This window comes from Macaca fascicularis, chromosome 8 (genome assembly GCF_037993035.2).
Source record: "Macaca fascicularis isolate 582-1 chromosome 8, T2T-MFA8v1.1".
In the NCBI taxonomy this organism is placed as follows: domain Eukaryota; kingdom Metazoa; phylum Chordata; class Mammalia; order Primates; family Cercopithecidae; genus Macaca; species Macaca fascicularis.
This window is the reverse complement of record NC_088382.1, coordinates 26,268,966-26,325,115: the sequence shown is the minus strand read 5'-3', so window position 1 is coordinate 26,325,115 and position 56,150 is coordinate 26,268,966. Positions and strand designations below refer to the sequence as shown.

At 45.7% G+C, this 56,150-nt stretch overlaps 1 protein-coding gene across 1 annotated transcript; it reads left to right on the top strand.

The window, feature by feature from the left end:
- The first annotated feature begins 19,989 nt into the window (after positions 1 to 19,989).
- On the top strand, positions 19,990 to 49,692 carry LOC102136128 (tumor necrosis factor receptor superfamily member 10D-like). Its single transcript, XM_065518990.2, has 9 exons — positions 19,990 to 20,265; positions 29,423 to 29,525; positions 36,453 to 36,566; positions 37,297 to 37,408; positions 38,445 to 38,695; positions 39,271 to 39,302; positions 39,831 to 39,917; positions 46,793 to 46,866; positions 47,050 to 49,692. The coding sequence occupies exons 1-8, from the start codon at positions 20,206 to 20,208 to the stop codon at positions 46,847 to 46,849; spliced, it is 816 nt and encodes a 271-aa protein (XP_065375062.1). The 5' UTR covers positions 19,990 to 20,205; the 3' UTR covers positions 46,850 to 46,866; positions 47,050 to 49,692.
- The last annotated feature ends 6,458 nt before the right edge of the window (positions 49,693 to 56,150 follow it).

Genomic DNA, 56,150 nt, shown 5'->3' with positions numbered 1-56,150 from the left:
TCAGTGGACCCAGGTTGCTCAGCCCTACAGGCACTTGGGAGACCCATTTCCCGCTCCCCTTACCCTGGAGGACCCGCTCTCCCTCTCACCCACAGCTCACGCGAGGCCCAGGCATGCCCCCATGCTGTCTGCCTTCCCCAGAGGGGAGGTGGGGCTGCTCCGGGCTACCCACTGCTTCCCTCCTGCGCTGCCCATGGCCTCACTTGGAGCCCTGGGCTGGGTGAGCTGCATGGAGGCTGAGCAGCCTGTAGAGGGCAGCACACGCCGGAGCTTGCCTGCCAGCTGCTCTGGAGGCTGTGGAGGGGAGGGGGCCACAGCCCTGGAGACCTGGACCGGGACAACATGGCTTCCCCAGGGTTGGACCTGCTTGTGTTGCCACCGCCTGCTCTCTCTCGAGGATTTAACCCCTGATCTCCAGGTCTTGGCGCCACGCAGCCGTGGCAGAAGTGGTCTTTGTTTCAAGTTTGCTCTATCCCAGACCTAACCAGGGTTTTCCTGGAGCCCACCCCAGGGCCAGTCCCTCTCAGCTAGAACAACTTTTTCAGGCGAGGCGACTCCTGAGCTCTGAGCCCACAGCCCCACTGCCTCCTGGCTCTGCCCCTCCTCCATGGGACTGCATCTTTTACACCTAAAAACGATGTGGGCGGTGAAATTTGGGTCAAGGTTAGAAAACAGCATGTTGGGAGGCCGAGGTGGGCACATCACGAGGTCAGGAGATCCAACCCTCCTGGCTAACGCGGTGAAACACCATCTCTACTAAAAATACAAAAAATTAGCCGGGCGTGATGGCAGGCACCTGTAGTCCCAGCTACTCCGGAGGCTGAGGCAGGAGAATGGTGTGAACCCAGAAGGCGGAGCTTGCAGTGAGCCGGGATGGCACCTCTGCACTCCAGCCTGGGAGACAGAGCGATACTTCATCTCAAAAAAAAGAAAAGAAAACAGAAAGGGGCAATTTTGGCCCAGCTTTTGCCCCATGGGGGTTGGGGGCTACATTCCTCCAGTCCCACCCTCCTCCTCTCTGGACCAAACCTGCTTTTCCTCCTGCTCTGTTCTCCCTCTTCTTCTTCCCTTTATCTTACCCAGCAGTAAGTAAGTGTCACAGGGGAGAGACAGGTTTTCTGGGCCAGTGGCACGAAGACAGTGTGGTGATTCCTCAAGGATCTAGAACTAGAAATACCATTTGACCCAGCAATCCCATTACTGGGTATTTACCCAGTGGATTATAAATCAGGCTACTATAAAGACACGTGCACATGTATGTTTACTGTGGCACTATTCACAATAGCAAAGACTTGGAAGCAACCCAAATGTCCATCAATAATAGACTGGATAAAGAAAATGTGGCACATATACACCATGGAATACTATGCAGCCAAAAAAAGGATGAGTTCATGTCCTTTGCAGGGACATGGATGAAGCTGGAAACCATCATTCTCAGCAAACTATCACAAGAACAGAAAACCAAACACCGCATGCTCTCTCTCATAAGTGAGAGTTGAACAATGAGAACACACGGACACAGGGAGGGGAACGTCACACATCGGGGCCTGTCATGGGGTGGGGGTCGGGGGGAGGGATCGCATTAGGAGAAATACCTAATGTAAATGACGAGTTGATGGGTGCAGCACACCAACATGGCACATGTATACCTATGTAACAAGCCTGCACATTGTGCACATGTACCCTAGAACTTAAAGTATTATTATAATAATAATAATGAAAGATTTTTCCAAAACAGTTGTAGGTAAAGAAAAGCAGATTTATGGCCAGGTGCAGTGACTCATGCCTGTAATCCCTGCACTTTGGGCGGCCAAGGCGGGTGGATTACCTGAGGTCAGGAGTTCAAGAAGAGCCTGGCCAACATGGTGAAACTCTGTCTCTACTAAAAAATACAAAAATTAGCCGAGCTTGTTGGTGCATGCCTGTAATCCCGGCTACTCGGGAGGCTGAGACAGGAGACTTGCTTGAACCCTGGAGGTGGAGGTTGCAGTGAGCCGAGATCGCACCATTGCACTCTAGCCTGGGCAGCAAGAGTGAAGCTCCATCTCTAAATAAATAAATAAATAAGTAGATAAAGTAGATTTATTAGAGAAAGTAGGAAAACGTGTAGCAAGGAGGCAATGGGCAAGCCCGCAGAAGAGGAGCTGACTGCAAAGTGACAAAGGCTTGTTGGAGATTTTATAGGCTAGCATTTATGATGACTGTTGAAGAGGGCTTCGTGCAGTACTGATAAGCCAAGGTTGCAGTGAGCCAACCTGCAGGTGTCTGATGATAGCTGAGTGTGGGAAGATTGTGAGTTATTTGCACAGGAGGGCTCTGTATCCTGGACCATGAAGAAAGGCAGACTTATGTAAACCATGAAAATCGGAGACAGGTTGAAGATGCGCACCCATGACATAGCCACAGGAGCTTTTGATGACATGGCCCAAGGTGGTCACAGCACAGTTTGGTTTTATACTTTGTTTTTGTTGTTGTTGTTATTGTTGTTTTTGGAGACAGAGTCTCGCTCTTGTTGCTCTATTCACCTAGGAACAACGGTCTACAAACTAAGTAGCTCTTGGTCAGTCAGTAAAGAGCTGTGTATAGGGAAGTGTCCAGGTGACCCTAGAATCCAGCAGCTCCTCACCCAGTTCTAGAGTCAGTCTGAGAGGAACAGAGGCTCCCTGCTCATGAGTGTCTCCTCATTGCCTTCCTTAGGCACCAGGATCCCATATAAACGATTTCCATTTTGTAATAGAACTCTTTTGGGACTGCCCTCCCCGTTACAGCTTTTCCAAGATCACTGAAGACATCACGAGTTTTTCAGGTTTCAAGATTATTTTATGTCCCTCAGTCACAGGGGGAGCTTCAGTTAGTGTTCCATCGCAAGCTAGTAAGTCCCTCTTAAATGGAAACTTTATAGTCTAAAGGCCCAGTTCCCGGGAGGTGCTCACAGCCTTTTGCCATTAGCCCTAGTCAGTGTCCCACATAGGGCACAGAGAATGCGTCGTTACCTGCAATCTGGTTTCTAGTCTACACTGTGTGGTCCAGCCTCCAGGGCCAAGGGGCCTGAGGTGCTCTAAAGAGCTTCCTGCAGGCTTTGGTGGCTCTGCATTAATGCTGTCAGTCTTCCTGAAGTCCCTGTCCTCTCACTCCCTGCCTGGATCTGCACCCAGCACACATTCCTGACCCCACAAACGCCTCAGTGCCACGGAGACCTGGCACACATTTCTGATCCTAACTCAGGGCCTGGGGCCTGGCAGGGTCTCACTGTGTCTCACTGTGTCACTTAGGATGGAGTGCAGTGGTGCGATCTCAACTTATTGCAACCTTGGTCTCCTGAGCTCAAGCGATCCTCCAATCTCAGCCTCCTGAGTAGCTGGGACTAGGTGCACACCACCACACCTGACTAATTTTTGGTGGATATGGGGTTTCCTCATGTTGCCCAGACTGGTCTTGAACTCCTGAGCTCAAGCGATCTGCTCACCTTAGCCTCCCAAAGTACTGGGATTACAGACGTGAACCACCGCACCTGGCCTCAACTGTTCACTTCTTGTTTCATTTCATCTATGACAACTGTATACTCACATGTAACCATTATGCAATCAAGACACAGGAAATTTCCACCACCCCCAGAAAGTCCTTTTCTGCCCCTTTTAGGCAATTTCCACCACGTAGACAAGAGACAGCTACTTCCTCATTGGCTTTTAGGAGACTAACGACTTTCATATATCTGAGGGCACTTAGGAAAATCTCAAGTAAAAACTTATTCCAAGAATGTAAATGTGTTCAAAAATAAGGTACCATAACAATAGTATCAATAAGCAAACATACAGTCTCAATGGAGGCTGAAAAGGCATTTTGGATAATCAGATACCTATTCTGGCTTTTAGAACAGAACAGGAGGACACTTCACAATGATGAGAATTTCTGTAAGAAAACAAGAGCCAATTAATGGTGAAAGGCCTAAGTTTTCCCAATGAAATCAAATCAAGATCAAAATGTCTGCCTTCGCTAAACACCCTTCAACTTTGTCCTGAGAGTTCCGACCTATGCAACATGATATAGAACAAAAACAGAGGCAGGTCTCCTGAAAGGGAGAAGAAAAAAAAATCATGATATTAGGTATGATTGCATACTTAAAAATTGTAAGTTATAACAATAGTAATTTAACACATGTATATGTGGATGAATGTGCACAAAATATAGCAGATAACCCTTTAGAAAATGTATTTACAAGAGCATTCATTTCATAAGGGTTACAGAACACATAATATACAAAGAAACAGCCTTAGTAAGAAATAGAAATAATCGGGGTGGAGTGGGGGGAGAGAGCATTATGAAAAACAGCACATTGTATTACAATTGTTCTACTATTTCCCTACTAATGTGGGAAGTCCCTTAGAGCAGGTACTGCATATTTTAATCTTGGCATACATTTTGCCTGGTACATAATCAATTCTCACTAAGTACTTGTAAAATCATTGTATGCAGGAGGTAATAAACATTTTCTGTTATTGTTACTCCTCGTTAGATAACTCATTCCTGGCTGGGCACGGTAGTTCATGCCTATAATCCCAGCACTTTGGGAGGCTGAGGCAAGTGGATTGCTTGAGTTCAGGAGTTCAAGACCAGCCTGGGCAATACAACAAAATATTGTTCCTACAAAAAATGCAAAAATTAGCTAGGTGTGGTGGCCTGTGCCTGTAATTCTAGCTACTCAGGAGGGTGAGGTGGGAGGATCTCTTGAGTCCAGGAGGTTGAGGCTGCAATGAACCATGATTGTACCACTACACTCCAGCCTGGGCAACACAGTGAGATCCTGTCTCAAAAAAACAAAAACAAAAAAACCTCATTCTTCTAGGTAGAGTTTCTGCCTTCACAGCGGTTTTTAATGCTGATTCATAATAGAATCTCTTTTAGGGAGCTGTGAAATATATGCTGGGTCTACAGAAAAGATTGTTGACATGAGTGGAAGATAAGGCATTTCAGCATACATATGATAACTATAAAAGAAGAACCAAATGGAAATTTTAGAACTGAAAATTCCACTCTCTGAAATGAAAAATATATTTGGATTTTCTTAAGAGAGATTGAACAGGGCTGGGTGCAGTGGCTCACGCCTGTAATCCCAGCACTTTGAGAGGCTGAGGACAGGTGGATCACCTGAGGTCAGGAGTTCAAGACCAGCCTGGCCAACATGGCAAAACCCCGTCTCTACTAAAAATACAAAAAATTAGCCAGGTGTGGTGGCAGATGCCTGTAATCACAGCTACTCGGGAGCCTGAGGCAGGAGAATCGCCTGAACCCAGGAGGTGGAGGTTGCAGTGAGCCGAGATCATGCCACTGCACTCCAGCCTGGGCAACAAGAGCAAACACTCCGTTTCAAAAAAAAAAAAAAAAAGAGAGAGAGAGCGCAATTGAACATTACAGAAGAATGAGTGAACTTGAAAAGAGATCAGTGGAAACTATTCCATCTGAAGTACAAGGGAAAATGGGACTGAAAGAAAACAAGGAAGTGAGTCTCAGTGACCTGTAGTAGAATATCATGCACTACACATGGAACCAGGGACCGAGAAGAAATGGCTGGAAAAGATGAGGAAAAAAGTGGTTGATCTATTCTCAAATGTAGTGAAAAAAACATCAACTTACACATTCAAAAAGCTCATAAACCCCTCAGAAAAATAAATGTAAAGAAAACCCTACCTGGATACATCATAGTCAATCATATAGAGTAAATTTTATGCATTCACAGGGAACAGAGATATGAATGACAGCTGACTCAAAACAACGGAAGCTCAGGATGTGTGAAGTGGTGAAAGAAAGCTGTTGACTTGTTATTCACACCCAGTGAAAATATCCTTTAAAAACAAAGGAGAAAGGAATAAGTTGTGAGAGATTGTATTTTCCAAATTTGGCCACAACAATAAATGTAACCAGAATAAACAAACCAATTAAAAGGAAGTTTCCCCAACTGGAAAAAAAGCAAGTTGAAATTATAAACTACCTAAAATATACGCACCTTAAATATAAAGCTTCAGATAGATTGAAAGTAAAAGATGGGGAAATATATAAAACACAACTATTAAGCGTGAGAAAGCTAGTGTGGCTTTCTTAATGTCAAAGAAGGTAGATTCAAGATAGGGCATATTAGCAAAGATAAGGAGGGACGTATAATGACAAGAGGGTCAATTCATCAGAGTGACGTAACACTAAAAAAATGTATGCACCTAACATGGATGCAAAGAGGGGAACAACAGACACTGGAGCCTACTTAAGGGTAGAAAGTGGGAGGAGGGAGAGTATCAGAAAAAATAACTATTAGGTACTTAGGCTTAGTACCTGGGTGATGAAATAATCTGTACAACAAACCCCCATGACACAAGTTTACCTGTATGATAAACTTGCACAGGTACCCCTGAACCTAAACTAAAAGTTTAAAAACATATTAAAAATATACGTGTATCTAATAATAGAGCTCCAAAGATTTGCGGCAGAAATGGACAGAATTAGTGAGAGAAATAAATGCATGATCATAGCTAGAGATTTTTAACATCCCTTGCTGAACAACTGATAGAATTAGTAAAAAAAAAATCAACGAAGTCATAATCTGAAACAATTATCAACCACCTTGAGCTAATAAACATTTATAGAGTACTATACTCAACAACTGTAGAATGTTGATTCGTTTTGAGTGCATATGTTCACTAAGGTAGACCCTATTCTGGACCTTAAAAACATTCCTGATAAATTTAAAAGAATTGAAATTGTACAGAATATATTATTTAGGTTGCAGAAGAATTGAATTAGAGCAACAAGAATAAGATATATAGAAAAGACTTCCATATTTGCAATTTAAACAACCATGGGCCAGAGAAGAAACTATGTGGAAATCAGAAATATTTCAAACTAAATGATAATGCAAAATATCAAAATTTATAAGATGTAACTACAGAACAGAGATTATGAGTGCTTATATTAGTAAAGAAAAAAAAAAAAGAAAACAATGATCCAGGTTTCCACTTAAAAGCTGGAGAAAGAAGAACAATATAAACCCAGAATAAGTATAAGAAAGGCATGGCCGGGCGCGGTGACTCATGCTTGTAATCCCAGCACTTTGGGAGGCCGAGGCGGGTGGATCACAAGGTCAGGAGATTGAGACCATCCTGGCTAAGGCGGTGAAACCCCGTCTCTACTAAAAATACAAAAAATTAGCTGGGTGTGGTGGTGGGTGCCTGTAGTCTCAGCTACTCAGGAGGCTGAGGCAGGAGAATGGCCTGAACCCGGGAGGCGGAGCTTGCAGTGAGGTGAGATGCACCACTGTACTCCAGCCTGGATAACAGAGCGAGACTCTGTCTCAAAAAAAAAAAAAAAAAAAAGGCAATAATCAGGAGAGGAAATCTATAGGAAACAGGAAAACTCTGAAAACAATAAAGACAATTAACACAGCATAGCTATTTGAAAAGAATAGTAACATTTATAAATCTGTGTTTCAGAAGAAAACTGTAGGATTAGATTAACCTGTGATTCCTGGGTGGCCACGAGGTCACCCATGGCATGGAGCTGCCCACAACGCCCCTTCTCAGCATGATGCATCCTGGAAGATCCAGGGCCAGGTTCCTCAGGATTGGGGAGTTGATAAGTAGAAAGGAGGACTGAAAGCAGCCCAAATGTCCCATAGAGCTGATGTTTATGGTTTCTTTGAAAAAACATAGAAATTTATCCTCCCGGTGTTAAAACTTGAAAAAGTTACGTTTGTCTTAACTGAGTTCCTTTATCAGGAAACCCACCATCAAGCTTCCCAGACAGTATCAAGGAGCTGAAACTTCCTGAGATCACTGCATCTAAACAGTGAGGTGCCAGGCCCCTCACCACCGTAATTGCCTAACCAACCACATGCTTCCTGTTGACCAGCCTCTCTTCCTTACCTGTTCTCTAATTCCTGTTTTCCTATGTATGGTTACATTCCTTACCCCTCTCTAGTTCCTGTTTTCTCACACATGTTTACTTTCCTTGCCCCTCTCTAATTCCTGTTTTCCCACACATGGTTACATTTCTTCCCTGCTGTATACACCTTTAATTTTCCCTGGGAATACTCGTCTCAGCGATTGGCCATCTGTGCATCAAGCAGCAGGACCTAGACGGAAACTCTGGTGTTTCAGTAAGAAGGACAGCTTACCTATGGACAGTTTTCATGCCTGTGGCCCTATGGGTTGCTCAGAAAGTTCACCACAACAACTAATATAAACTACATGCCAGGAAATTCATCAAAATTGCTACTACTTTTTGTCATTCCTCCATCTAAAGATGCTTCAAGCCCAACATCTAGAAATCTCAACTGACTGTCCTCTGGACTCAAAAACTGGGCTTGTATAATTTGCTCCAACCACTAACCTTTACTTTTCTTTTGTTTCCATAAACATGCCTCTTATTAAATACCTGACTGACCACACCATATAGAGGCCTAACCTAGATGAAAGACCACCTATAACATCACCTCCTGAAATGAGATACAACTGCCTAACTGGATAAAAGTCTTCTCGTGACTAAGAGACTTACTCAATAAGATATGGGGCAATATATTTAGACTTACGTCCTGCCTGTTCCAATTTATGTTCCTGTTTTCCTTTATAAGTCTCTTGCCACTCAGTTACTAACCTGATTCTTCTCTCAGTAACTACTAATCAGTTACTAACCTGATTCTTCTCTCCACAGCCATCCACTCGACTTTTAATACATGAAACTTCTCGGGAAGTTCCAGATGAGGAAAATGAAGGGGTTAAAATATGCTATTTTAGCATATTGACTATTTAAGTTAAAGGTACTTGAAAAACAGCAAGTGTGAAAAGATCATGCCCTGCGAGTGGGACAAGGGAACTTTTCCCATTTCATAAAGATACCAGCTACTGGGTTTAGGGCCCAAACTTATCCAATATGACCTCTTCTTAAGCAATTATATCTGCAAAGAACCCATTTCTGAATAAGATCACATTCACAGGTACCAGAGGGTAGTGCTTCAAAATATGCTTCGGGCGGACACATTCAACCCATAAAAGCATACCAAAAAAATATGGTCTACGTACAGGGAAAGAAGAAATTGACAGATACTTCGGGAAGCTCAGACATTGGACTTTTTGGGCAAATGCTTTAAATCAACAATTTTAAATATGCTCAAATATTTAAAGGAAGTGTGTGTGTGTGTGTGTGTGTGTGTGTGTGTGTGTATTCTAGAAGATTGCGGAGGATTAAAACAGTAGCTTGCAGCCCATGGCTTCCAGGGTGAGGCTGAGGAACCCATGGGCAAGGGCTGGAGGGAAATATTCTAGGGAAACCCAGAGGAGCACCTACACCTTTCCTTTGGGGAAACATTGATGCATCTATACATATGTATACTTACCTGTAGGAACATATAGAGAGTATCCATAAAGAGATAAGAGTTATTAAAAGGTCCCCAGTGGAAATCCTGGGGCAAAAAAATTAAAGTAGCTGAAGTAAACAATACAGCAGAGGAATTCCACAGCAGATTTGATCGGGCAGAAGAAAGAATCCGCTAATTTGAAGGCAGGAGAAAAGAACAGGCCAGACAGCCTCTGCGGTGTGCACGGAGGGCAGGAACTGCTTCACAAAAGCAGACCTTCCCTTGCTTGTCTTTTCTCACACTAGAGAAAGCAGTAGGTGATCCTGTCTTTGAAGAGTGTGTTGTTAACATCAAGCATAAGAAGAAGGCAATTAGGGGTGAAATCCTGAGGTATGTATGAGTTAATGACTAAATTAACTATGGAAACTTACATAAAAAAAGTATAGAGGCTTTGTTTGTTTTTGTTTTTGCCCCTGTCCTCGCATTCTCCTCCGAAACAGCTCTGAGTAAACACAGGCTGTGTTCTTGCTGTGACTCGCACCTCCCTGCCTTCTCTTCCTTCAGGCTTGCTGAAGTGGGTGGGGAGTTGTTTCCTGCCTCTGACTCCCTAGAATTTAAAGTGACAGAGTCTTGGGGACTGGAATCCAGCACCTCCTTCTGCCCCTCCCTGTGGGGACAGGGACACCAGCACTGGTCTGACTCACCCACAGCCTCCCACCGGGGTTCTCTGGTTGCACCTGGGGCTACTGAGTGCTGCAGCCCAACTCTGATGGAGCTGTCAGGGAAGGGGCAGTGGGTCCCTGAGTGGTGAACTGGCCCTGGTTGCTGGGGAGGTCCTGGTTCTGGGGAAGTCCCATGGTCCCTCTCCCGTGGCTTCCTCCAACCCTGAGCGGACCTCGACTTTTTCTCCTTCAACCCTTCCTGCATCCTCATCGGGGGCCCACGTGTGCTCAGCCCTGGAAGCACGTGGGAGACCCATTTCCCGCTCCCCTTGCCCTGGAGGACCTGCTCTCCCTCTCGCCCACAGCTCCTGGGAGGCCCAGGCGTGCCCCCCACTGTTCACCTTCCTCAGAGGAGAGGTGAGGCTGCTCTGTGCTCCCCACTGCTTCCCTCCTGCCCTGACCATGAGCTCCTCAGCCTCACTTGGAGCCCTGGGCTGTGAGCTATGGTTTGAATCCTCCACAATCCTCCAGTCACATCTTTCCTCCTCTTAGAGTTGACCATGCTTTTCGTCCTGCTCAATTCTCCCTTTTTTTTCTTCCCTTTTCCTCCAAGACAACACCAGGTAGGGCTCTACGTGTGACCCTTCATTATAGGCGACCTTTGTTCTTCATTTTTCCTGACATTTGGCCTCTACCCCAAGTCCCCCAAAACATACAGTTAATAAAATTCTGTGAGACCCCCTCCAAAGATGAAGAGGATGGTCTGTGTTCTTGAGATGGGCAAAAGTGAGAGTTCAGTGTCATGCTCCACCCAAATACTAGCCCCTCTCCCCAAAACCTCAATCACCATTATGCTGAGGGCAAAGAAGTTCTGAATATTTGTGAATACATCTTTGGCCAGATTTCTAATCACCTTCATTAGGTGGCTTCCTAGAAGAAGTAGAATATCTCACACACACACACATACATACACACACACACACACACAGAGCTCTGATTCCTACCAACAGTGCATCACTTTAGATCTGACGTCACTGCTCTTTGGTTTTCACTTCTGCTAACTAGGAAATAATTAATTGACCTCGATATGCATTTCTCTGCTTATTGACTTGTGTTTCATGTATTGATGTGTTGTTTGAATTTCTTTGTTCAAGCTGATTTTTTAAGGATTTGTGTATTGTCTAGGAAGACAGACTCCATGCTTCCCAAATACTAATAACAAATTTCTAGTCCTTTTATTTTGCCTCTTCTTTTTGTCTTAGATTTTAATGTACAGAAGTTTTAAATTTTAAGTAGTTGAATCCATAGTTATACTTATTTTTTTCATGGTCATAAGCTTAGAAAGTCCTTTGCCGAACATAAAATAAGAGGACTTCTCTAATTTCTTAGGGAGATTTTTATTAAATGATTAGATTTGTAGCATATAGTTGTATAAAATAAGGTGAAATCTAATTTCTTAGGGAGGTTTTGTTAAATGATTAGATTTGTAGCATATCATTGTGTAAAGTACATGGACATTATTTTTGATATAGAAAGTGTGGTGTTACCCTTCATTGTTCTGAGTTACTTTCATCTGTCCAACTCCAGTGAGTCACTGATTATTCCCTTTCTCTGAACCTTGTGGTTTATGGTGTTTATAGAAGCTTCATTCCATAGCACGAAGTCATCAATCATTAATCTCGGGTGATTAATCCTCAGGCATTTCCCTGCTCTGAGCGGAGGGGTGTGGTAGTGTTGAAAGTTGCAGTGCTCTGATCACATGGTTGGTTCCACTGGCAACCGGCCACTCTCATCCAAGAGCTACCTCATCAGTATCAACTCAGGAATGCTGGAAGTCATTTTACGAATAAAAAATAAAGCCCCTCTCACCACAATTACTCGAGAAACTTCAATGCTTTAAAGCTTTGTTCCCAGAGCCAGGAGCAGAGAAAATACAGATGTTCCTTATTATATCCCAGCCATGAATACCACGAGAGAGGATCACTGGGGCTGTTTCAGAAGCTGCTTACCATGGGCTCCACGTGCACTCAGGGGAGAGGCCATGGTCAGAAGGAAAAAGAGAGGATGAGGAGTATGATTGATGGCAAGTGTTTGCTAAGGTGGGAGTAGCTGGACCCTCTCTCTTCTGGTGGTTCCTGAATCAGTTGTAGCACTACATACTGGAGTCCGGATTGGTTGGTTGAGGAACCTGGTCTCTCTGCAATCGTTAGATTTCTGCATAAAGATTTAGCATAAATACCTTGTATAGAAGAAAAGAAAAATTAAAAAATTATATTTAATTATGTTTTGAGGCGTTCATGAAACATTTGAAGAGATTACACCACCACCACCCATACTGACATCAGCTAACCCCTGGAAACTAATGGAGGAATGTGTTAGGAAAAAATATTTTGCCAGGGATCCATCTGACATTGGCCTGACCACCTGAGCTCAGACATTGGTCCCACTCATTAACAGATCTAAGAAACATGAGGTACCAGCCCTATACCGAAAACCCTGAGTGCTATGGGCTCAGACAAAAAGGCAAAGTTCTAGCTGAGAGAATATTAACAAATTCAGTGAGCAATATGTTCATAGCTCAAGACACTTCTGCGAACAGATGTGTGGATTTTCTTCACCCTGATCAATTCTCCCACACCAGATGAGTGCCCATAATTCAATTCACTTCTGACACTAATCAGAGGTAGTGCCGACCCCACAGGGTAAAGATTCAGTCCCACAAGACTCCCCCCACTTCAGGGGCAAATCACAAGTAGAGAGTCTGTGTCCCCATCCATATTTCATCTTGAATTGGCTCTGTGTCCCACCAAAATCTCCTTTCGAATTGTAATCCCCCTGGGTCAGGGGAGGGATCTGGTGGGAGATGTCTAGATCATGGGGGTGGTTCCCTCATGCTGTTCTCATGATAGTGAGTATGTTCTCTGATGGTTTTATAAGGGTTATGGCAGTTCCTCCTTCACTCTCTTCTCCCCCTCCTGCCACCTTGTGAAGAAGGTGCCTGCTTCCCCATCGCCTTCCACCATGATTGTGAGTTTCCTGAGGCCTCCCCAGCCATGGTGAACTATGAGTCAATTAAACCTCTTTCCTTTATAAATTACCCAGTCTCAGGCATCTCTTTATAGCAGAGTGAAAACGGACTACAACAGGGTCCCTAAGTCATCCACACCTTGTGTCTGACTTGGCTACTAATATACAATAGTGTTTGGTGACCCTAAATGTCTAAAAATAGAGTAACTTATGACAGGTGATCAGCCCACAGTGAAATTGCTGACCCCTCAGAGTGAGAAGCGTATGTGTGGTGGACTGAGGTGATGAGAGGACCTGCTGTGGACAGGCACCCCCTAGACCAGACAAGAAAGTGAAGCCAGAAGGCAGCTGAGATCTCGGCTACAGACAAGCCTGCAGAGAGCCATAAAAACCACAAAGACTCTGACCATAGCCAAGCAGCTGCCGCAGCTCTGTCCGTGAGAACTCTGAGGCCTCTTTCCCGTGGGCTATGGAAGAAGAGCAGCGACCCCCACCCTGGTCCATGTTCTGAGGAAACCCGGACCTGCCAGTGTGTCAGTCAGTGTCCTGGTCTCCTGAGATGCTCACTGTGGTCCCTTCCCCACCGTCTCATCACTGCCTGTGTGTGTTGACTATATTCGCATGAGTGTTTATGTGCAAAAGCCACACAATAAAATGTGAATTTGCAGCAGGAAATTAAGGAACCAGAGAGACCGATCAAGGTGTAGGAGAGTTTTTATTTTAGGTGTACACCGGCTCAGCAGACATGTGTCCTGAAAGTCTGAGCACCAGACAAAGAAAGCAGTCACTTTTTAAGCAGTTTGTGGCAGGAGTTATGTGATGCAGGAAGCAGACTTACAGAAGGGAGAATAAAGGCAGTTAATTACCATGTAACATTCTTTAGCTTACATTTTGGGAAAGCATGTCTTGTAACTTATGCGTATTTACGTTGTGACCTTGCAGCTGCACAGTAAGAGAAACAGAAACTACAAGGTATGTGGGAAAGAAATAAGGTTAATGTCTCACAGTCTTTACAGAAAGGCAGTTAATATTCTTTCTTAGCTCTTACTTTGGGGGGGTGGTCACTAATGCCCATAACAGCTTTACTTTTTCTATTTTCTTCATTTTATAAGAACAATTAATATCTTTTAATTTTTCCACTTCAAATTCATAAGAATCTCATTGGTCATTGAGTCATCGTGAAACCTTCTGGTCCCCCCACAATTAGGCTAACTGGAACCCAACATGAGAGCCACCAACTGGAAGTTGCCATGATCCCCTTCTCAGGTTTCATCATTCACTAGGCTGGCTCACAGAAGCCAGGAACACAGTTTACTTGCTATTGCCAATTTATTACAGAGGATATTTTCAATGATATCAATCAACAGCCAGATGAAGAGATACACAGGGTCAGGGTTGTGAGGGTGCCCAGTGCAGGAGCTCTGTCCCCGTGGAATTAGGGCATGCCACCATCCCGACATGTGGATGGGTACTTGTTCACAAACCCAGAGGCTCTCTGAACTTTGTCCTTTTAAGCTTCTTTGGAGGCTTTAGTGCTCAAGCTTGAGTGATTGTATCATTGACCTTTGGCGATCACTTCAACATTCAGCCCCTCTTCTCTCACCAGAGGCTGGGACAGGAGGAGGGCATTTGCAGCTTCCACCAGGTAAGCAAAACCCAAGCAAAACTTCAGCAGGGGCTGAAGTTTCAACCCTCTAATCATAGGCCTGTTCCCGCTCCCAAGGCTGTCCAGGAACCCCTAGCCATCAGTCGCCTCACTGGTGTACAAAGAGACATTGATCACTTAAGAGATTCCAAGGATTTCAGGAGCTTTGTGTCAGGAAACAGGGGCTGAGATCAAATATGTATCTCTCATTATTTCACGGTTCAAAACCAGGTCTCTGGACTCCCTTACAGCAAAACGATATGCAACTCAAAAGGTACTGGTAGGTTATTAGTCCTCCTCAGTCATTGATAATTAGTCCAGTCCATCATCATGTTATATGAAAATGTCTCCTAGGATGAGGCCACTCGGGTTTGCAGGCCTCCATTCCCTCTGTCAGTTCCTAAAAGCAGGACAGGTCTCAGCAAACACGGAGCTCCCCCCTCCCAGATATCTGGAATAATTGAGCTAAGAGACAATGTCATCTCCTTCTCAGTATTACTGTAATATAAGATTTCCCTCATTACATAAACCTTGTATTCATTCCTTTACTCTCAGAAACTCCTCCCTCTGGTTTTCATTTCTACTCAAACTTTTCTACTTTGGAAATAACTGTGATGGGTTGGCAGCAATACTAGTGTAACAAGCGTGTCCCCTCAGTGCACATCCATTCATACAGGGCAGGGTTACACAGGTGCAGAACTAGCGGGCTATTTTTCCAATAGGCAATACATTAGTCCATTGTGTGTTGCTATAAAGGAATATCTGAGGCTGGGTCATCTGTAAAGAAAAGAGGTTTATTTGGCTCACGGTCCTGCAGGCTGCATGAGCATGGCACCTGCATCTGCGCAGCTTCTGGTGAGGGCCTCAGGGAGCTTCCAATCATGGAAGAAGGCAAAGGGGGAGCCAGCACATCACGTGGTGAGAGGGAGCAAGAGAGAGAGGTGAGAGGTCCCAGACTCCTTTAAACAACCAGCTCTCCAGTGAACTAACAGAGTGAGAACTCACTCATTACTGTGGAAAGGGCAGCGAGCCATTCGTGAGGTTCTTCCCCCATGATGCAAACACCTTCACCAGGCCCATACCAACCTCAGGGATCACGTTTCAATATGGCATTCGGAGGGGACACACATCCAAACTATATCATATCAGGCTATGTAGCTGCATTTACTGTTAGCCCCAATTTTGCAGGACTGGGGTCCCATCAGGTCCATAAGAAAACTGACAGAAAAGTCTAAACACACAGTCTGTTCCTGGCTTAGGAGTTGTCACTGCTTCCTGCATTTATAGTTGTAGCCCTGGCCCTGTGGCCAATGTACCAGGTGGCGGATGGGGAGAAGGGGAACGTTGAGGTTACACAGAGAAGAAATACAAAAATGACAGTCACTGGCCGGGCACAGTGGCTCACGCCTGTAATCTTAGCACTTGTGGGAGGCCAAGGCAGGTAGATCACCTGAGGTCAGGAGTTTGAGACCACCCTGACCAACTTGTTGGAACCCCATCTCCGCTAAAAATATAAAAATTAGCTGGGCGTGATGGCGGGAGGCTAAGGCAGGGGAATCACTTGAACCTGGGAGGTGGAGTTTGCAGTGCGCCAAGATCGTGCCATTGCACTCCAGCCTGGGCAACAGAGCAAGACTGTGTCTCAAAAAAAAAACCACCACCACCACCACCAACAACAACAACAAAATGCCAGTCATTATACTAGCACCCTCCCTACCCCCTCATCTCCAGATCCACTGGAAAAATGGAGGAAAGTCTGGTGGGGACACTCCTTTAGCCCACTCGTGTGGAGTGGTGGCACACACCGGTGAAGGCGTTGAAGCCAGCCCTTCATGCCTTTATCTCCCCCCATTTTAGACAATCAATGTTTCAGTTGACTGTTCCACTTCCCTATCAAATTATTACTCTAAGGAGGATATCTCGCTGCCCATTTGCAAAACATTATGCACGGAACGGCATGTTTCTTGGTCCCAGGAAGTGAGGTTTAGTGGTCCAAGCTAGAATAATACCTTATTTCAGTTCTTTTATATTAATAGCACTCTGGGCATTTGCAGCCTCCACCAGGTAAGCAAAAGACAATCCACAGTCAGTTTCTGTTCCCGTGGAGACTCACCTGTACCCCCCAGGACCCTGCCCTCAGTCTCACTTTCCAAGAATGTTCAGGGCCTCCCCATCAGGGAATCTGCCTCATAACCATAGGCAGTCTGTGTCTCTCCCACTGGCAGACAGAACAGCTCTTATTGGCGTTATGCTCTGAGAGACAGCAAGAGAAATGTGTTTCGATTCAGCCCATCTCTGCATCGCTGTGGTTCCCCCATATCCACTCATTTTATTTCATGGCCTCTCATGACCACCTCAGGGGAGTACATGGTGGTATCTCTTGCTGCTTGCAATGACTTTCCAATCCTGAGGCAGGGTCTACTGAGCAGTATGGATGTGTCCTACTTTAACGCACTCCTCAAGTCCCCCTAGAGATTGCCATAGGGTCGGGGCTCATATGGACATCCCTTCAATAGGCCAGTTTTCCATTACTCTTGGAAACAATGGAGAATGTAGAGACAAATATCCAAATTTAATACACTTTATTTGGAAAGCAATAATTGCAATGCTTGGCATACACAAAGACCAACTTGTCTTGGGTATGTCTAAAGACCAAAAGAAGTTTAGAGGTTTTTTTTTAAAGGAGAAGTTCTGGCCGGGCGCAGGGGCTCATGCCTGTAATCCCAGCACTTTGGGAGGCCGAGGCAGGTGGATCACGAGGTCAGGAGATCAAGACCATTCTGGCTAACACGGTGAAACCCCATCTCTACTAAAAATACAAAAAAATTAGCTGGGGGTGGTGGCAGGCGCCTGTAGTCCCAGCTACTTGGGAGGCTGAGGCAGGAGAATGGCGTCAACCCAGGAGGCAGAGCTTGCAGTGAGCCGAGATCGTGCCACTGCACTCCAGCCTGAGTGACAGAGCGAGACTCTGTCTCAAAAAAAAAAAAAAAAAAAAAAAAAAAAAAAAAGAGAGAGAAATACTAAAGTATTTTTTTTCCAGAAACTTCACTGGCGCTGTCAAATTTGAAGAAGTGGCAGGCTCTGACTGGTGAGTGATTGTAGTAGGTCAAGCTGGTCTTAGAGCAGCAGCAGGTTGTGTCAATAGATATTAGATAGAACTATTAATAGTTTCAGGTTATGGCTACCAGGCTTACAGAAAATTGCAGTTTGGGGGTAATACAGTGATTTTTTTTCCCCATGACCTCTTGACTCTGTTTTAGTTGACATTTAGAATGACCCAATTTGTGCGATCAACTTTCACATTCTCCTTCCCAACTCTATGACTGGGATGTTGACGACTGTCCATGAGCCAGAAAAAAATCCAAGTACAGGGGCTTTTGCTGCTGTTCAAATCTTCCATCAACACTAGGAAAACAGCATGCAATCCAACCCACCTAGCCGATTTGCCTTTGCCTTCCTCAATCAGAAGGGTGGCCTTCCAAATAGGATGTTGTCCATTCACCTAGGAACAACAGTCTATAAACTGAGTAGCTCTTGGTCAGTCAGTAAAGAGCTGTGTATAGGGAAGTGTCCAAGTGACCCTAGAATCCAGCAGCTCCTCATCCAGTTCTAGAGTCAGTCTGAGAGGAACAGAGGCTCCCTGCTCATGAGTGTCTCCTCTTTGCCTTCCTCAGGCACAGGATGCCATATAAACCATTTCCATTTTGTAATAGAACTCTTCTGGGACTGCCCTCCCCGTTACAGCTTTTCCAAGATCACTGAAGACATCACGAGTTTTTCAGGTTTCAAGATTATTTTATGTCCTTCAGTCACAGGGGGAGCTTCAGTAAGTGTTCCATCGCAAGCTAGTAAGAGCCTCTCAAATGGAAACTTTATAGTCTAAAGGCCCAGTTCCCGGGAGGTGCTCACAGCCTTTTGCTATTAGCCCTAGTCAGTGTCCCACATAGGGCACAGAGAATGTGTCGTTACCTGCAGTCTGGTTTCTAGTCTACACTCTGTGGTCCAGCCTCCAGGAGCAAGGGGCCTGAGGTGCGCTAAAGACTTTCCTGCAGGCTTTGGTGGCTCTGTGTTAATGCTGTCAGTCTTCCTGAAGTCCCTGTCCTCTCACCTCCTGCCTGGATCTGCACCCAGCACACATTCCTGACCCCACGCATTTCTCAGTGCCTGGGACCTGGCACACATTTCTGACCCTAACTCAGTGCCTGGGGCCTGGCAGGTGCCCAGGGTGCTCCATTGCTCAAATCCAAGCCTGTGGAGAGGATGACATTTCAATCCCAGGTTTCTCATCAGCCATAAAACCTTAGTTTCTATAATGCTATCCTCTTCTATCCACCATGTGAGGGTTCAGGAGCCAACTGACCCCAAGGGTCTAGGAGTCGTGCCATTGACCTGATTGCCTAGGCTCACCAGCTGGCACCCTTCAATACCACACATTGGGTCTGTCCTCACAGCGGCAGTGTGCTTAACTCGATGGGGAGGTAAGTGGCCCAAGGTCAGACAGCTGGACCTGGGTAGAAACTAGACTTGGGGAAATGCTTTGGAAGCCACTCCCCTGACTCCCCTGTCCCCATGGGGCCTCAGTACTAGAGCCCTGAAGGCTGGTCAGGGAGTGTTTGTGCCTTGACCATGCAAAGGGTGCCAGGCTGTGGCTGGGGATGCCCCTGGCTTTCCTCTCCCTCCTACCTACTCCTCAGCCTCTGCACGTGCCCGTCATGGCCTCTGCGTCCTTCATTCTGTCCACTCATGCGCTCACTGGGTCCCTCCTTGGTGCCAGGCACCTGCTACTGAGGGGTGCCAAGCCCCTGCCAGAGAAGCTTGGTGCTGGTCACAGCAGCAAGGGGGCTGGAGGCAGTGGCATCAGAGCAGTGGTCAGTGAGGCCGCTGTTGGGGGAGGGAGTGGGAGCAGAAGCTAAGAGTGGACTGAAGTCCTTAAGCCAGGAAGTAGTTCAGGGTTTAACAAGAGGAGAGACAGGCGTCCCGGGGAGGGAGCAGGCTCAGGACAGGCCTCCAGTGCCGCCTTTGAACCTCACTACCCCGACTACAGCAGCGCAGTGGGAAGCGCCTCAGCTCCTGCCCCTTCTGCTTGCCACAGCCTGGACAGGACCTGGAATCAAACCACACGCCCTGGGTCACCACTGCCGGCAAGAACTAGTTCCTCTCCGTCCATGCACCCACGCACACAACCTGGGCCCTCCCCGAGGTACTGGGGGAGGCCGTGCCCCTTTTCTGAGTGCCTGGAAGTGACTACGGGAAGGGAGAACAAGTGACCACGCCTTTTCCTCCGGGGTATAAAAGTGGAGGCGCGCGCCAATTCTGCCAGTGTAGCTGCGGAAACTTTTCCAGGCGCATGGGCTACGGGGACCGTTTCCGGACGGTTTCTGATTGAGTTTGGCGCTTTTTACCCAAACTTCAGGGGGACGAAAAGCCTCCACCCACCTCCCTTCTCATAGGACTTTGCGGACAGAGCGCCCCAACCGCCTCCAGCGCTCGAGCAGGGCGCTCTCTAGGAGCCAGGACGGCGTCGGGAACCCACCATGGCTGCTAGCCGCAAGACCCTTACGTTTGTTTTCGTCATCGTCGTGGTTCCGCTGCTGGTGAGTACCCGCCGCGGTCCCTGGCTGGGGAAGAGCGCACCTGGCGCCGGGAGTGGGCAGAGAGAGAGGGGGACACGGCGGGGACGCTTGGCCCGGGTCGCCTGCGGCAGGGCGTACCGGGGCAGGACTACCCAGTCATCGGAGTCGGGAAGATTGGGGTCCCCTGGCTGGGCAGGAGCGACCCGGCCGCGAGGGAGCAGAGCGCGCGCTCCCCCTGGCTGTCCCGTGAGGCGAGGACCGCACTGAGCTGTCCCGGAGTAAGTTCCAGAATCAACGGAGGGAGGGAGTCAAGATGGAAACTCCGGAATGAATCTCAGGAAGCCACAGCGCGGTTGCCTCTTTCGTTCGTCCGTTCGTTCGTTCGTTCGTTCGTTCGTTCGTTCGTTCGTTCGTTCATTAGTTTGTTAATAACGTTAACCCAGGCCAGGCGCAGTGGCTGACGCCTGGAATCCCAGCACTTTGGGAGACCGAGGCGGGCAGATCATCTGAGGTCAGGAGTTGGAGACCCGCCTGGCTAACATGGTGAAACCCCCTGTTTACTAAAAATACAAATTAGCCGGACGTGGTGGCAGCAGCTTGTAATCCCAGTTACTCAGGAGGCTGAGGCAGGAGAATCGCTTGAACCCAGGAAGCGACAGGCAGGAGAATCGCTTGACCCCGGGAAGCGAAGGTTGCAGTGAGCCGAGATCGCACCATCGCACTCCAGCATGGGAGAGAAAAGAGAGACTCCGTCACACACACACACACACACACACACACACTCACTCACACAAATTAGCCGGGAGGACAAGAGCGAGACTCCATCTCACACACACACACACAAACACACTCTCACACAAATTAGCCAGGAGGACAAAAGCGAGACTCCATCTCTCTCTCTCTCTCTCACACACACACACACGCACACTCACACAAATTAGCCAGGAGGACAAAAGCGAGACTTCATCTCTCTCTCTCTCACACACACACACACACACACTCTCTCTCTCTCTCACACAAATTAGCCGGGAGGACAAGAGCGAGACTCCATCTCTCACTCACACACACACACACACACACACACACACACACTAGCCGGGCATGGCGGTGTGCGCCTGTGGTTCCAGCTACTGGGGAGGCTTAGGCAGGAGAACTGCTTGAACCCGGGAGGCAGAGGTTGCAGTGAGCCGAGATTGCACCAATACACTCCAGCCTGGGCGACAGCGCAAGACTCTGTCCAAAAAAAAAAAAAAAAAAAGGTAACTCTATGTTTACATTGTTAAACGTGTTCCTTGGAGATCGGTTTAACAAACAGCCAGTGAAAAAGCTGTCCAATGCTTTTTTTGCAACTTTCACTTCCTCTGCCCTGAGAGTGGCAGGAAGCGGTTAACCAAGGTGCTTGCAGTCAGTGTCTTCCACTGTCACCCGTGTGTCCCCTCTGCATCCCACGGGCAGGACCACAGGCTGGCCCCTTCCTTCAGCATGAAAGGTGTAAAGTTCTTGTTGTGAGTTGGCTTTGGAAACTGAGATTGGTGGTGGGGTGCGCAATAAGGACATATTATAAATAAAATGTGCAGACCGCCAGGACTTTCTCAGAGTGATTGACGTTTCTCCCAAGAGAGCTAAGGCTCCTTCTATAATACCAAAAAAGAGGGAGGACAAAACAAGGTTATAGGAACCATGAGAGTTTGCATGATTTCTTTCAACAAATTCATACTAAATTCAAAAAGCGGTAACATTTTCACCTCTCAAAAATAACACAGCTGACTTCTACAATAGTTTGTAGTGAGTGGACCTACCTGAGGCAGCTAGAAGAATGGCTGTGTCAGGACAGTGGACCTGAAGAGAGAATGTGTGGATGACCAGTGTAGACAAGGCCAGCAACATGAATTTCACAGTTTTGAGAATGTGAACTCTATACATCCCAAAGGAGCCTTTGATCCCTCCATCAGTCTTGCCTTATCAAATGCATTTCAATGCACAATCGCTTTTTAAAATTTTGAAGCTAACACAGATCACATTAGATGTTTTATGGCAGTACATTCAGATTGATCTTCCTTTAAACAAGGGTATTGTATTTTACTGCATGAGTAAGCCACAGGTTAATTCACTGTTGCTGCCTAGGGGAAGTTGGTTAGATCCCATCCTGACTTTGCCTTTGCTAATTCCAACAGCATTATACTAAATACCCTTGTATGTATCATGTGTCCACATATCCATGTGCACCAGCTTATTGGACAATTCCTTACAAGTTGAATTCTACTTCTCCTTCTGCGGGATAAATCACTTCAGAAGTTTCTTTAAATGTTCACGAATTTTCCTCCAAAAAACCACTGAACCCAGCTTACGGTCACACCTGGTCCACAAATGTGCCTGTGCCCCTACACCCTTGCTACACTTAGCTTTCATTCGTTGCTAGTCTAGGAGGTAAAACGTGATTCATCACATTGTTATGCATTTTTACTCCTTCATGGTATTAGGAATTTTCAAGGATACAGGAGTTTTTGGTACTGGGAGTAGATGATCGGGGGATCCATATGAGACAGCAGGGGAAGGCAGCAGGGAAGACCAAATTCCCAGCTGTGCACTTGGAAAACTGTGGTCAGCTGGGGCCAGTCCCTGCCAGCTGCCATGCCTCTGACTGGAGATAAGGTCTCCATCCTCAGGCTGTCAGGAGGACATCAGATGAGCCTGGAGCTGAGCTCAGTTCCTGACCTGAGGTCCTGGCTCTGTTAATGTTGGGCTGGTCCAATCTCTGTGTCAGGTCCTTCCACGCCATCCCTCTCTTCATCAAAGGAGGAAGTGACAAGTTCCAACAGCTCAGAATCTCAGACTCTGAGGCTCTCAAGGACTCCTGAGATTGGAGACTGGGATCACCTGGGCCCTGCTGTGCTTGCCCTCCAGCTCTGTGACACTGGTGAGGCCCCAGCTCATGCCAGTAAAGTGAAGAGGAGATAAAGATCTTCAACAGCCCTGTGTAAACCTCAGAGGGCTGTGTTAGCAGGTGTGGGAGGACAAATCACATCCTCAGGGCTGGTGTCAGTCACTCAGGACTCTGGATCCCCAGGGCATATGTCCTCCACCCAGCAGAGGCTGCACCTGCTCCTACCTGCACCTCAGTACCGGCTCCCTGAGCTTAGGACGGAAGCTTTTGAAGACTGGAGTGGAGCGCCATGCGGAGGGGCCATCGAGGAACAGAGGAGCTAGACCTCAAGTGAGGATAGCGATGGCACTGCAGGGCCACAGCCTGGTTTACCTGCCACGCTTCCAGTTGTCCTTCTGGTGGGCGCCCTGCCTGAGTTGGAGTTCGAAGAGTGAGCAGGAAAGGTCTCCATCCAGGTGGCTGCAGAGGGCTGCTCATTCAGCCCCTACTGAGAGGCCACGGTCCCGGTTCCGGTCCTCTGTCCTGTATCCGGGAGTGGCGGGGCAGCGAGGCTCTAACTTCCAGGTTGGGGGTGGGGAGAGTGGGGACAGTGGGGACAGTGCCATGCCCTCGGCCTGTGCTGTTGGGCAGCTGGTGTCCTGCTCCCAGCCAGCAACTGCACATCTTCAGGTAGTGGATTTTCCTAACAACCCAGGGAGATGAGGGTGGATCGTTTTCCCTGTCTTACAAGTGGCAAAATGAGATTCAGGAGCAATGTCTCCAGCAGTTTTGGCCTCACCTTCTGTATAATGGCAGCCATATTTGGGCCTCTGCAGAGCTAGAGTTCTCTGAGCAGCTGCTTCTCTGATCTCTGTCCTGCACTTGGCCTCGGGGAGCTCCTGTGGGTCCTCAGCAGAGTCCACAGGGCTCTTTGGGGTCCCCTCTCTGTGCCATAGCCTGGAGCCTGTCCTTAGGCGGTGAGCCAAGGCCGCCACTGCGTTCACCTCATGGGCTTGGGGGAAAAGTGATTCACCCAGGAAATAGACAGTGAACCCTTTATTGTCTTTGGAGTCTGCTGGAGCCAGGGAGGACGGACGAACCCCATGTGAATCCTGCTCCCTGGAGCCCACGGTGTGGTGGGTGAAGTGACACCAGGAATCATATAACTAATAGGAGGTAGCATGAGGGAGGCGTGAGATCTCACCACCTTTGCCTCCCCCTCCTCCAGAGAGGCTGTGCAGGAAGGAGGCTGTGCTGGTGCAAGGCCATAGGATATGATATTTTTGGCCTGGAGGATGATGTCTGGTTACTGTCACCATTGAGAATCATGGAGGGAAGCTAAGCTCCCCTTGACAGGATTTTTATTTTGGCTGAGTCTGAGAATTCAGTTGACATGAGACAGGTACACAGGAGGAAAGCACATACTACTTTCTTTTTGAGATGCAGTCTTGCTCTGTCGCCCATGCTGGAGTGCAGTGGTACAATCTCAGATCACTGCAACCTCTGCCTCCCAGATTCAAGCCATTCTCCTGCTTCAGCCTCCTTAGTAGCTGGGATTACAGGTGCCCTCCCTCACGCCCAGGTAATCTTTGTATTTTTAGTAGAGATGCGGTTTTACTGTGTTGGCCAGGCTGGTCTCGAACTCGAGCTCAGGTGATGCGCCCGCCTTGGCCTCTCAAAATGTTGTGATTACAGGCATGAGCCACCACGCCCGGTCAACACACACATTTATTTAATGCAAGTTTTACCTGGCACAGAAGAAGCAATGAGAGTCAGTTATATACTGAATTAGACCAAGTAACTTGTGAAGAAGCAAGTAAATGTGTGGAGGCTAAAAAGATGAATGGTTCTATTCTAACAAGGTCTGCAGAGTATTCTCTTGGGCTCCCACTTCTCATCCTTAAGAATAAGGAGATTGTCCTATGTTTCCCTGGGGACTTTCATCTCCTGCTTTTAGGAAACACAAAAGAGGTCAAAATGATCTTCTTGCAGCTGCTGTTTTTCAATAGCCTTTAATTAAGAATAGTCAATGGGCCAGGGTGGTGGGCAGGTGCTATGGCTCACATCTGTAGTCCTGCCAAGGTGGTTGGATCACTTGAGCCCAGGAGTTCAAGACCAGCCCAGGAAACATAGCAAAATGCTGTCTCAAAAAAAAAAACAAAAACCAAAATAAAACAAACAAACAAAAAAAAACAAAAAACCACACACACACAGAAAATCATGTCTTGTGAAGGAACCCAAGCAGAATGCATACCATTTGATTCCTCATCATATTAAAATGCAACCAATGTATTGTGACAAAAAGCAGAAGCATTGCTGGGGACATAGGAGCAAAGCGGAAGAGAGGATTACATTGAAATATGAAGAAACACTGCAGGACTGTAGACATGTCGTCTTATTGTGGCGGTAGTTCCAGTGTATACATACATCTCAATCTACCAAACTACATGCTTCAAAAATGTACACTTTGTTTCATATCCATTATACCTCAATAAATCTATTTTTAAAAAACCTTCAATAGAATATGAACGCTTGAGTGTATACTGTATTCCCTATAGCACTTGCACATAGATCATGGAAATATGTTGCATAAAAAGTCAGTACCCAATTAAAATGGAATTCTAAAAGGTAATTAACATTAAAATGTGCAGGGGAAAAAGGAGTAAAAACATTAGACTAGACAATCATAGTTTAAATGGTAAACTTATAGGTCTATTTCGATATCAATTATTGCACTAACTGTAAATCCACTGGGTACTACAGTTCAAAGGTAGAAAGGGTTTGAAGGGCTGAAAAAAATAAGACTTAGCTATAACTTGTCTATACGAGATGGGACTTAAAAGGAAGACACAGATGCTGTCTGTTGAAAGCAAATAGATGGAAAAAGATACACCATGCAGAGTGTAAGGCCAAGAAAACTGCTGTGGCTATCTCAGTATCAGATGAAGTTGATTTTGTTAGCGGTGGACGAGATCCGAGTTACCCTACGTTGAAGGCAGCGAATCTGTACCAGTCCACAGCAACTTGAACTCTTCGCCTCCTGAGAAGAAAGAATTGGACTGAGGGACATAAGGCAGAAGGACAGACGGAGGCAAGTTTCAGAGCAGGAGTGGAAATTCATTAAAAAGCTTTAACAGGAAGGAAAAGAAGAAATTGAAAGAAAAGAAGGAAAGTACAACTTGAAAGATGGCTGAGCAGGTGACTTGAGAAACTAAGTGCACAGCCGGCCCGCCTGAGTCGGGGTTTTATAGGTTGGCATGCTTACAGAATCTTGCCTTACTTCTCCCCATTCCTGAAAATCTCATTGGGAAGCTGCTGATCAGTTTCAGGTGTTTTCTATGTATTAGGAGACTGCCTTTTACTGGCATCGGCTTTAACCAGTTATTACTTTAGAGATACAGTTATCAACCACCTGATGGTCGCCCAACACTGCTGGTGTCAGAAGCGGGGAGCCCTCTTCTGCCCTGCTCATACCTGACTAGCTACCTACTGTAACAATTTTAGGACACAGAATATTAAGGGACATCAAAAGGGACCTTTGTAGTTAAAAAGGTTAATTCTTCAAGGAGTGTAATAATAATCACAAATTGTATATGCCTAGTAATACAGCTTCAAAACACATGATGCAAAAACAGAATTAAAAAGAGATTAAATCAGCTGTTTCTCTGCACTTGGTAGCACGATCAGATGAAAACGCCAGTAAAGTGGCAAGCGACCTGCACACTGTGAACCACCTTGATTTAACTGACATTTAAAGAGCAGGAGTGGAACATCCACTGAACACTCATTCCTTTCTATGCTCATGTTACTTGCACCAAGAGAGACCAGGTTCTGGGCTATAAAACATATGATATGATCTCTACACTTAATGAAATGAAACTGGAAATCAGTAACAGTATCTATAGAGAATTCTAAAATTTGGTTATTGAACAGCACATTTCTAAAAAAATCTGTGGTTCAGAGAAGAATTCAAAAGGGAAGGTAAAATATTTCAAAATAAATAATAATAATAATGTAACATCAAAACTGATTGGAAATCGCTAACAGTGCTGAGGGTGAAATAATACAGCTTTCAATGTTTCTGTTAAAGAATTGGGGGTTGGGGAGATGGGGAGTTACTACCAAAGGGTATGCAGTTCCTTTGTGGAGTGATAAAAATATTCTAAGGTTGATTATAGCGATGATTGCATAGCTGTGAGTATATTAAAAACTACTGAAATGTAGACATTAAATGGTTGAATTATATGAATCATCATAATTACTAATTATGTGAATTGTGTCTAATTAAAGCTGTCAAAAAAAGAAAAAAATGTGAAATGTATGGCCTGAAGATCTACATTAATCAATCATTCAATATAAGCATAAATTTAAACCAAACAAAGTAACAAGGAGGAACATAATTCAAGGAAATAGAATACAGACCACAAAAAGAACTGACAAAACGGACCGTGTGTGGTGGCTTGCGCCTGTAATCCCAGTACTTTGGGAGGCCCAGGCAGGCAGAACGCTTGAGCTCAGGAGTTGGACCAGCCTGGGCAACGTGGTGAAACCCCAGCTGTACAAAATACACAAATATTCGCCAGGCGTTGGGGCACACTCCTGTCTGTGGTCCCTGTCACCTGGGGACTGCAGTCGAAGGACCACTTGAGCTCGGGAGGCAGAGGCTGTAGTGAGCAGAGATTATGCCACTGCACTCCAACCTGGATGACAGAGAGAGACCCTGTCTCCAAAAAAAAAAGAATTGACAAAATGAAAAGTTGGTCTTCAGAAGGAGTAAGAGTGTGAGAGCAGAGAAAGGAGATAGAGACATCGCCTGAACCTAGAGGGACCGCAGCCCGAGAAGGAAGGATTTGGGAAACATGCCTTAGCTTCGCCGTCACCAACTACTAGACAGGCTTTGATGTGGAAGAAAGCTACATTTTGTCTTGTTTAGATCCAGGCAGTTGAACAGAGCCCAGCACAAGTAGCTTTTGTTGTAACCACTTTGTTTTTGCTCAGGAGCAAGATTATATTAAATTTAATTAAATGTAAGTTTACAATTAAATTAATTTTGTACTTTAAAACACTCCCAACTTAAAAGTTACAAAAACTATACACAAAAAATTGAAAAATAACTGTTGGCATGATGAAAGCTATTATTGAATTATTTATTGTGTACTTTCTACAAGCAAGGAAATTAACATCAACACATTACCACTATCTAATAAGCAGACTCTGTTCTGATTCTCCAGTTGTCTTCTCGTTGTCATTTATAACACACAGATCATGGCCGGAATCCCTGAATTGCTGTTTCATCTTTTCGTGTCACTCTTTGATATTTAGTGGGAACAGCTTGTCAAAGTCCTTTGTAAAGCAGAAATTACTTAATGTTTGATGCTATATCCTGACTTTCTTTAAGGTTATATTATAACCCTCATTTGTAAAACTGTGTATCTTTATGTGTGTGTTTGTGTGTGTGTGTGAGAGAGAAAGAGAGACAGAATTCGCCCACTAGTAAATTAAACACTTGATCAAACTAAATATATTAGATGCTATTTCTGCTTGAAGGGCTCATGTGTTTTTTGTATTCTTTTTTTTTTTTTTGAGACGGAGTCTCGCTCTGTTGCCCAGGTGCAGTGGCATGATCTCGGCTTACTGCAAGCTCTGCCTCCCGGATTCACACCATTCTCCTGCCTCAGCCTCCCAAGTAGCTGGTACTATAGGCACCCACCACCATGCCCAGCTAATTTTTTGTGTTTTTAGTAGAGACGGGGTTTCACTGTGTTAGCCAGGATGGTCTCGATATCCTGACCTCATGATCCGCTCCCCTCGGCCTCCCAAAGTGCTGGGATTATAGGCATGAGAAGCCGCGCCTGCCCTTTTATATTCTTATAAAATCTTTTCTTGCCAACCACAGTGGTGTGTCCCTGTTATCCAAATTACTTTGGAGACTGAGGCAGGAGGACCACTTAAGGCCAGAAGTTCCATGCTGTAGTGGACTATGATCACACCTGTGACTAGCCACTGCATTCTAGTCTGGGCAACATAGCAAGACTCTATAAAAAAAAAAATAACTCTTCTGCTCACATTTTCTGGGGTAAAGATATTTTATGTTATAATATGAGAAAAGGACACAGATGCGTTTTTCTTTATAGAAAATAGCTGCCCTAACAGGCCGAGGTACAAACACGGATGCAAAAGAATGAAAGTTTGGAGCTGGAAAGAAGTCCAAGCTCTGATGGGTTTTGTCACTTGGGGTGAAGGCAATGTGAGACAGAGCCTGGGAGAGGTGAGGTCTGGAAGCCACTCACGCCCATCTCTGCCTTGTCCCCACAGGTCCAAGTTGACTCTGCCACCATCTCCCGGCAGGACGAAGTTCCCCCGCCGCCAGTGGCCTCACAGCAACAGAGGCGCAGCCTCGAGGAGAAGTGTCCAGCAGGTGCACTTTTATTTTTAAAAATCAGTTTACTTTTAATTGACAGATAAGCATTGTATATATTTATGGGGTACACCATGATGTTTTGAAATATGTACACATTGCGGAATGGCTAAATCAAGCTAATTCACATACTTATCATGTATTTGTGGTAAGAACACTTAAAAATCTACTCAGCAATTTTCAGCTGTACGGATACAGAGCCCTGGGATAAGCCCTCTTCGCCCTCCTCATCTGCAGGTTCTGCATTCATGGTTGCAAACAACACAGATCAAAAACATGGAAAAAATAATGAAAATGATAATACATCAATAAAAGTAGATAAAAAGCAATGCAGTATAGCACTTGTGTACATAGCATGTTTATTATATTAGGTATTACAAGTAACCTAGAGATGAGTTAAAGCATATATGCCTGAGTTATATGCAATACTATCCCGATTTGTATCAGGGAGTAGAGTATGTGCAGTTTGTTTCACGGAATACATTCCCTGTGAATAGAAGGAAGAACTGTCCAACATTGTTTTAATAACTGTAGTGAGCATGTCGCACAATACATCTCTTGAATTTATTTCCCCCTGTCTCACTGAAATTTTGTATCCTTTTACTAACATCTCTCCAACCCACCATCCAACTGCAGCACTGGTAATCACCATTCTACTCTCTACCTCTATAAGATTAACTTTTAAGATTCCACATATGTGAGATCATAAGGTGTTTGTCTTTCTGTGCCTGGCTTATTTCACTTAGCATAGTATCTCCAGGTTCATCTGTGCTGTCAGAAATCACAGAGTTTGCTACTTTGTTAAGGCTGAATGGTAATCCATTGTGTCTGTGTACTACATTTTCTGTACCTTTTCATCATCGATGGACACTTAGGTTGATTAAATGTCTTAACCATTGTAAATAATACTCCAGTGCACATGGGAGGGAAGATACCTCTTCAACATACTGATGTCATTTCTTTTGAAAGTATACCCAATAGTGGGATTGCTAGATCATATAGTTGTTCTATGTTTTGGTTTTTGAGGAACCTCCATACTGTTTTCCATAATGGCTGTACTAATCTCCATTCCCACCAACAGTGTACCAGCGTTCCTTTTTCTCCCCATCATCATCGACGCTTGTTACCTTTTCTCTTTTTGGTAATAGCCATTCTTACAGGTGTGTAGTGATATTTCACTGTAGTTTTGATTTGCATTTCCCTGATTAGTGATGTTGAGCATTTTTTCATGTATCTGTTGGCCACTTCTATGTCTCCTTTTGAGAAGTGTCTATTCAGGTCCCTTGCCCATGTGTCCATTTTAATTGGATGATTTGATTGCATGCTATTGAGATGTTTGAGTTCCTGTGTGTTTCGGATGTTAACCAAAGTCTTGGATCTTTTGGATATTGATCTCTCAACCTGTAGGTTGTCTCTTCACTTTATTCATTGTTTCCTTTGTTGTGCAGAATCTTTTTAGTCTAATGTAATCTCATCTATTTTTGCTTTTGTTGCCTGTGCTTTTGGGGTCATAGCCAAGAAATCATTGTGCAGATCAACATCCTGAAGAGTTTTCCCCTGTTTTCTTCGAGTAGTTTTACAGTATCAGGCCTTATGTTTAATATTTAGTCCATTTTGAGTTAATTTTTACATATGATGTGAGATAAGGGTGTTATTTCATTCTTCTGCATGTCAATAACTTATTTTCTCAACACCATTTATTGAAGAGGCTGTCCTTTCCCCATTTGGTGTTCTTGGTATCTTTGTCACAATCAGTTGACTGTAAATGCGTTGATTTATATCTGGGGTCACTATTTCATTCCATCAGTTGATCTTCATTTATGCCATTACTATTCAGTTTTGATTACTATACCTTTGTAATATATTTTAAAATCAGTTAGTATGATGCCTCCATCTTTGTTCTTTTTCTTTGTTTTGCTTAAGATCACTTTGGCTATTTGAAGTTTTTTGTGGTTCCATACAAATTTTAGAATTGTCTTCTCTGTTTTGGTGAAAAATGTCATTGGAATTTTAATAGACATTGCACAGAATCTATAGATCACTTTGGGTAGTTGGATGATTAAACACTACTGAGTTTTCTAATCCATGAACATGTACTGTCTTTCCATTTATTTGTGTCACTTTCCATTTATTTCTTCAATGTTTTAAAGTTTTCAGACCTTTCACCTCTGTCATAAATTCATTTAAGAGTTTCTGCATTGACATCCATTTTTAGGCCCGATATAAGTTGTTTAAAACCCAATCATACCACAGCATCTTTTGCCCAGTTAATAATTCCTTTCCCTCTTCAATTGTTTTTGATCTAGCACATTTGTTCTTCATCTCCCTGACCACAAACCCAACACATCCTACAGCAGCTCACTACAATAAAACCTAATAGCTCACACCAAAGCAGTGTGAACCTTCTTTGCAGGTGTTGTCTTCCACAATCCCTGTGGAAAGCCTAGGCTATAATGCCCATGGATCTTTATAAAGGCCTAGTCCCATAGGTGCTCTCTGTCTCTTGCTCCCCACACACTGGTTAGTGTCCTTGGACTGGATGGCTCCCTACTTCTTGTAAGTGCTGCAAAGTGTGCTCTCCTCTTCTCTCTGGAGTCTGTAAGTAATACAGCACTTCCGTGTTTCCTGTGTTTTGTCGTGTTGCTTCCTCTGTGTTTTCCCTGACACATCTGAACCTAACTTCTTTTAAAGAGTGGCTATCTTTTAAAGAGTGGCTATCTCCTAAGGAGTAGAGATAACTTAAAACTAGACATAGGTCAGACAAGAGGCACAGGGGCATCTGCCAGTAAAAGTAATTGTCTTGTGGAAGGGACACCTACAAGATGAACACTTAATTAGGCATTAGACAGTCCACCAGGATGAGGAAGTTTCCTGTGAACATTTGTGATGAAATCCACTGGATCCCCATCAGGGCAAAGCTAGAGTTTATAGCCTCCCTACGGAGAAAAACCTCAAGACCAAATGAGAAAAAAAAATTCAGCTACCACCTTGGTTGAATTTATTCCTAAGCATTTTTTTGTGTGGCTATTATAAATGGGATTTTCCAGATAGTTTCTTGTTAATGTATAAAAACTTGACCATGTACTTACTTTAAGCACCTAGTTTTATATTTTCACGTGGTTTCATGTATCCAGTTAGTGTTCTGTTCTTTCAGATTGAATAACTGTTGGGGTGATCAGACCCAACACCAGGCTGTGGGGGCTACGAAGTCTGGTGGAGTCAAATGAATGAGAAAACACAAGTTGAGAGAGAAAGTGGGACCAGGGGGCCAGTGCTAGCATGGAGGCTGTGAAGGCCCGGATCTCTGGCAGCCCACACTGTTTATTAGTGATCCAACAAAGAAACAGGTAGTGAGGATGTGGGGGTTGAAAGAAAACGATGTACCAAGTACAGCTGTGATGGTTTAGCATTTTCTTTGAAACTTGAGATAATGGGGGTGCTAGAAGCAAGGAGCCAGCAAGTTCAGACACATTCCAAAGGCCACAAGGGGTTTTAGAGCCTGGACCCTGGACAGGTTCTAAGCCCTGCCTCGGCTTCTCTGCCGACACTCAGCTTTTTCCCAACATGCCCCCCTTTTCTTTTTTGTAAAACTGTCACAGCTATCATTGCTTGTTCTCGATGGCAGCTTCTCTCCAGTGGTGGTTTCCGCATCTGCAGACTAAAAGGAGACAGCACAAGCATATGATTGTAAGAACCAAATTTGCAAGTGTAGAGCTTTCAGTGGCCTTAATCCATTTAAGAGGAGTGATTGTCGACCCATCGGCTGTCTTTTTCAAAATATCAGTTCCAGGGAGCAGGTTCAAGTGAGCCTGAGAGGCTTCAAAAACCTGCTCTTTTAGTTTTACAATATCAAGGGTGAGATTTTCATCTCTGCCTTCCAGATGATGTTTAAGAGTAACATAACACAACTTCAAATCCAAAAGGTCCTCTTTTTGTTTTTAAATTAATTGAGGAAGGCAATTGCAGGCTGTGCAGCCTTAACTTGCCGGTTGGTGATCCAGCTTCATTTTTCTTCGTCCTTATTCAAAATGGAGTCTGGTTTGAATGCTTCTTATTTCCCCCTTCCCTTTTCCAAGAGGACACTTAATTCTAAGGGTTGCAGAAGGATGAAGGTCTGTCTTCTGTAACTTCTTCATGCTGAATAGGGGTGATGAAATTCCTGCCTACCCATTAGGGTCTCTTGTATTCAGGGTAGAGAGGAGTTCGGTCAGAAAGCATTGGTCCATTAAGCATCTGTTGTACCTCTGAATCCCAAGAAAAGGTAAAACCCTGGCGCTCCAGCAGTTTCTCAGCATGGTTCATACTGGGGGAACCCGGTCCATGGTTGGGATCCATGGATCCCTCTAGTCTCCCATTCCATGGTCGTGCACATCTTGAGGGCACCCACATGGTTTGTTCATCTCCTGCAAAAACACAAACATACCCTCACCCCTACGTCACTAAATCTACTGAAATAGAAGCAAAGGCCTCCTTTTTTTTTTTTTTTTTTTTTTGCTGAAGCATTTGTACCGCAGCCTCTGCCTCTTTGGTTATTTACTGCAGGGTAAAACTTACCATTGAGAATGAGAAGCAGGCTTTTTCTGATTAACAGAAGGCATAGAGAAAGCAAATGGAGGCTTATCCTTCTTGTGCAACAGTATAGCAAAAAAGCAGTCCTTAAAACTTCAATTTGCCCTGTACAGGTGGATCCACTAGATGCTGTGGTGATGTGTCTTGATGATGATCTCTTCATATTTAATCTGTTTGGGATTTTTTGGGCTTCATGAATGTGGATGTCCATTCCCATCCAGATTTGGGACATTTTCTTTAATTATTTCTTTAATTACACTTTCTGTTCCTTTCTCTTTCTCTGATGCTCCTTGGACCACCATAATGCATGTATTATTTTGCTTCATGGTAACCATTGGTACTGTTGGCTTTCTTCCCTCTTTTTCATTCTTTATTTTCTTTTTCTTCTTGTGACTTAGTAATTTCAAATGCTCTGTTTTCAAGCTCACTGATTCTTCTGATTAATCAACTCTGCTGTTGACATTCTCTGTGGAATTTTTTAGTTCAGATATTGTGTTGTTTAATTTTAGATTTCTGCTTGGTTCTTTATTATGCTGTCTGTATATATTAAACTACTCATTTTGATAATGTATTGTTTTCTGACATGACTTAGTTGTCCATCTGTATTCTCTAGTAGCTGACTGAGCTTCTTTAAGATGAGTGTTTTCAATTCTTTGTCAGGCTGTTGTAAATGTCTGTTTGTTTTGGGTTGGTTACTTGTGCTTCATTTTGTTTCTTTGATGCCCTCACAGTTCCCTGATTGCTCAGGAGCCTGTGGCAATGTGTTCGAATGTGCACTTTGATGAAGCAGGGATTAATTCCAGTATTTGCAGACTGGCTTTGTCAGGGAATTCCCTTCACCAGTCTGCCTGTTCACAGATTCTGGGCAGGCCATGTGGCGTGTTTCAAGGGTGGTCAGAGCCTGTATCCAGAGAGGTGACCTGAGGCCTGGCTCCATGGGGGCTGAACTGGCACTGGAGTAGGCCTTGTACTTGGGTCTGCAGATGTCAGCCAGGTGCTGTGATGGGCCTCATCCTTGGGTCCACAGGGAAGGACCTGGAGTCTGAGTTCATGGGGACTGACCAGGACTAGGGCAGACCTGGAAGCTGAATCTGTGGAGTTGGGTCAGGATCCTGGGTCTATAGTGCTAGCCCGAAGGCACAAGCTAAGACTGATATCTTAGCTTATCATGCCCTTATCTGTATGTGCTTCCAGACTTCTGTTTCCTACACTTCATGGTTCTTTATTTCATAGGGATACGTTGGATGATTTCTGTCAGTCAGGCACCATGCTAATGGGGATAATTATCAGAGGCCCTGCCCTCATGGAACCTTTTCTCTGGGATAGTGTTAAGATACACAGATCAAAATAACAGTCAGAAATTCCTGATTGGAACCATGAAGAATAATTAGGTGATGAGTGAGACAGAGACGAGGTTGGTGGGGCCTCTCGAGGATGGTGATTTGGGCCAGTATCCAAAGTTGGACAGGGATAGTTGTGCAGAGAGCCAGAAATAGTGCTCCTGAGCAGCCTCCCTGGGAATGACAGCGGCAGGGTGCAGGGGTTGGGGGATACTGAGCAAAGACAGGGCCACCATAGTGAGTGGACAGCAAACAGGTCAGGTGGACCAGCATGGGCAGATCACATGTAGACAAGGTTGGATTTTATTGTGTTATTTTATTTTATCGTTAAAAAAAGTAAACTGGGTGTGGTGTGTGTGGTGGCTCATGCCTGTAATCTCAGCACTTTGGGAGGCCCAGGTTTGTGGATCACCTGATGTCAGGAATTTGAGACCAGCCTGACCAATATGGTGAAACACTGTCTCTACTAAAAATACAAAAAATTAGCCAAATGTGGTGGTGGGTGCCTGTAATCCCAGCTACTTGGGAGGCTGAGGTAGGAGAATTGCTTGAACCTGGGAGGCGGAGGTTGCAGTGAGCTGTGATTGTGCCACTGCAGTCCAGCCTGTGCAACAAGAGTGAAACTCCATCTCCAAAATCCGTCTCCAAAAAACAAACAACAACAATAGCACAAGAACAACAAAAACACAAAAGTAAAATATTTCAAAGATTTGTATTGATTACATATTGAAATGTAGTGTTCTGGATATTTTAGGTTAAAAATAGATTGTTAAAATTAATTTGACTTCATTCTTTTTACCTATTTAGTATCGTTCTCGTAGAATTTAAATTTCTGTGGTTTGTATTATATTTCTGTCAGCAATGCCAGTCAAAAGTATGTAATAGATGCAGAATTGATGACAAGAGTGGATTTCTCCGTCTGGATTCCACTGAGGGCCAAAAGAGAAGTTTCCCCACCACTCTCAGCCTCTGGGAATTCTGCAGTGACCCATTCATTGGCTTTTCTCTCCCTTCCCAGGATCTCATAGATCAGAACCTACTGGAGCCTGTAACGCATGCACAGAGGGTGTGGATTACACCAATGCTTCCAACAATGAACCTTTTTGCCTCCCATGTGCAGTTTGTAAATCAGGTACAGAATGTGTGGACCTCTCGTTCAGAGGTGGAGTACGGGGCAATGAGGTGGGAGTTGTAGCCGACATGAGTCAGGGAACCAAGTTCCAGCCCAACTTGGTCTTCATCACCCTGTTTCATGATTATGACTTTGGTTGATTAAACAAAAATGGAAAGAAATAGTTTCTATGATGCATGCCACCTGGCTGGGAAATCTTCTAAACTATTGGCTGCAAGGAGCTGGGGGCATCATTACAGCACAGAGAAGTCCTGGCTGAGTGGATGGGGCTGAGTTTTAGGGTTGGCACGGGTCTGCTCTGTGGCCAGGCTCTCTTCCCCGGGCTTTGTGTTCCTGGCAGGTGCTCGGGCTTGCTCAGCCTTCAGGTTCTCAGGCCTCTACCGCCTCCCCAGCAGGCTGGTTTTTTGGGAAGTCACCTAAGGGCTCCTCTCCTTGCAGAGTCTCTCAGATGATACCCTGTGCCTCCTTTGCTACTGACCATGTCATCTAAATGGTGCTTTTTCCCTAATCTGATGTAATGAATAATGAATCACGGACCTTTTGTATTGGTCCTTATGTACAGGGTGGGTGTCCTGTGTGAGCCCTGAGTGTGCTGGCGCAGAAACCGGCCCTCAGAACTCCTTGGCGAACTGAATTGAGCTGAGCTGAGGGGGAGGGGTTGGGGTGGTGAGGAAGGGTCAAGAGAAACATCAGGGAAACACATTCCCAATACCTTGTGCTTTGTCATCAGATGAAGAAGAGATGAGTCCCTGCACCACGACCAGCAACAGAGTGTGTCAGTGCAAACCAGGAAGTTTCTGGAATGGCAATTCCACTGAGATGTGTCGGAAGTGCAGCACAGGGTGAGACAGCAGCCAAGGGGCTCCCGACAGCTGTCAGGAACCTGAGAAGATCTGAGTCACCTGGTACCCCTATCTCCGCTTACCCCGTGGAGCCTCCAGCCCCATGAGGCATCCCTGAGCCTTTGGAGTCTCTTGAGCCTGCAGTGGCCCTTCCTGGTCCATCTGCCTGTCCCAGCCCTACCCCCTGCAGCAGCCCCTACCCACCCCTCCCCAGCATGAGTCCCTTTGGCCAGGCTGAATTGTTCACTGGGCACGGGAGGTGACTTTCTAGGTCCCTTGAACCTTTTCAGGGGATCTAGGAAATGGGATTTCCTTTGAAATCAGAAGAAACACTTGATCCAGTGTGGCTTGTATTTGTCCTTATTCCAAATTGCTTTAAGAAATGTAATTTTTCATATTTTTTATGCAGGCGGGGACCCATGAAGGAAAAAGTGCCTGTAGCTCACAAAAGTGATATTAAGGCCGTGGGTGGAGGTGCCTTAAGTTCCCATGAGGACCTAAGCCCACCCCGCCGGCCTCACTCCTGGTCCCTGACTTCTCAATAAGTCCTTCTTTTTCCTATTTGGGTTTTAGGGGCAAAGAGGAACTTGCTTTTCTCTGGCCCTCCACTGTTTGCTGTGATTGGGAGGAACCAGCAGCAGACAGGGTGGGGTGAGGGCTCACTGGTACTGTGGGTTAACTGGAGGAAGGGGCTCAGCTTGTGGCCACAGGGGCTTGTGATCTTCCCCTGGAGTGTGGCTCCTCCTAAGGCAGCCTCCCCTGCAGCCCAGGGAAGCTCCGTGTGTGCCCAGCACAGAAGGCTCCTGGAGCTGCAGCTCTGACCCCAGAGCAGGGAGGCCAAGGGGCTGAAGTGCGCATGCTCAGACCCTTCCCCAGCCTCAAGAAGGGAGCATAGGGGGACCCCCTGCAGACACGAGGAGCCTGTCCTCCTCTGACGTCTTCTCAAGGACATTAGGCAGGGAGGGTGGCTCCTCTTTCATCTCACCTGGCCAGCTTTCCATCAGGAGTCCCCGTCTCCGTCCCTGTGTGTACCCAGGTGTCCCAGAGGGATGATCAAGGTCAGTGATTGTACGCCCTGGAGTGACATCAACTGCACTACATCAGCTGCCACTTCCACTGAGAAAACCGCAGTGGCGGAGGACACAGTGACCACCAGCCTGGGGACTCCTGCCTGTCGCGGTCTCCTCATAGGCGGCATCGTTACAGTCATCATTCTGTTTGCGGTTGTGTTTGTTTACATTTTACGTCGGAAGAAACACATTTCTTCACTGAAAGGCATCTGCTCACGTAGGTGCTGGCTGAGGGTGGGGGCGCTGGACACTGTCTGCCCTGCCCCCTCCCACTCTGTTCCCACAGACAGTAATCCCCATCCATGCCCCTGGTCCAAGTGTCTCAAGCCTGGCTCAATCTTCCTCCTTGTGATCGCCCCATCCCCACATCCCGTGTATCCCCCAGGACCCTGGTCTCATCGCTTCTCTCAGGGCTGGGGGTCCCCTCATCTCCCAGCCAAGTGTAGGAGGGCAGGGCCAGTTCCTCCCACCTTCAGGCCCAGCCAGGCAGGGGGCGGTCGGCTCTTCAACTGGGTGACAAGGGTCAGGATGAGAAGTGGTTGCAGGATTCATTCAGCCTTGGTCAGAACAGAACATAGAGATTTTCCACGTGTTGGTTTTTACTCTAGTTCCCCTTCTCATCCCCCTTCCTCAGGGTGTCCCCGAATTGCAAGGCCCTATTCCTGTTCCCAGCCCCAGGGCTCCTTGTCCAGTGTCCCTGCCCCCAGCCTACCCCTGTGCCCCGCTGTCCTCTGGGAGGGAGGTGCTGTGTGGGCCCCTCCCTGCCTGCTATGGAGACTCCTTCTCTTCTAGGTGGTGGAGGGGACCCCGAACGTGTGCACAGAGTAAGTTGGTTTCTCCAGAAACTGGGGGCTTCATGGGTTCAGGAACTGCTTCCCGACCACTGCCGAGCCCGGGTGGGCACAATTCCTTGTCCTCGTAGCTGCCCTGACTCTCTGACGTGGCCTGGGGTATCTGGGCTGACTGTGGGGGACACATGGCCATTTTGAGCAGCACACAGACTGGCGGGCCGTGCTGCAGCCCCGTCCTTCCTGCAGCCTGGGTGACACCATCACTCCACAGCTGGCCCCGTGGGGATGGGGTGCCCACCTGACCCACCTCAGCAGTGGATGCTGGATGTGCTGAGCCTCAGCTGCCTGGGGTGACCTCATTGGAAGGGATTGGGGATGGCAGGTCCAGCTGCCAACTGGGGACCTTGAAGCTGAGCCCTGGGTGTGGACTGGAGTGGGCTGTTTGCCTTCCCAAGGACTTTTTCTGGTGTTCACGTCCTTCACGAGTTCATGTCCCTTCACGGGACAGAGGACAATGCCCACAAAGAGACCCTGAGTACCAGATTCTTGCATCCCACCCAGGTCTCTGAGCAGGAAATCAAAGGTCAGGAGCCAGCAGAGCCAACAGATGTGACTGTACAGTTGCCAGAGGAGCCACAGCATCTGCTGGTGAGTTGAGCAGGGACTGTGCCATGCCTGGCCTGCTGCCTGCACAGGACTTTGAGGACAGTGGGAGATGGCAGTGCCTCTGTTCTCCTGGCCCAAGGGGACATGAAGCCTTTGGGAGAAGGGACTGCAGGGGATGGAGCAGCTGCACTGAGGTGGTGACTGTGCCAGTCTGCAGGACATCTGCTTCTTATTCCTTGTCCCCAGAACCTGGATCTCCACAGGCATACAGTGGGTGTCACAGGGTTCTTTGATGACTGGCTAAGGCTGCACAGTCTCTATCGTGTGCTCTTAACAAAACTCAGGGAGCCCCTGCTTGAAACAGCAGAAGTTTTGGATGTACTTCAAAATTCTCACTACATTGAACATACTTCACAGTAAATCTTTGTCCGGATATCTGCTCAAGTATGTAAGGAGGCTTCTGGGAGGAAGTAGGATTTCTGAGTCAGTGCGTAGAAGTGCTTTTGTATTACGCAAACACACGTATCTATTCACTTGGATTCACCAGTTTTGATATGACATCAAGTAGGTGTGAAATCTGGACACACTTTTTTTTTTTTTTTAAGCTTCGAAAGTTCTTTCCTTCAAGATAAGATGATCCTATCTAATTTCTTATGGACTTTTAAAGAACGATTTGGTTTGTAGCATTCACCAGTGGAATGTAGGTGCCATTTCTTTTGTGATGCTGTGTGAAGTGAGGAACTCTCTGAACTGTTCTGAGTCACTGTCTCCTTCCTCCTCGCCTGTTTAAGAAGGGATTCTCCTCTTGTTCTCTGCTTTTGGCTCCTCTTTGATCATTTGTCAAATGCTTTTCTGGACAAGGATCACTTTCCACCTGTTTTCTTCCTTTCCTATAGCTACACCCCATGTTTTTTTTTTAATGAAGTATTAAAAGGGAAGAAAACAAACAAAAAATGTCAGCAATTACTCCATGCTGCTGAACCGCATTGCACCTTTGTTTTGTAATTTGTAGAGATCTGATCTTGCTATGTTGCCCAGGCTGGTCTCAAACTCCTGGCCTCAAGTCATCCTCTCACCTTGGCCTCCCAAAATGGTGGGATTACAGGCATAAGCCACTGCACCTGACCACGTTGCATATTTTTTGAAAGTGGTAAATGCAGAGCCACACGTCTGCCACACTACAGGAAAGTTCTCAGTCATAGTGGTAGTCCCCCAACACTTCCTCCAGCCCCAGCCCTTCTTAATTCAGGTAAATGCAACAGAGAATATCTTGTGTTCTTTGTGGAAATCTTTATGCATATGCCACGTATTTTCATACAAGCATATGTACATTTTGTTTACATTACAGGGATTATGTTACATATAATACACTGCTGAGGGAAACTTGTTTTCATTTTTTCTTTTTCCTTTTTCAAATTTATTTAGATTCGGGGGTACTTATGCAAATTTGTTACCTGGTTATATTGTTTGATGCTGAAATTTGGGGTATGAATGATTTTATCCAGGTTGTGTGCATAGTATCCAACAGTTAGTTTTTCAACCCTTCCTCCCTCCCTCCCTCCCCGCCCTGGTAGTCGCCAGTGTCTATTGTTGCCGACTTTATGTTCGTAAGTACCTGATGTTTAGCTCCCACTTATAAGTGAGGACATGCGGTATTTGGTTTTGCGTTCCTACGTTAAATCACTTAGGATGATGGCTTCCAGCTTCATCCATGTGGCTGTAAACAATATGATTTCATTCTTTTTTATGGCTGTGTAGTATCCCATGGTGTATGTATACCACATTTTCTTCATCCAATCCACTGTTGATGGGAAGCTAGGTTGATTCCATGTCACTGCTATTATGGATAGTGGTGTTTTTTGGTAGAATGATTTGTTTTCCTTTTTTTTTTTTTTTTTTTTTTTTTTTTTTTTGAGATGGAGTCTCGCTCTGTCACCCAGGCTGGAGTGCAGTGGTACGATCTCGGCTCACTGCAACCTCCGTCCCTCCAGGTTTAAGCAATTCTGTGCCTAAGCCTCCAGAGTAGCTGGGATCACAGGCACGTGCCCCTATGCTCAGCTATTTTTTTGTATTTTTAGTACAGATGGGGTTTCACCATCTTGGCCAGGCTTGTCTTGAACTCCTGACCTCGTGATCCACCCGCCTCGGCCTGGCAAAGTGCTAGGATTACAGGTGTGAGCCACCGCGCCTGGCAGATTTGTTTTCTATATGTACCCAGTAGTGGGTTTGCTGTGTTAAATAGTAGTTGTTTTAAAATTATTTGAGAAATCTCCAAGCTCCCTTCCATAGTGGCCGAACTAATTTACATTCCCACCAAAAGTATATAAATGATCCTTTTTCTTCATAGTCTCGCCAGCATTTATTGTTGCTGGCTTTATTTTTCTTTCTTTCTTTCTTTCTTTTTTTTTTATTGAGACGGAGTCTCGCTCTGTCACCCAGGCTGGAGTGCAGTAGCGCTATCTCGGCTCACTGCAAGCTCTGTCTCCCGGGTTCATGCCATTCTCCTGCCTCAGCTTCCCAAGTAGCTGGGACTACAGGCACCCGCCACCATGCCCAGATAATTTTTTGTAATTTTTGTAGAGACGGGGTTTCACTGTGTTAGCCAGGATGGTCTCGATCTCCTAACTTCGTGATCTGCCCGCCTCGGCGTCACAAAGTGCTGGGATTACGGGTGTGAGCCACCGCGCCCAGCCTGTTACTGGCTTTTTAATAATCGCCATTCTGACTGTATGAGATGGTATCTCATTGTACTTTTGATTTGCATTTCTCATGGTTCATGATGATGAGCATTTTTTCATATGTTTTTGGCCACTTATATGTCTCCTTTTGAGACATGCCTGTTTATGTCTTTTGCCTATTTTTAATGGGGTTGTTTTCTGTGTGTTCATTTAAGTTGTATATAACTCCTGAATATTAGACCTTTGTCAGATGCATAGTTTGCAGATACTTGCTCCCATTCTGTAGGTTGTCTGTTACTCTGTCGATACTTTTTTTTTTTTTTTTTGAGATGAACTCTCGCTCTGTCACCTCGGCTGGAGTTCAGTGGCATGATCTCAGCTCACTGCAACCTCCACCTCCCAGGTTCAAGTGATTCTCCTGCCTCAGCCCCCAGTTAGCTGGGATTGCAGGTACACACACCACCATGCCCAGCTAATTTTTGTATTTCTGGTAGAGGTTTTGTCTTGTTGGTCAGGCTGGTCTTGAACTCCTAACCTCAGGTGATCTGCCTGCCTCGTCCTCTCAGTGCTGGGATTACAGGTGTGAGCCCCCACGCCTGGCCTGTTGATAGTTTCTTCTGCTGTGCAGAAGGTCTTTGGTTCAATTAGATGCCACTTGACAATTTTTGTTTTTATTGCATTGCTTTTGAAGACTTAATCATAAATTCTTTGCCATGGCTGATGTCCAGAAGGGTGTTTTCTAGGTTATATTCTAGGATTCTTATAGTTAACCTTTAAACCACGAACTTTGAAGGTAAGCTTTACCTTTAAACCTTTAATGCACCTTGAGTTAATTTGTGTATATGGTGAAAAGTAGGAGTCTAGTTTTCATTCTTCTGCATATGGCTAGCCAAATATCCGAAGCATCTTCTGTTGACTAGGGAGTTGTATTTGTCCATTTTCATACTGCTGTGAAGAAATACCTGAGACTGGGTAATTTATAAAGAAAAAGAGGTTTAATGGACTCACAGTTCCGCATGGCTGGGGAGGCCTCACAATCAGGGCCTAAGGTGAAGGATGAGCAAAGGCACATCTTACATGGAGACAGGCAGGAGAGCGTGTGCAGGGGACTGCTCTTTATAAATCCATCAGCTCTTGTCAGTCTTACTCACTATCACAAGAGCAGAACCGGAACAACTCGTCCATATGATTCAGTTACTTCCCACCAGTTCCCTGCCATGATATGTGGGGATTATAGGAGCTACAATTCAAGATGAGATTTGTGACGGAATACAGCCAAACTGTATCAGGAGTCCTTTCCTCGTTGCTTATTTTTGTCCACTTCGTCAAACATTAGATGGCTGTGGTTGTGCAGCTTTAAGTTCTCTATTCTGTTCCATTGGCGATGTGTCTATTTTTGTACCAATATCATGTTGTTTGGGTTATGGTAGCCTTAGAGTGTAGCTTGAAATTGGGTAACATGATGCCTCTAGATTTGTTCATTTATCTTTGGATTGTTTTGACTATTCAGGCTCTTTTATGATTCCATATGAAGGTAAGAATAATTTTTTCCATTTCTGTGGAAAATGACATTGGTTGTTTGATAGGAATAGTATTAAATCTGTAGATTGATTTGGGCAGTATGCCTATTTTAGCCATTTTAATTCTTCCAATCCATGAGCATGGAATGTTTTTCCATTTGTTCACGTTATCTATGATTTCTTTTAGCAGAATTTTGCAATTCTCCTAGACATCTTTCATATCCTTGGGTAGAGGTATTTCTAGGTATTGTGTGTGTGTGTGTGTATGTCTGTTGTAAATGGGATTGTGTTCTTGATTTGGTCCTCAGCCTGAACATTATTGGTATATAGACATGCTACTGATTTTTCTTTCTTTTTGAGATAGCGTCTCGCTCTGTTGCCAAGCTGGAGTGCAGTGGTGCGATCTTGGCTCCCTGCAACCTCTGCCTCCCGGGTTCAAGCGATTCTCCGGCCTCAGCCTCCTGAGAGGCTGGGATTATAGGCAGGTGCCACCACGCTCGGCTAATTTTTTTTTTTTTTTTTTTTGAAACAGAGTCTCGCTCTGTCGCCCAGGCTGGAGTGTAGTGGCAGGATCTCAGCTCACTGCAAGCTCCGCCTCCCAGGTTCACACCATTCTCCTGCCTCAGCCTCCTGAGCAGCTGGGACTACAGGAGCAGCTGGGACTACAGGTGCACCCCGCCATGCCCAGCTAATTTTTTGTATTTTTAGTAGAGATGGGGTTTCACTGTGTTAGCCCGGATGGTCTCGATCTCCTGACCTTGTGATCCGCCCGCCTTGGCCTCCCAAAGTGCTGGGATTACAGGTGTGAGCCATTGCACCTGGCTGCACCTGGCTACACCTGGCTAATTTTTGTATTCTTTAGTAAAGACAGGGTTTCACCATGTTGGTCATGCTGGTCTTGAACTCCTGACATCGTGATCCACCTGCCTCGCCTCCCAAAGTGCTGGGATTACAGGTGTGAGCCACGGTGCCCCGTGCTACTGATTTTTATACATTGATTTTGTATCCTGAAATTTTGTTGAAGCTGTTTATTAGTTCCAGGAGCCTTTTAGTGGAGTCTTCAGGGTTTTCAAGGTGTAGAATCATATCGTCCATGAAGAGTTTTGACTTCTTCATTTCATATCTGGATGCCTTTTCTTTCTTTCTCTTGCCTGAGTGCTCTGGCTAGGACTTCCAGTACTATGTTGAATGGGAGTGGTGAGCGTGAGCATCCTTGTCTTGCTCCAGTTCTCAAGGGGAATGCTTCCAGCTTTTGCTCATTCAGTATGATGTTGGCTGTGGGTTTGTCATAGATGGCTCTTACCATTGTGAGGCATGTTCCAATGGGAACTTTCTAATGTTTTTTAATATCCAAAAGAGCAAACACCTCTTCCATACTTTTTCAAAATGTATTATTTTACCCAGATAAAATTTGCAGTTAAAAGATTTCCTCCATCTTTCCCTCCTGAAAAAACTCAGTGGCATTTTTGTCAATTCGCTTTAAAATAAAAAATTAATCTAGAAATACTGACTATTTTATAATAGTATAATATTTAGTATAATATTCAGTATAATATTTATTTATAATAAATAAAAATTATAATATTTATAATATTCAGTATAATATTTATTCTGTATAATAATATTCAGCATATTTATTCAGAAATAGATATTCAGTATTTCCTTATCAAAGGAGATAATATTTGGTGTGAAGTATTTTATTGTAACTGAATTGTGATTTGTGTTCCTCTTCAAATCAATTATTCCTGTTGCTTATGGCTGTTTAGTGTTTCGTATCCAGCATGAGTTGGATAGCCTTGTAATTCTGTTTGCTAATTTATTGCATCTGCTATGTTTTTAACTTTCCTCCAAACATACATTTCTATTTCAGTATTGTAGTTTCATTCTTAGGGATTTTAAATGACATTGAAAATAGTGATTATTGTGTCTGCCCTCTTCCAAGAGTCTCGCCTCATTTTAATTTTCCATCTTGTTGCCTAGGCCAGACCTTTCAGAACCATGTTCAGCTGTGCTTAGGGAAGGCAGGTGTTTGGGTCCTGATTTGATTTCTGGAGAAGACCTCCAAAGTGTCACCCTGAGGAATGCCGTTCACTTTTGGTTTCATATAGAAATTCTCATAATCAAGAACGCAACCTACTATTCTAAAAGGTTCTGAAAAAGATCAGAATTGGTGTTTAATTTTATCAAATGTCTCTCCAGGATCCATGGAGACTGCTGTGTTATTTAATTACACTATGGATATGGTACAGTATTAATGATCAAAGGTCATTTACAGTCTTGGAATAAATCATTTTGTTAGGTTTTCCTGGGTGCTCTCATATATACTCTTCTGCCGAGACTTCTGCTGGTGAGAATTGTGTAAGGAAGTGATCTTTTCCTGTGAGGGTGGGTGGGAGTTGATTAGATGGGGCAGAAGGGGACTTTCTGGGGTGGTGGCAATGTTCTGTGTCTTGATCAGGGGATAATTACCCAGGCGTATACAGTAGTCAAAGTTGGGCAGAACACTTACAAAGTGAACATTTACTGCATGCCACTTATGTCTCAATGAGTCACCAGCACACAGAGCCCAAGAGCTATGCAGGACCAGAGGTTTGTCTCCATCTCCATGGAGACCCGAGATGGGAAGCGCTGCAGGTCTCTTGCTGGCTGGTGGTCAGGGTCAGTACTGGACTGCAGGACTCCTGACTCTGACCAGAGCATTCCCCACTGTGTGTTACAGGAACAGGCAGTAGCTGAACGGCGGGTGTCAGAGGACGCTGCTGGTTCCAGTGAATGACGCTGAGCCCACTAAGAGTAAGCGTTTTGTGCCTTGAGACGCAGCAGGAGGACAGGGAATAGGGACAGTGTCCTACCTGCTGTCCCTATAGCGAGAGGGCTCTTCTGGAGCATTCACTGCTGGAAGCAGGGGGTCCCATGTCAATCCTGTGCTGATTGTCCTTGGAGCATCGAGACCCTAAATCTCTTCTCTCTTCTCAGTCAACACCTTGCTGGATGCCTCGGCAACACTGGATGAAGGACATGCAAAGGAAACAATTCAGGACCACATGGTGGACTCCGAGAAGCTCTTTTATGAAGAAGATGACGCAGGCTTTGCTATGTCGTCCCTGTGAAAGCATCTCTTCAGGAAACTAGAGCTTTCCTCGTTTACCTTTTCTTCTAGAAGGGGAGGCAGCCTGGAAGAGACAGTCCAGTACTTGAACCATGCCTCAACTAACTCTGCGATCCAATATGGTGTAGCTTACCAAAGATCCTAGAACTTTGTCAACACACTTGAAGTAATTTTTATGAAATACTGTGTGTGATAAGGAAACTGGGGAAATTTGTGTAAGACTCTTGGCAGCATAGAGTTATACGATTGTGTATTAAGGGTCGTTTTCGTCCAAGTGCTCATGCCTGTAATCCCACCACTTTGGGAGGCTGAGGCTGGTGGATCACTTGAGTTTAGGAGTTTGAGACCAGCCTGGTCAACACAGTGAAACTCCGTCTCAATTTAAAAAGAAAAAAAAGTAGTTTTAGGATGTCATTCTTTCCAGTTCTTCATCATGCGACAAGTCCTTTTTTTTTTTTTTTTTTTTTTTGAGACGGAGTCTCGCTCTGTCGCCCAGGCTGGAGTGCAGTGGCGCAATCTCGGCTCACTGCAAGCTCCGCCTCCCGGGTTCACACCATTCTCCTGCCTCAGCCTCCCGAGTAGCTGGGACTACAGGCGCCCGCCCCTGCGCCCGGCTAATTTTTTCTATTTTTAGTAGAGACGGGGTTTCACCATGGTCTCGATCTCCTGACCTTGTGATCCGCCCACCTCGGCCTCCCAAAGTGCTGGGATTACAGGCGTGAGCCAGACAAGTCCTTTTTTAAATTTCTTATATTGCAAGCTCCATCTCTACTGCTATGTGCATTTAATGACATCTAACTATAGATGCTGCACAGCCACAATGGTTTATCTTACAGTTTTTTCACTTTAGAATGGTTTTATCTATCTAGTTATTAGCTGTATTTTCAGTTTAGGATATTTTTGAGTTAATGATGAGATTATCAAGACATAGCCCTATGCTAAGTCATGAGCATATGGACTTATGAGGGTTCGACTTAGAGTTTTGAGCGTTAAGATGGGATTATTGGGGCTTACCCCCACCTTAATTAGAGAAACATTTGTATTGCTTATTACTGTATGATGTACATCTTTCTATTTTCCGATTTTTGTGTAATGATGTAAATGTAAGCATGGATGAACTTTAGAAAATGCACTTTTTAGGTTATTTACATAGGTTGCCTGGATACAAATCAGCAGTGAAAAATCACTGGAAATATAACTAGTGATGGAGGGAGAAATCCTCCCTCCGTGGGAGGCACTGACTGTGTTCCAGTTCTCCCTCCTACGCCCTGAGACTGGACGAGGGTTTGATGACTGGCAACTTCTCAGGGGGCCAGCCTGTCTTACTTGATTTTAGAGGTATATAGCCGTATTTATTTATAAATAAATATTTATTTATATTTATTTATAAATCGATGTTGACATATGCCCAGGATTTTGAAGAGCATGGTATTTTTGGGAAGCCATGTGTCTGGTTTGTCCTGCTGGGACCGTCATGGGACTGCATCTTCCTACGTGTCCACAGCAGATGAGGACAGTGAGAATTAAGTTAGATCTGAGACTGTGAAGAGCTTCTCTTTCAAGCACCATTACCGTTGAATATTAGTGAATCTTGGGCCTCCTTTGGACTCAGGGCAGAGCAGGTGTTTATCTGCCCCGGGATCTGCCATGGCATCAGGAGGGAGGAGTGGATGGTGCTTGGGAATGGTGTGAAATGTTTGCTGACTCAGGAGTGGATGGGCCCCTCTCCCTGGTGGTCTGTGACCCTGAGTCCCTGGGCTGCATTTTAGGGTACAGATTCCCTATTTGAGTCGCTTGGTTTCTCTGTAAGCATCTGACTCATCTCAGAAATATCAGTTCTTAAACACTACGACAACGAAACCTAAAATGGGTGACACATTTGTCCTTGTGTCACGTTCCATTATTTTATTTAAGAACCTCAGTAATCATTGTAGCCTCTTTCCAGCAAACCCTTTTCCACAGCAGTCCAGTCGTGGTAGGATAAATTACAGATGTAGTCATTCTAGCAGTTTCAGTCTTTTCCATCTCAAGGCATTATGTGTTTTGTTCCGGGACTGGTTTGGTGGGGACAAAGTTAGAATTGCCTGAAGATCGCACATGCAGAGTGTTGTGTCTGTGGAGTATTAGGAGGGGATGGCCTTTCTGGTCTGCGCACTTCCATCCTCTCCCACTTCCATCTGGCGTCCCACGCGTTGTCCCCTGCACTTCTGGAAGGCACAGGGTGCTGCTGCCTCCTGGTCTTTGCCTTTGCTGGGCCTTCGGTGCAGGAGACTTGTCCCTTCTTCAGAGGCCTTCCTTGAAGATGTATCTGGCCTATCAGCCTCATCAGTGTTTAAGCTTATTCCTTTAAAGTAAGCTTCCTGAGAACGTGAAATTGTTGGCGTTTTTTGGTGTTGGTTGGTTTGTTTAGGTTTTGCTTTACACTCAGGCCAAATAACATATAACACCTGGTTATGTATGAAATGCTCCTATGTTTATGATCAAAATAAATGTGAAACCTCATATAAAAAGAGGTGTGGTGTTCGTTTATTTCCATCCTCCCCTCCTGTGACAGCTCTGAGTGACAGGAGGCCAGGGTTTCGTTCCTGCTGGGACTCCTTACTTGTCCCCTCTCTGCCTTTGGTGTGTCAGGGGAGGTTCCTGCCTATGACTCCCTGGATTTTAAAGGGCCAGGTTCTTGGGCACTGGAATTCACATGCACCTCCTCCCTGTTTCTCTCCTGTCTGCTCCTCCCCCTGGGGAGAGGGACAGCAGCCCTTACCTGTATCCCCATCAGTGGACCCAGGTTGCTCAGCCCTGCAGGCACCTGGGAGACCCATTTCCCACTCCCCTTGCCCTGGAGGACTCTCTCTCTCACTCTCGCTCTCGCTCTCTCTCTCTGTCTCTCTGTCTCTTTCTCGCCCACAGCTCCCAGGAGGCCCAGGTGTGCCCCCATGCTGTCTTCCTTCCCCCGAGGGTAGGTGGGACTCCTCCAGGCTACCCCCTGCTTCCCTCCTGCACTGCCCAGGCCCTCTCAGCTAGAACATCTTTCTCAGGCGAGGTGATGCCTGAGCTCTGAGCCCACAGCTCCACTGCCTCCTGGCTCTGCCCTTCCTCCATGGGACTGCATCTTTTACATCTATAAAGGATGTGGGTGGTGAAATTTCGGTCAGGTTAGAAAACAGAAAGGGGCAATTGTGGCCCAGCTTTTGCCCCTTGGTGGCTGGGAGCTACTGTTTCCATCCTCCACATTCTTCCAGCCCCGTCCTCCTCTCTGGACCAACCCTGCTTTTCCTCCTCCTCCATTCTCCCTCTTCTTCCCTTTATCCCACCCAGCAGTAAATAAATGTCACAGGGGAGAGATCAGTATCTGGCCCAGTGGTGCAGAGGTAAAGATTTTACCAAGACAGTTGTAGGTAAAGAAAAGCAGATTTATGACCAGGCACGGTGGCTCACACCTGCAATCCAAGCACTTTGGGAGGGCAAGTTGGGAGGGCAACTCCTCCCAAGGTCAGGAGTTGAGGACCAGCCTGGCCAACATGGTGAAACCCTGTCTCTACCAAAAGACATAAAAATTAGCCAGGAGTGGTGGCGCATGCCTGTAATCCCAGCTACTTAGGAGGCTGAGACAGAATTGCTTGAACCCAGAAGGGGAGGTTGCAGTGATCTGAGATCACACCATTGCACTCCAGCCTGGGTGATGCGAGCAAAACTCCATTTAAAAAAAAAAAAGTAAGAAAAAAAAAAAGCAGATTTATTAGAGAAAGTAGGAAAATGTGTAGCAAGGATGCAATGGGCAAGCCAGCAGAAGAGGAGCTGACTGCAAAGTGACAAAGGCTTGTTGGAGATTTTATAGGCTAGTGTTTATGACGACTGTTGAAGAGGGCTTTGTGCAGTACTGATAAGCCAAGGTTGCAGTGAGCCAGCTTGCAGGTGTCTGATGATAGCTGAGTGTGGGAAGATTTCGAGTTATTTGCACAGGAGGGTTTTGTGTCCTGGACCACAAAGAAAGGCAGACTTACACAAACTGTGAAAATCGGAGACAGATTTCAGTCAATTTAGAAAGTTTATTTTGTCAAGGTTGAGGATGCATGCCCTTGACATAGCCCCAGGAGGTTTTGAGGACATGTGCCCCAGGTGGTCAGAGCACAGTTTGGTGTTTTGTTTTTGTTTGTTTTGTTTTTTTTTGTTTTGTTTTGTTTTGTTTTTTTGAGACGGAGTCTTGCTCTGTGGCCCAAACTGGAGTGCAGTGGCCAGATCTCAGCTCACTGCAAGCTCCGCCTTTTGGGTTCACGCCATTCTCCTGCCTCAACCTCCCGAGTAGCTGGGACTACAGGCATACACCACCTTGCCCGGCTAGTTTTTTGTATTTTTTAGTAGAGACGGGGTTTCACCGGGTTAGCCAGGATGGTCTTGATCTCCTGACCTCGTGATCCGCCTGTCTCGGCCTCCCAAAGTGCTGGGATTACAGGCTTGAGCCACCACGCCCGGCGTTTTGTTTTGTTTTTTGAGACAGAGTCTTGCTCTGTCACCAGGCTGGAATGCAGTTGCATGATCTCAACTTACTGCAACCTCCACCTCCTGGGTTCAAGCTTCTGCCTCAGCCTCCTGAGTAGCTGGGATTATAGGCGCCAGCCACTATGCCTGGCTAATTTTTGTACTTTTAGTAGAGATGTGGTTTGCCACATTGGCCAGGCTGGTCTCAAACTCCTGACCTCGGGTGATTCGCCCACCTTGGCCTCCCACAGTGCTGGGATTGCAGGCGTGAGCTACCACACCCAGCTGGTTTTATACGTTTTAGGGAGACTTGAGACATCAATCAACATATGTAAGATGAACATTGGTTCAGTCCAGAATAGATGGGTTAACTGGAAGCAAAGGCAGGACAACTCCAAGCGGGGAGGGGACTTCCAGGTCATAGGTAGATAAGAGACAAATGGTTACATTCTTCTGAGTTTCTGATTAGCCTCCTCAAAGGAGGCAATCAGATGTGCATTTATCTCGGTGAGCAGAGGGTGACTTTGAATAGAAGGAAAGGCAAGTTTGCCCTAAGAAGTTTTCAGTTTGACTTTTCCCTTTAGCTAAGAGATTTGGGGGCCACAAGATTTCTTTTTGTTTCATACTTACCTGCTTTCTCTTTTTGCTTTCCCCTGCTCCCACCAGCCTGGCTCCCTTTCCCTAATTAGGACTCCACAAGAAGGCTCTGTGTCCTCTGGCCTTTCATTACAAGAGACTCCTATTCTCTAGGCCAGTGCCCCTTTCCCTGACCTTTGACTCCAATCTGGTCCACTCCCAACACACACCAGGAACACCCATGGAATGCCCCTCTGAAGGTGAGGATAGGAGTCTACGGTCTCAAGATGGACATAGAGCCAAAAGTTTGTGTTTGAAAATAAATCTTGGACAACTTTTCTGACCAAGTTCATAAGGTAGCTTCCTGAAAGAAACAGAATTACTGTGTTAAGAGGCATTTTTTCCTGCACACACACACACCCATGTGCACACCACATACACATGCACGGTTTTGGTTCCAACAGCACTTCATTAGTCTTGAGCTGATGTGCTTGTTCTTTCGTTTTTGTTTTCTCAAACTAGGAAGAAATTAATTAACTTAAATATGCATTTATTTATTTTTGGACTTAAATTTCACATGTTTATTAGCTGTTTGATTCTCTTTTCAAACTGACCGTTTACAACTTTTATCCTGCCTATTGAGATACACGTCCCTGCCCATGCACCTTCTCAAGTGCAGATAATAGGTTTCTACTTTCTTGTTTGCCATTTTATTTGGTCAAATATTTTCAGGTGCAGAATTTTTAATGTTAAGAAACTTAAGCTATTGATATATTTATTTTGTCATTCATTATAATCTTATGAAAGTCCCCTCCTGGACAAAAGGCAATGTAAAATTCTTCAGTAATTTTTTTTTTTTTTGAGACAGTTTCACTCTGTCACCCAGGCTGGAGCACAGGGCTCACTGCAGCCTTGACCTCCTGGGCTCAAGCTTCCTGCTTCTGTCAAGGGTTTATCTTTCTATTTTATTCTTTGTAGTCATCATGAATGGGATTGTCTTATAGTTATGCCATTTCTCATCAGACCAATAGAATCCTAAATCTTCTTCTCCCACCCTTTTCTCCTTCCCCTACTGTATCCGACCTTGTCCCCTAACACCACCTTACACCGATCTGTCTTTCCCTTCCTCTTTCACCTTCCCTCCTGGCTGTAGTTCAGGGCCTACGTCAGCTAGAGGGCCTCCTGAAGGACTGCGGAGTCCTGCATGACAGGCACTGGCCCAGGGACTCCTGCGCACTCCAGCTGAGGCTAACCTGAATTTGATGAGCAATTTGATCGCCCTATTTCAAAAATTTAGTGTACTAGGCCGGGCACGGTGGCTCACACCTGTAATCCTAGCACTTTGGGAGGCAGAGGTAGGCGGATCACCTGAGGTTGGGAATTTGAGACCAGCCTGACCAACATGGAGAAACCCTGTCTCTACTAAAAATACAAAATTAGCCGGGCGTGATAGCGCATGCCTGTAATCCCAGCTACTCAGGAGGCTGAGGTAGGAGCATCACTTAAATTCCAGAGGAGGAGATTGCGGTGAGCTGAGAACGCGCCATTGCACTCTAGCCTGGCCAACAAAAGCAAAACTCTCAAAAACAAAACAAAACAAAACAAAACAAAAGAATGTAGGCCAGGCGCAGTGGCTCATGCCTGTTATCCCAGCACTTTGGGAGGCCAAGGCAGGCGGATCACGAGGTCAGGAGATCAAGACCATCCTGGCTAACACAGTGAAACCCATCTCTACTAAAAATATGAAAACAAAATTAGCCAGGCGTGGTGGCGGGCGCCTGTAGTCCCAGCTACTAGGGAGGCTGAGGCAGGAGAATGGCGTGAACCCGGGAGGTGGAGCTTACCATGAGCTGAGATCGCACCACTGTACTCCAGCCTGGGCGACAGAGCGAGACTGTGTCTCAAAAAAAAAAAAAAAAAGAAGAAGAATTTAGTGTACTAAAGAATGTAAAATGTTTCATTAATACTTTATTGTACATTAATTACATGTTGAAATGAGAAAATGTTGGCTATATTACATTGAATAAAATGTCATGAACATTAATATCATGTATTTCTTTTTACTTTTTTCATGAAGATATTAGAAAATATAAATTTGTGGCCTGGTGCAGTAGCTCATGCCTGTAATCCCAGCACTTTGGGAGGCCAAGGCAGGCGGATCACAAGGTCAAGAGGTCAAGATCATCCTGGCCAACATGGTGAAACCCCGTCTCTACAAAAAATACAAAAATTAGCTGGGCATGGTGGTGTATGCCTGTAGTCCCAGCTACTCAGGAGGCTGAGGCAGGAGAATCACTTGAACCTTGGAGGCGGAGGTTGCAGTGAGCTGAGATCGCGCCACTGCACTCTAGCACTCTAGCCTGGTGATGGAGTGAGACTTCGTCTAAAAAAAAACCAAAAAAACAAAAAACGGAAAATATAAGTTTGTATTCCAGACTCAACTTATATATCATTGGGTAGTGTATGTAGAACATTTCACACACATCTCATTTAATCCTCCTTGTAGTCCCTGAGCTGGTGATGTTTGCTCCATTCTACAAGCTAAATCATCCCTCAGAATCTGTTTGCCGCCACCTAGCTCTACCATAGCGCCCGTGAGTGAAGCTAAGTTACGTTTAAAACCAAGTTTGTGTCATCAGCAAGATAATTCTACAGGAGGCTCTCCACTTTTCCTCTCTTCGTGGAAGCACCAAATAAACATCTACGCATGAATCAGTTTTATCTGAGAGAAAACCAGAAACTAGTGGAGAGACTCCTAAACATGGGGAACTGAGAAAACATCCACAATGAAATGGGCAGAAGCTGGGACACATTCACACACAAACAGCACCTCGTGCGCACTGCAGTGCGATCAGGAGAAAACTCCCCACTCCCAGCTTCTCCCCTGAGGAGTCAAGTGCTTAGGCCACCCATATAGTACCCCAACTTTTACAGTTCCCCTGGAGGGTTTAGCTTTTATATTACCTAGATGTGGGAGCGGCAGACACCTTTCCTGCTCGCTCTTCAAACTGCAACCTGGGCTGGGCACCCACCAGAAGGACAACTGGAAATGTGGCAGGTACACCAGGCTGTGGCCCTGCAGTGATGTGGCTTCTCTGTTCCTCCATGGCCCCTCCCCATGGTGCTCCATCCTAGTCTTCAGAAGCTTCTGCCCCCAAGCTCAGGGAGCCGGTACAGAGGTGCAGGTAGGAGCAGGTGCAGCCTCTGCTGGGTGGAGGACATGTGCCCTGGGGATCCAATCCAGAGTGACTGACACCAGCCCTGAGGATGTGGTTTGTCCTCCCACACAACCTCACACAGTCCACTGCCAACACAGTCCACTGCAGTTTATACAGGGCCTCTGCAGACTTTTATCTCTTTCTTATTTTACAGGAAGGAGCTGGGCCACACCAGAGTCACAGAGCTGAAGAGGAGCACGGCCAACCCTGGCCGTCTTCAGCCTCCAGTCTCTGGGCTTTTTGACAGCCTGAGTGTCTAAGCTTCTGAGCCTTCAGAATTTCTCAGTTCCTACTTTGATAGAGAGAGGGGCGGGGTGGAAGGACCTGGCACAGAGATTGGACCAGTCCAGCATTGACAGAGCCAGGACCTGGGGTCAGGAACCAAGCTCAGCTCCAGGCTCATTTAAGGTCATCCTGACAGCTTGAGGACAGAGACCTTATCTCCATTCACAGGCGTGGCAGGTGGCAGGGACTGGACCCAGCTGACCACGGTTTCCCAAGTGCACAGCTGGGAATTCAGTCTTCCCTGCCACCCTCCCCTGCTGTCTAATCTGAGGTCTGCAGATCATTTACATTCAGTGTCAGAAAACTCCTGGACCCTGGAAAATCCTCTAATAACGTTGAGAAATCAAAAACACAACAGTGAGATGTACCATTGTTTACTTCTTAGACTAGGAAAGAATGAAAGTTCAGAGTAA

Bases quoted from the DNA above. Each gene is read 5' to 3' on its own strand.
- LOC102136128 (XM_065518990.2), top strand. From the start codon at position 20,206: ATGGCTGCTAGCCGCAAGACCCTTACGTTTGTTTTCGTCATCGTCGTG. The intron at 37,409-38,444 runs GTGAGACAGCAG...GTGTGTACCCAG, and splicing joins TGTCGGAAGTGCAGCACAGG to GTGTCCCAGAGGGATGATCA. The intron at 39,303-39,830 runs GTAAGTTGGTTT...CATCCCACCCAG, and splicing joins ACCCCGAACGTGTGCACAGA to GTCTCTGAGCAGGAAATCAA.